The 72,089-nt window shown below is 34.4% G+C and overlaps 4 protein-coding genes and 1 pseudogene across 6 annotated transcripts; 2 read left to right on the forward strand and 3 right to left on the reverse strand.

The window, feature by feature from the left end:
* Nucleotides 1-14,042: 14,042 nt before the first annotated feature.
* Nucleotides 14,043-19,363, forward strand: LOC132617851 (GDSL esterase/lipase At1g28610-like). 2 transcript variants are annotated; one of them, XM_060332923.1, is made up of 5 exons: nt 14,043-14,336; nt 15,194-15,418; nt 16,900-17,048; nt 17,783-18,062; nt 19,018-19,363. In XM_060332923.1, the coding sequence occupies exons 1-5, from the start codon at nt 14,069-14,071 to the stop codon at nt 19,254-19,256; spliced, it is 1,161 nt and encodes a 386-aa protein (XP_060188906.1). In that variant the 5' UTR covers nt 14,043-14,068; the 3' UTR covers nt 19,257-19,363. The 2 variants fall into 2 exon arrangements, with proteins under 2 accessions (XP_060188906.1, XP_060188907.1); XM_060332924.1 differs by having other exon boundaries at nt 16,978-17,048.
* A 5,244-nt stretch (nt 19,364-24,607) lies between these two features.
* LOC132620209 (receptor-like protein 34) lies at nt 24,608-28,199 on the reverse strand. Its single transcript, XM_060334900.1, has 3 exons — nt 27,944-28,199; nt 27,788-27,868; nt 24,608-24,897 (listed from the first exon to the last, which is right to left on the reverse strand). Exons 1-3 carry the CDS (start codon nt 28,197-28,199, stop codon nt 24,608-24,610), a joined length of 627 nt encoding a protein of 208 aa, XP_060190883.1.
* A 7,270-nt stretch (nt 28,200-35,469) lies between these two features.
* On the reverse strand, nt 35,470-36,024 carry LOC132620210 (uncharacterized). The gene has a single exon (XM_060334901.1). It carries the CDS (start codon nt 36,022-36,024, stop codon nt 35,470-35,472), a length of 555 nt encoding a protein of 184 aa, XP_060190884.1.
* A 1,171-nt stretch (nt 36,025-37,195) lies between these two features.
* LOC132620211 (uncharacterized membrane protein At4g09580-like) lies at nt 37,196-39,541 on the forward strand (annotated as a pseudogene).
* Nucleotides 39,542-40,147: 606 nt separating this feature from the next.
* On the reverse strand, nt 40,148-47,701 carry LOC132618617 (GDSL esterase/lipase At1g28600-like). Of its 2 annotated transcripts, XM_060333646.1 has the most exons (6): nt 47,526-47,690; nt 47,366-47,422; nt 46,591-46,821; nt 43,375-43,523; nt 41,642-41,918; nt 40,148-40,617 (listed from the first exon to the last, which is right to left on the reverse strand). In XM_060333646.1, the coding sequence occupies exons 1-6, from the start codon at nt 47,536-47,538 to the stop codon at nt 40,358-40,360; spliced, it is 987 nt and encodes a 328-aa protein (XP_060189629.1). In that variant the 5' UTR covers nt 47,539-47,690; the 3' UTR covers nt 40,148-40,357. The 2 variants fall into 2 exon arrangements, with proteins under 2 accessions (XP_060189629.1, XP_060189628.1); XM_060333645.1 differs by having other exon boundaries at nt 47,366-47,701.
* Between the last annotated feature and the right edge of the window lie 24,388 nt (nt 47,702-72,089).

Raw genomic sequence — 72,089 nt, forward strand, 5'->3', positions numbered from 1 at the left:
CATATTACTTGTCTCCTTTACACGCCTTTTACTACATTACTTTTATCTGTCTCTAATAAATTGCACTATAATCAATATTGATTATTTCAAAAACAATTAATGTCAAGGACAAAATAGGAAAATTTAATTAATTTTATCTTGGTTTTATAAATTGACAAGTATTTCAAGACGGATATTTTTAGTAACATGCGCAACTAATATGAGCCACGGGAGTAGGAAACTTATTTGTTGTTCATCTTCATTTGATAATAATTCTATTACTGTTTGTCATTTGGAAAAACAAAACGTCGGTTATCTTTCCTCTCCAACTCAATAAATTCAATGCTCCTTTTGAATCGATTCATTCTGATGTATGGGAAACACCGTTGTCATCTACTTGTGGTTCCATTATTACACTTTGTTCCTTGATGACTCACCAAATTTGTTGGATTTTTCTGGTACGACACAATGTGAAGCATTCAATATATTTAGGGAATTCTATAGGATGACTTCTAATATCTTACTTTGTACAACTCAATACTATTTTCACCGAACAATTTTACTGGAAAAACACATAATGGGAAATAGATACCCATTAACATATAAGGAAGCTTTTTAATTTTTTCATATGAAAATAAAATTTTTTACATCAACATTTAGTGGAAAATAGTCACTAAATATTTTTTAGTGGGAAATTCAATAGAAAAATAGTGATCTTTTAGCAGTGACTTGAAGCTGAGGGTAGTTAAGAATAGTCCTATCATTGAAACTTGTTTGTGATGTCCTCTAAAATTTCCATAAACAGTTAGTCTCGTGGGGATATTTTGATCTCCACAAATATAAAATGATACTCCCTCCGTTTCTAAAAAGATTGTCCTCTTTTGACTTGGCACAAAGTTTAAGAAATAAAATAAGACTTTTGAAATGTGTGGTCCAAAATAAGTCTTAGATATTTGTGTGACTGTAAATTATCTCATAAAGTTAAATTGTTTCTAAATATAGAAAGAAAACAATCTTTTTGGGACAGGCTAAAAAGAAAAGGATGACGATTTTTTTGACAGAGGTAGTAATATATAATAAAATTGTCACAAAAATTACCAGCAAAAGTGTTCAAAAGGAGCTCACCAATAAAAAATGGGCATTTGTGGTGACTCTAATCGCCAGAGAAGACTTTCAATGGATACTATGGTTGCCACAAAAAAAACTTCCCTTTAAGTAGCGACTAGGGTCCGCACCCAATGCCCAAAGACGCCACAAATATTGATTTGTCTTTTGTTGCAACTTGTGGCTTTAGTTTTTCTTTATCTTTTTCATTTACGAAAGGTGAGGTGAGCTGTCGTTTCTACTCTTGAAGTGACTCAACATAATGCTTTCAGAAAAGGTTTTTATCCAGAGATAAGATAAAAGAATTAAAAAAAAAAAAAAAAAACAGATTACTCCATCTTCTTGTTGTGAACTTGAAAAAGGAAAAAAGAATTTAAACAAAATGAAGAAGAAAAGTTAGAGCCTGTTTGGATGGGCTTATGCCTATAAGCTACAAACAACTTATAAGCTAAAAAAAATAAGTTGGGGTAGTCTAGCTTATTTTTTTTTGGCTTATAAGCTGTTTTCAGCTTATAAGCTACTTTAGATAAGCTAAGTTAAATGGGCCCAATTATTTTTTTGAGCTTAATTTAAGCACAAAATGACTTTAAGCTGGCCAGCCAAACACTCAAAAAAGCTGAAAACAGCTTATAAACAATTTATAAGCAACTTATAAGTTAATCCAAACGGGCTCTTATTCTTATCTTGAATCACACATCCCACAAGACAAAAGCTATAATAAGCATTTATACATCCATTAGGTTACTCCACAAAAGGGACCACTGTCCTTAGAGGCTTTCCTCTTAATGGTTCCCAAAATTTAAAGATTGGAAAACAAATATAGATGATGTACTAGTAAGGGATAGCTCGTGCTACGCATAGGCCCAATAACACTTTCAAATATTGGAGTATAGGTATTTTTTCAAAAGTATCATAATTCTATTAGTACTAAGTATTAACTGAAAAATAAAGTTTAAAAGGACTTTTCCTATGATCAGTGTAATGCCAATTAGTATGAGTTATTATTTAAAATGACAATTTATTATTTATAAATCACAAAATTCATTTAGGAGTTGTTAAGCTTTTAAGAATCTTAAGAATGGAGTTTGAATTTTTTACGTTAATTCACCCATTAATATTTAAATATATGATGATAAACATGAATATCATTCTCAATCAATAATTAAGCATTAAAAAATAGAAATCCTGATAAAAATTTAAATAATGATTATCTTTTTTAAGTATTTTAAAGTATATAAAAAATAGGCTAAATAGGATGGAAACATTGACTTATTTTAGGTATAATCATGTGTAAACTTGATGACCGGATAATAATTAAGATCTACAAAAGGTCAGTCCGTACACTAAGCTCCCCTTACGTGCGAAGTCAGAAAAAAAAATCGGACCACAAGAGTCTACTGTATGTAGCCTTACCCTGCATTTCTGCAGGAGCCTATTTCCACGGCTCCGGCCTTACTCAATTACACATGGCCTAATTAAAATTTACTCCCTCCGTCCCAAAAAGATTGTGTCTCTTTCCTTTTTAGTCTGTCCCAAAAAGATTGACATCTTTCTATATTTAGAAACAATTTAACTTTATGAGATGATTTATAGCCACATAAATATCTAAGGTTTGTTTTGAACCACACATTTTAAAGTCTTCTTTTATTTTTAAATTTTATGCCAAGTCAAACTAAGATAATCTTTTTGGAACAGAGGGAGTACAAATTTAGTGTTTAAATATCAAGACCACGTGTCTGTGGTTTTAACTAGCAAAACGAAGGCCGTAAATTGATACGTGAGCAATGAAAATTGAAATTTTTACTCATTGTAGCTTCTTTTAAGACCTAATTATTAATATTAACTACCCTTTTATTTAATTATATTTAGTAGCTAATTAACTTTTCTAAATTACAAATGGTAGCTATATAAAAAATACATACCCAAACACATATATCTTTCTTTTTTCCCAATCACTACACATTTCAGATTTTTTATTTCTCAAAACCCTAAAAAATCTCTCTTCCCTTCTCTCAACCACCACACCATGGCCACGCCTCTCTCTCTTCTCTCTCTCCCTCTGTGCTCAACCCTCTCTCTCTCTCTCTCTGTCGCCTCTCTCTCTCTTCTCCCTCTCCCTCTGTGCTCACCCCTCTCTCTCTCTTTTCACTCTATTCGGTGAGACGATGGCATAAATCTGGCCGTTTGTATTGTTGGTGGTGGCGGCAATGGCACTGGTTTTGAGAGAGCGGCGGAGAAGATGACGTGGAGGTGGAGAGATTAGGGTTTTACTGGTGGTTGAAAGATTAGGGGTTTTTTTGTGGTGGTGGTGTCTCAGATTTGGGTTTTTGGTGGTGGTGGTGTCTTAGATTAGGATTTTGGTGGTGGTGGAGAGATTAGGGTTTTTGGTGGTGATAGTGTCTCAGATCTGGCCGTGTGTATTTGTTAAAAGCTAAATACAAATACATTCAAAAATCTACATCTCACAAATACACTATGTTTGAATGTATTTGTCTTTGTATTTTTTGAGTGTATTTTGTTAATAGTCAAACACACTGTTTTTTAATGTATTTGTCATGCATTTGAATTTTTTTCTCTTGTATCTGAATGTATTTGTTGAAATCCATTCAAATACACGAAAATTTGAATATATTTGGCTTCATATGTAGTTGGAATGTACACAATGTATTTGAAATACATCAAAAAAAGCCACTGAAATACATCAAAAAAAAATATCAGTTAAATCCATAAAAAAAATAATCACTGAAATACATTAAAAAACAAAAAAGACATGAAAATACATTATAGCAAAAAACAAAAAAATCACTGAAATACATCAAAGCAAAAAAAGAGATCACTAAAATACATCAAAAAAATATATTAATATCTAATTTAATAGCTCCACCGTTAAAGGCTAAAATCAAGGATCCTTTTTTTTTTTTATCATGTTCTCATATATTTGTTGGCAACAAATACACGCGAAAACATATACTATTTTGCTAAAATATAGCTACAAATGGTAATATTTAAAAGGATAGCTACAAATGATAGGAAGCTACAATAAAGTAGTCATTTGAGTAAGTTTGCCATGAAAATTTTAGCTGGGCCCATATTTACACAAGAAGTTGTGCTGTACCTATTAGGAAAGGGAAACACAATTAACTGGCCCAATGTTTTTGTCCAAGGTGGGAAAGGTATGTACATAAAAGCATGGGTATAACATCCTACATGAAAAGACGGAAATGAACTTTGATAGAAAATACACATGTCGACGAACAGCTATGAACTACTAGCCTCTTATCAATGATAGATAGATACTAGAGCCCGTGCCACTACGGGCCCAACATATATTAATAATTTTTTTAAATGTATATTTATAATTTTATTTTTATGCAGTTATAAAAAGAATTGATATATTCTATAATATTTCTTGAAAATCACGTATGTAAAAATAGAAATTTTGGGAGCACGGATTCAATAATTTGTGCGATGATATTATTTTTTTGTTTCAGTTTATATGACTTTATTTAAGAAAAAGGCTAATAGACACTTTTTAAACTACGCGTTAATCAAATTTGGACCAGAATTTCAAAACTTATTGAATTTTTAATTACTTCTAAATACGGAAACGTCATTTGAACTACCATTCCCCTAGGCTATGTCACGCCCCGAACCATGGTCTGGGCGTAACACGGCACTCGGTGCCTACCTGCATGTGACCGAACGAACCACATGGCTTGCTGAATCATCATGAGGCATACACAAGCGGAAACATAATATGAAACATGATGGGCTTTAAGAAAACATATGAAGTCATAGTAATTATAAAATACTTGTTTAAAAACAAGAGGGCGGATAATACCATAACTGAGCCAAAATGGCTAACCGACTCTGAAGGTCTAACATGACCCAACCGACTTGTCTAGTCTATGAAACTTCTTGTATGAGTCTGAACATAAAACGTACTTGTTGGGGCAAGGCCCCCAGCATACATTTAATGCATCAATGACATAAGGTAAACAACTGACTAAACCTCGAAGAGAATAGGGCTCACCCAAAAGCTGATACGAGAGCTGTGCTACTGAGCAAGTGCGTCGTCCTGTAAGTCAGTACCTGCATCGTGAAATGCAGGCCCCCAAGGCAAATAAACAGGGACGTCAGTACTTTGAATGTACTAGTGTGTAAACACATAAGAGAAATAGCAGGCACATGATACATAAACATGAAATTGAAACTAAAACTGAATGCTGAAACTGAACATAAACATGAGTACTGTAAGCATGAAATAATCTGTAATACTGACATGAACCACCACAGGGAGAAACGTGGAGTCTGATCTCGGCCCGATCAGCTAAGTCATCTCGTACCTTGCCGGGGCACGAGACATGAACATGACATGAATGGATCCAAAATCCCTCAATGGGGAAAACATGAAGGAATCGTCCTAACTGGGCGGAGCGATCCTTATCCTACGTTGGCATACGTAGTTTCAGGCTATCTGAGCCTTCTCGGTATTAATACAACTCTCGAACATGAAAATAACTGAAGACATGATTTCTGAGTCTTGACATGAACATGGGTACATGAAGACATGACAATAAATGCATATATACGAGCTTTTCACGGAAATAAGCAAAATATCTTATACCTTGTGTTATAGAACCCATGGGATGCAAGTTATGGGTTTTCATAGACTACAGACTGGGTCTCAATCACCAAAACAGTAAATTAAGACTAATCAAACGGAATCGTAACTGACCATATAATATACATCATGGTTCAAGTGTCTAGGGTTTATCATGAATATACCTAGAATCCTAAAACTTGGTGTGTAATCATGGAATACTGAAACATGGGGAAGAACAAGGATGTTCCCACACGTGGATAGCGCCTACATACCTTGACTTCCTTCTTTTGAGCGTATCACAATGTCCTTCAATCCCTTCAACTTTAATCTATAACAATACAGGTCATAGGGATTCTATATTAGCAACAATATCCATGCTTTGATCATCTAAGCATTTTATCAAATACTTGGTGGGCATGAAGCTCCACAACCTTCATTAATGGTGTTTTCTTCACCCAATCCCCATTCTATTACTTCTAGCTGATTCTACAATCTCAATTAGATGTAATTAACGTCATTCTTCATCACCCACATGAATACAACAATCCTAAGTCAACAATCCAAAAACTCTAGCATAGTTCACATAATTCTCTATATCAAACTCGTTTACTATTCTCCCAAGAACTCATCAATTCACTATTATGAATGATTAGAGAGTAGAAACATTACCTTTTTGAAGTCCAATCCTCTTGAATTTGGGTTCTAGGGTTTCTACATCCAACAATAATGTTCCAATCATAACTCTATGGATTAGAAGGGTTTACTCAAGTTAGAAAGGGATTAGGGACTTGAATTCAACCTAGAGTCATGATAAAACTTACCTTGGAAGGTTCTTGAGGTTTGGGACTTGTTCTCTACGAATTTAGGGTGATTTTTCGTGAATGGGGTGTTGGGGAAATAAACCCCAAATCTTAAATATAACTTAAAATGCGTAAACCCAACTTTTGACCCGAAACCCGACCTTTTATGCGTTGGGTCCGGGACGCACGTGCATCGCGCGACCCCCTACAGGTCGATACTCAGAGAGGGTGTTTTTCTGCGATCGGCCGCGACGCGAGGCCATCGTACGCGCCCGCACGCGCCCTCACAAGCGACATGTGTCGGTTCTACACAGTGTTCTGTAAAATAGGCATAACTTCTTGTACATAACTCTGTTCAAGACCCATAATATACGTTGGAAAGCTATTTCAAAGGACTACAACTTTCATCAAGGAAGTTTTCCCAAATTCCCAAATAATAAAGGGGTTATGGTCGCTGGAAGTAAGACCTTATACAAACTCACTTGAAAACATCTTCCGTAGAAAGGCTTCTGACTTTGCTTTGTCCAAAGACTATTCTTATGACTTGATTAGTTTTCAAAACACTTTATAAATCCTCATATTGGTTCCATTATATTATCGTTTTACGAGTCAAACCTTAGCCCAAAGCTACGAGGTGTTACAGGATAAAACGTGAAACTTTTTATAGATATGGTGATTATGTATATTGTGTCATATAACATGGGCATAGATGCGATATAAGATTTCTATCCTTTTTTTTTTACTTAACCTATCATAAGTATGTGCTAATAAATTATTTTGGCTATCATAAGTATGTACTAATAAATTATTTTGGCTATTATGATGCTCCGTATATAATTAGAAACTTAAGACATTGGAAAATGCCTTTTGAGAATGTAATACCCATCTTAGTTTCTTTTTAGGATATTAAACAGTACTGCAATAAACATTCGAGTAATTTAATTTATCAGTTGTAACAATATTCAATTAATTTGATTATAGAATTACAGTTGGTGAGGTAAGATATCACCCATGGAACTACAAAATGTAATAAGTTGTAATAGTAATTTTTTAAAAATGACGCTTGATAATAATATATTCACAATTACTTTTGAAAAATTAATCACCATTATTGACTTAATGGGGGATACTTTGAGTATTACGTGGATATTGCTTGATTTTTTAATATGGGGTCCACGTTTTTTTTAATATTGCTTATTTTTTAATATGAGGTCCACATTTTTTTTATATTGCTTGATTTTTTAAAATATGGGGTCCACGTTTTTTTTGTTATACCCCGCATTTTCAGAACATGAGCATGACATGTACATCACCGTAGTAATGAAGTGTCGGAGACGTCCCATGATGTTTTGAATGGCACAAGCCATGGAAAGTACGTAACAACGAAGAAAAAGGGTGAAATACGATCTCGTAAGCCGTAATCGGGAAAGAGTATTTTGAAACACGGGAACATGACCATTATTAGTATAATAAGTGATAAATATCATGTATGGAGAGTTTCGGAAGATTTCGAGACCAAGCAAATTGAAGAAAATAAGTTCGACGAAAATTTGAGAAATGTTGGACAGATTTTTAGTCAACTTTGGAGGGGTATATCTCCATGTATATTTGGAGTTTTAAGGTGTTTCAAAATCCAAAAATGAAGTTCGTCGAGTCTAGATTATAATGCAACAAACCGCTCGTTGATAGGACCTCGGAGTAGAGAATTATAAACGTTACAAACTGAGCTGTTGGCGCAGAAACAGGACGCTACAGTACCGATACAGTACTGCTACAGTACTGTAGCTACAGTACCCGACCCAACTTATTATAAAAGGGGTCAAAACCCCATTTTTCATCATCAAAATGTTCCAAAACTTTCCAAAAAATTCAGCAACAAAAGGGGCTTAAATCCCACATAAAAATGAGGATTTTGAGTGAAATTCAAGCTATGGAATATCAATCGAGGTCCGAGCAACGCGTAGACGCGATTATAAATTTATTTTGTGTTGGAGTGAGTTTGGAAACAAGTGGGTATTGAAGATTTTGCTACTTTCATAAAAACAAGGTATGAATCTTCAAATCTCTCTCTTTATCAAGTTTGATTAAGGAATAACTGCAAGAATTAAGTTATAGTTGTTGTGTTGATGTTGTTGATTTATGGATTGAGCGTTGAAGAGAAATTTGGATTAAAATACATATATTTATCTTGTAGGATGTTGGGGATGTTATTATTGATGTTGTTAGTATTAATTTCGGCTTCCTTACGGAAATAAAGTTATTAAAATGTCGTATCGCAAGTTGATTGGTTGAGAAATTTGGAAAAACAGTGTGTGGGCTGTTTTATGGCATATGTTGTGTTGGAAATGATGTTATTACTATTGGTATTGTTATTGATGTTGTTGGTTGTTGAATTGGAATTTCGGGCTAGGCATATGAACAGGGGAAATGCTGCCCGAATTTCGACAGAATCTAAAAGAATTTTAATTAAAGTTTCGAGACGATCGTATGATGATGATTCTAACAATATTATGAATGGTTCTATATGTAGATTACGAGGCTACGAATGACCTTAAGTGAATTGTAAGACATGAAGTGAGTTGGAAGTCGAGAAATTATCTTCCAGGTATGTTAAGGCTAGTCCCCTTCTTGCTAAAGGCATGATCTTTTCGTTATAAACCTTTGTGTCGTATCCATAATATCATTGATTTTGCAAATGCTAGAAACCCATGAATTTCGTGATCCTTACGAGGTTATTGAATTTCCAAAAGCATGATTCTTTTCCCGCCAAGCTATGTATGGATTCCATAAAAACAATTTCATTTCCAAGAATGTTAGGAATTTATGACTCTTAAAGTTTTACGATGACTATGATGAGAATGACTCCATGCTTAAAGGTTCTAAGTTTATGATTCCAACGACGATATAAGAATGTTGAGTTATTTACTGATTTCTCAATTCAATCATGGATGATGACTCATTTCTTTTAAGATTCCAAGACTACATGGCTTGATGCCTTATGAGATTTACGACCCTGTTCTATGTTGTCTCTTAATTCTATTCTTCATCGATAGTCTCACCTTAAAATAATTGTTCCTTCAAGGTGAGACAAAGCGACGATGAGTATTCCATAATATAATCGGAGGCTACCGACCTTACGTCACTCCGATACAGTTGTGGCTTTTGATTGGGCTCTTTTGCATGCTTTATATATATGTATGTATTTTCTCACACCGCGTCGTGCTATAGTCGGCCGGGCATTGCACGTAGATGTGCACACCACTGCAGTGGGCATGTTATGATATTGCCCCGGACGCGGGAGGCCTGGACGCAAGCTAATGATGATAACACCGAGCCTTAATGGTCGGGCATGATACTATTTATATATCACACCGAGCCTTAATGGCCGGGCATGTTACTATTTACATATCACACCGCGCCTTAATGGCCGGGCATGTTACTATGTATATGTATGGAAATGTTTTTTTTTAAAAGGCTAAGCATGCATGACATCTGCCTTATGAGGCATTCAGATGGACAGGTTATCTCTCGTACTCCTTGTTACTTTTCATATCTATATTATGATGTTACTCATGCCTTACATACTCAGTACATTATTCATACTGACGCCCCTTCTTGTGGGCGCTGCGTTTCATGCCACGCAGGTGTATACAGATGAATAGAGGATATGGCTAGAAGATGTTCCAGCGGGATTGGCGAGCTTCATTTCTTTCCGGAGTGTTGCCGAGTCAGAGTATCCATGTCATGGTATAATAATTTATGTTAGAGACTTTGCAGACAGAGTCACGTATATAGTATGTCATTCTTGTAAGCGGCTATTTAAGCCGATGTATCATTATGCATTATGTTACAAATTTCATATGATTACAGATTTTGCTTGATTTGATAAAGATGAAAAGAATGTTTTCGAAAATCTTCCATTGTGCATTTCATTTCATGACTTAAGAGTCCTGTGAGATTTATAAGTATAACGAGAAGCAGCGGGTTCGCTCGACTCTAAGTAAGGGTCGGGTGCCCATCATACCCTACCAGGATTGGGGTGTGACATTTTTTTCCTTCAGTTGTAACAATATTCAATTAATTTGATTATAGAATTACAGTTGGTGAGGTAAGATATCACCCATGGAACTACAAAATGTAATCAATTGTAATAGTAATTTTTTAAAAATGAAGCTTGATAATAATATATTCAGAATTACTTTTGAAAAATTAATCACCATTATTGACTTAATGGGGGATACTTTGAGAATTACATGGATATTGCTTGATTTTTTAATATGAGATCCACGTTTTTTTTAATATTGCTTATTTTTTAATATGAGGTCCACATTTTTTTTATATTGCTTGATTTTTTAAAATATGGGGTCCGCGTTTTTTTTTTGTGCTTCAGTTGTAACAATATTCAATTAATTTGATTATAGAATTACAGTTGGTGAGGTAAGATATCACCCATGGAACTACAAAATGTAATCAGTTGTAATAGTAATTTTTAAAAAATGAAGCTTGATAATAATATATTCAGAATTACTTTTGAAAAATTAATCACCATTATTGACTTAATGGGGGATATTTTGAATATCATATAGATATTGCTTGATTTTTTAATGTGAGATCCACGTTCTTTTTTTTTTTTTTTTAACATGAGTCACCTCCAAACTCATGCTTATATATCGTATAAATATAACGGAAAAGGTCCAAAAATACCCTTAAACTATTGAAAAAGGCTCATAAATACCCTCCTTCCATCTTTTGGTCTAACAATACCCTTCCATCGACCTTTTAGGTCTAAAAATACCCTTAAGGTTTGTTTTTGGCTCAAATATACCCTTTAAACTAACAGAATATGTTTTTTTGTTTTTTTTTTCGGAAAAGGTCCAAAAATACCCTTAATCTATTGAAAAAGGCTCATAAATACCCTCCTTCCACCTTTTGGTCTAAAAAAATATGAACGAAATATGTTTTTTTTTTTGGGTTTTTTTTGCATTTCATGAATAAAAAAATGAAATAGGAAATTATAATTTTTTTTTTTACATTTCGTGTATTAAAAAACAAAATAGGAAATTATAATTTTTTTTTTTCATTTCGTGTATTAAAAAACGAATAGGATAAAAAAAAAATTCGTTCATATAAAAACGAACTTGGAAAATATATATACCAACGAAATAAAATATATATATATATATATATATATATATATATATATATATATATATATATATTTTCCAATTTCGTTTTTATATGAACGAATTTCTTTTTTATCCTATTTTTTTAATACACGAAATGCAAAAAAAAAATAATATAATTTCCTATTTTGTTTTTTAATACACGAAATGCAAAAAAAAAATTATAATTTCCTATTTCGTTTTTTTATTCATGAAATGCAAAAAAAACCCAAAAAAAAAAACTTATTTCGTTCATATTGTTTTAGACCAAAAGGTGGAAGGAGGGTATTTATGAGCCTTTTTCAATAGATTAAGGGTATTTTTGGACCTTTTCCGATAAAAAAAAACAAAAAAACATATTCTGTTAGTTTAAAGGGTATATTTGAGCCAAAAACAAACCTTAAGGGTATATTTAGACCTAAAAGGTGGATGGAAGGGTATTTTTAGACCAAAAGATGGAAGGAGGGTATTTATGAGCCTTTTTCAATAGTTTAAGGGTATTTTTGGACCTTCTCCGTAAATATAAATTAATGATACTCCTAAGATAGAATTGACCTTCAGTAGAAAGCAAAGATGTCGACAACAGTTGTGTGCTTCTAGCCTCTTATTAATAAAACTCCTAAGACAGAATTGACCTTTGGTGGAGCAAACATGTCGACGAGTAGATTTCTGCTTCTAGCCTTTTATAAAATAATATTTCCTCCATCTTAAATAAGTTTCATTTTAGTAAAAAAAAAAAGAATAATCCTAAAATAAGTATCACATTAGGAATTCAAAACAAAAAAATTTAGCAAGTATTTTGAACTATGCCCTTAGCATTAAAGAAGTTGTCATTTTTAATATGGCTTAATTCTCAAAATATATTTAAGAAATATGGATAGTTTAGTAAACTTCATACTCCCTCCGTTCCCTAATAAGTGGTTTTTAGGCTTTTCAATATTTTTCAAAATAAGTGGTGCTTTAACATTTCAAGATTACTCTTATTTAAATAGTCAGGATTCATTAAATATCTTTTTTTTTAGAAAGTAGTAAAACTTGATTAGGGATAAGTTAGTTAAAACACTTCTAATTTTCTAGGAGTGAGCATCTTCTTAAGGGGTGTGCATGAGCTTAAAAAACCACTTATTATGAAACGGAGAGAGTATTATATTTATTGATTTCTTAATCAATGTGATTTTTACTATGATGACACTTATTTTAGAACATAATAAGTAGTAAAATAAGAGAATAAGTAATGAACTGTTTAGATAGTACTCAAATTACTTTTCGTCTTTTCCTATTTCCTATATCTTCTTCCCTAGAATCTTGGGACAATTTTAAGAATGATCACTTAATTTTTATTAAAGTTATTTATTCTTTAATAAAAATGGCGTAAGGGTCACAAAAAAATCAATAAACACACCGGATGAGTAATGAGTTCGAAAAGAAGAAGTATTTCACCAAAGAAGAAAAAGAACAAGAAGAAGTAACGAGTTCAACTTAATTTAGTGTATATATATATATAAGTAAAAAAGAAAATTTATTTTTGACCCATAATTTGAAATGTCTTAAATCGAGGGTCTATCGGAAATAACCTCTCTATCGCTACAAGATAGGAGTAAGATCTAGGTACATTCTACCCTCTCGATACTCCACCTGTGAAATTTCACTAGGTTGTTGACCCATAATTTGAAATGTAATTGGTTCAACTATTAGAACGTAAAGATTGAATTCACAAAATTTAAATTTAAATTTCGCTTTTAATTAAATCTGTATACCTTTAATCAAAAATCTAAAAATTCAGATTCTTGGGTACGAAGAACCTCCTCGTAAGAAGCATTTAACCTCTTTATTGGAGCCTGAAAAGTACTTGGACCAAATAGGTTCCAAACGGAGCTTAAATTTTACCAATTTATTGATGAGAATTGATAGAGGTTCCAAGCCGTAAGTATTCATCAATCCCTAAATAGAAGTTTCGGGTTCGACTCTTATAATAATAGAGTGACTTTTGATAAAGAACACTTCATCACCCAAAGTAGGATTTAGCGCTTAATTAGTCAAACATTAAAGCGAATATCGAAACACCTAATGAAAAAAGAAAAAAGAAAAAAGAAAAAAAAATATTGTCTTAGTTTGCCTTAGCACGATTTGAAGAAATAAAAGATGATTTTTAAAATGTGTAGTCCAAAATAAATCTTAGATATTTGTGTGACCGTAAATCATCTCATAAAGTTAAATTATTTCTAAATATAAAAATGTATCAATTTTTTGAATAAACTAATAAGGAAAGTAAAACAATCTTTTTGATATTGACGGATAATAGAAGTCAATTCTCAAACTAATTTTTTGCAATGTGTGTTGTTTCTTTCTCCACCGTTAGAAACCTGTGGTTTATATATATACACCAAAGTATCAAAATAAAAATGTAGTACTTCATCATGGCAGCACTTAATGCAACATTTGCCTGTATTGTTTTTTTCCTCCTCTTGTTCTGTTCAACTAATAATTGTGAAGCTAAATGCTTCAAAGCTATTATCAGTTTTGGAGATTCACTTACAGATACTGGAAATTTAATTCATCTATCAGAAAATTCCAATTATAAACAACAGCAAATAGTGCAGTGTGGATTGTTACCCTATGGAGAAACTTTCTTTCATCACCCAACTGGGCGATGTTCTGATGGTCGCCTTGTTATCGATTTTCTTGGTACGTGATTCAGTAAAGACTTTAAGTTATACAGTTTAAAAGTAATTTAAATTTTAAGTATAATATAATTTGTGATGGCATGTTAATTACTTTTTCTGATTTATGCAATCTTAATTCTTAATTTTCCTTTTTGTCTGTTTAAATATGAATATCACTTTCTATAGTTATTAACTCTTTAATTCCAACATTTTATGTATCATCTTTAAGACCACGGGATTTTAAAAGTCTCTCAATTTTTTAAACTCCTTATTTAATAAAACTAAGACACATAAAAAATGATTAGGAAGGAGTACAAGGTTGTGTTACCGACAAAAAATTATCACCACAGTTTATCTTTTCTTTAATTTTCTTTTCTTTGACCGGTTCTTTCAGAAATAACATCTCTATCCCCACAAAAGTAAAAGCAAAGTTTGAGTACATCCTATCATTTCCAAACCTCATTTGTACAAATTACACTGGGTTATATTGATGTAGTACTAGAGCCTTGGTAATTTCAATGATTATATGAATGGAGAGAGAGAGGGGGAAAAGAAATAGAGAGTTTTGCTTACAACTTTGCTTTAGTGAGCTTGGGATTATGTTTAATTTCTGTACAACCAATAATACAAGGTTAGTTTAAATCATCACACTGAATTAACCTGCAAAAACATGTAATTGTCTATAATACAATTAATTCGATAATTTAAAATAAAGCAAATAACCTGTTATATCAAGTAAATATATGTTTTTCCGAATTTATTAATTTATAGTTATTCAATTATAAGTCTTTCATATTTGTGCACTATGGTAATGCTACATTTTTTATTTTTTATTCATTTTCTTGTTTAATTGAGTTAATAATTGTGTTGTTATTGTAGGTGAGAGTTTAGGGCTTCCACTGGTTCCCCCTTACATTGGTAGAAAAAATGTAGGCAGCAGAAATTTTAGAGAAGGGGTGAATTTTGCAGTTGCTGGGGCCACAGCTCTTAATCACTCACTTTTGGAAGAACTTGGAATTTACAACCCTCAAACTAATGTCTCTTTAGGAACTCAATTGAGATGGTTCAAAGAAATGTTGTCCTCTCTTTGCCAATCATCCTCAGGTAATTCTTTTTCTTGTTAGTGTTGATGGATAATAATTTATTCACATTCTATAATTATACAAAGAGATAATGGTCAAAAGCACATATATGACATAATTATCATTTTTTGTGAGTTTCACACCCCAATGTAACTCTCAACTGTTCCCTTTTCCTACTTGAACTATCACCATCTATGTATCAAAATACACCTAGTTGAGTAGTTCAGGTAGGAATGAGAACAACTGATAGTTGGCCTAATCAACTTTGAGGTCTATTTTTAATACATAAATGGTGATAGTTCAAATAGGAAAAGTAACAATCGATAGTTAGGGTGTGAAACTCGTGAAAAAGTAATAGTTCAAATGTGTTTTTTATCATTGACTCTTATACGAAATTAATAGGTCATGATACATGTTTGCACATAGACTTCTCTTGTTTAACAACGATAATTGTTTGCACATAGACTTCTCTTACATAACCGTGATTGAGTAAAACACAAGTAGATGATAATAGTTCAACCTGTATGCCAACAAGCTTGCCAAATGAAGGAAGAGGAGAGTACACTTCTATTATAAGTTGAAACATAGTCGATCCCAGGGGCGGACCCAGGATTTAGTGGTTCTGGGTGCTCTCCTTAAAATCAATAAAAAATATATTGCTTTGAGTAGGATTTGAAATTGACTACTCGATGGCTTAACCTAAAGCCTACAACCTTTTAACCGGAACACCAAGATCTTTTATTGCCTCATGGGTGCTATTTATTATTTTATACCAAAACTTCAATATTTTCTATATGTCTACGTAGAGTATCCGTCATGGTTAATGGGTGCTCGAGCACCAAAACTTAGCACATGCGTCCGCCCCTGGTCGATCCTCATGGGATAGAGGGTCTGCAGATACTCGTTTAGATCCTCATTGCATTGTTACTGTTAAGTCACCTAACTATGGTAAAATGATACGATTTAGCATAAATATCATATGCAGATTTATGTTTACTTGCTATTATGCTCGTTGTCCACGTTGTCTTATGTTACCTTATTTGACACTATTTGCTCAAGCACAATAAGGAATCAAAGAACACTTTTGACACAAAATCCTAAAATGCACGAAGTACCAAAATGTACCCTTCTAGCGGGGTATGCGCGGATTATGTGAACTCATTAAGGATAAAGTAGAAACATAAATATTAGGTGGATTAGATGTGGGTAACTTTAATATTTAAAATGGCTTGAGTCAATAAATTTAAATATTTAAAATGGCTTGAGTCAATCATATGATTAAGGAATGTGTCATAGGCCCAATTCTCTCATCTCAAAACTAGTTACTAGTTCTAGTCTCTAGCTTTACATTTATTTGTTAAAAAATAAATATATTGTGCTATCAAGAATATAAAGTTATGTACAATTTAATCATTTTGTTTGTTTTCTTACAATTCTATTTTCTCTTAGAACTTTCTTATGAGTGAAAATGTGTTTTAAATAATTCAACATTTTCTTGTGCAGAATGCAAAGATTTTCTGAAAAGTTCCCTTATTCTGTTTGGAGAAATTGGAGGAAATGATTATAATTTTCCCTTATTAGGTGGAATGCCCATACAAATGGTTCAACCAATGGTACCTCTAGTTATTAATTACATCGGCCAGATTATTAATGTAAGTTTCTAAATTCACTAGATTATGAGTTTTTGTTTCGTTACTTGCCTAAAATGTTCAAATTTGTCTTTGTATTATCCGAAATTGCTCAATTTTGTTCTCTGTTACCTTTTTACTCATTCATACCTTTATCATTAGCAAAATGTCATGTACTTGTCTTACCATTAACAGAGCTCCAGAGTGAAATTGATGGACTTCATGTGTCAAAATTTCCCTAATTTTCTTCCAATTTACTTCTCAATTGACTATGGATTAAAATTACTCTCATCAGGCTTGAGCTCCGTTAGGGGTAGAAATAGCACAAACTGGCCATTTCTTGACCATATTTTTTTTGGAAAAGCAGTCACTTTATGGAGCTTAAATTGCAAAAGTGACGGTGTATATATATATATATATATATATATATATATATATATATATATATATATAGGCATGGTGATCAATTGGATCGTTGATTAATTAACTTACTCAAGGACATTATCTTAGTGTTTCACTTGTGGATTTGAAAGTAACTAATTTTCAATTACAGAGTTCGAAAGATGTGGCTATTTGTGAATTTTATCCCCATAAAAATCTAAGACAAAATTGAGACTTTTTTATAACGGTAAGAGTAATATTAGACAAAAAAAATTAATAGAGTCCACAACATCTTAATTTCCGATAGAATAAGTGCAAATTTGACCCTTTTTCCGTACTCATGATGATTTGCAAATTTGACCCTTTTTTCCATGCAGGAAGTCATCAAACTTGGAGCTGAAACACTTATAGTTCCTGGAAATTTACCATTAGGATGTTTACCAGCCTATTTGGATCGTTTTATGAGTACTAATAAAAATGATTATTATGATCCAAACACTGGTTGCATTAATTGGCTAAATGAGTTTTCTGAGTACCATAATGAGATGCTTCAAGTTGAACTCAATCGCCTTCAACAACTTCATCCTCATGCCACAATTATTTATGGAGATTACTACAATGCATTGATGCAACTTTACCTTTCTCCCCAAAAATATGGTGAGTCAGTTCTTAGTTTGAATCGCTTCATCTAAAAGTTTAAAATGCCGTAGAATAGATAATGTTGCTCATTTCTTTATACTATTAACACGATCTTTTACCTATGTATATCTTTTAGACATATCACTGATAGTGTAAAAGATATTTACACAATTATGCCAATCATCAGGTAAAATTTTACAAGTAAATTTTATGTAAGTATTAGTTGACAATCTTGTAAGAATGATAACTAATTAACTTGCTATTACAAATCAAACTATATTGATAGAATAAAAGATCTTCATGTCATCAGTGTATATATTTAGTGATTTGCAAGAATGACCTCCATTTGGCACCACGTAACAAAATTGTAGAAGATGACCTCTATTCCTCATTGGGATAAGTTGTGGACATAAATTTGTTTTGCCTATGAGGCTAGATTTTGTGACATTTCATACAATGAACCTGCTCAACCGGCCGCAAGTTATCGCAACTGAAACTCCTAACCAATAGGCAACAATTATACTATCTTCACTGTCTGTAACTTCTTGAAATATTCAGAACTTTTGCCTCATAGGAAAAACTAACTTATGCGCACATTATGATTAGAACTTATGTCCAATGGACAACAACAATTTTTTTTTTTTAACAAACAATTGTTGAGTGGGGCTATAAATTCAAGATCACCTCTTATGATGTCCTTTTTCAGCAATTTCTTGTTAACTATGGTCCATTTTTTAATAATGAGTGGTAGTGAGGCTCAAGTCTAAAGCCTCTGTGTCAGCTTGTATCGCATACTATTTATTTTGTGTGAATCGTTTGATCTAAAAGCTTAACATGTTGTGATGTTGGAATGAAACATTTTCATTAACATATTTTCTAAGTAGAGAACTTCAGTTTCATGATCTTTTTTGTGGATTCAAGAGATCATATAATTGGGAATTTCAAGTTGATATTTCTATAAATGAATTTGCAGGATTCAAAAGTGCTATTGTGGCTTGTTGTGGAGGAAAGGGCCCATACCAAGTTGATATTTCTACACAATGTGGCGACTCCTCTGCAAATGTTTGTGATGATCCATCAACATTTGTTAGCTGGGATGGTATACACTCAACAGAGGCTGCATATAAATGGATGGCCCAAAGCATAATTAGTGGCCCATTTTCCATTCCTCATATCAATGAATTATGCACTTTTCGAGTTTCTACAACATAAAAATAGCGTTGACTGATGTTTTTTCAGTCCTGAAGCTTTATTATAATGATTATTTTTCAATGATATGGAGCGAAAAATAGCTATATATGTATTTTACCCTTCAACAACCCCTTGTGTGAAAATCTTATCATTGATGGGTGTCACACCCCATTTTAACCAGGATTAAATTAGGAGTATGACGTATTGGAGATTCCTATATGCTTTGTTTTAAGGAGTCGCCACCTAATTATTTACGGTGAATTAGGACACCTAAAGTTTATTAAAGTTATGTTAACTCTGTTTAAGGTCTGCGAAACTTAAGATTCTAGGTAAGGGTTCAATTAGTCTAAAGGGAAGGTATTAGGCATCCCTTAAGACCCATTAACAATGGTTAACCGACCGGACTTAAAATTAATTAGGCTAAATGTAAATATAGTATTATAGAAAAAGGAAAGCAGTTTTGTAAGTATGGCTGAAGTTATAGATAGTTATGTAAGAATGTTATTTAAAATAGAACTTGTAAAATAATAATAATAATTTGTATAAAAGAGTGTTTTTAATGTTGTTTTGAAATACGACTTGTAAATGTTGTTACGGTTTTAAACGAAAGTGTAATAGTGTTGTTTGAAATAATATTTATAGAAACATAATAATTTTCATAAAAAATAAGGAAAGTTTTAGTTAAAATAAATTTAAAGAAACAGGATATGTGATGTTTATATGTATTTGAAAAAAAAAGGTGACTAAAATTTAAAAGAGTTATTTAATAAAAAGTTTTAAAAGCTATCTTAGACAAATATGTATTTCAAGTGTTGGAAGGAACTAAAGTGGAAAGTTATCCGTTAGAAACTAATTTTGCCTTTATTTCTTAGAATAAGCTGAATTAGTGTAAAATTTGGGGCGTTCTAAAAAACTTCTAAAATAGTAAGTATAATTTGGTTCCCTTAGTCAAAAATATATAGTCATGATACTTTGAAAATCAATTATTCTAAAAGATAAATATTATGGTAATAAATAATTTCGACATAAACTAATGACGCTAATTGTTAATTTTCTCTTTAAATTAACTACCCACAACTAAACTAAAATCCTTAATGTTACTAAAGTCTATCTAAATTAGCAAACACAATGTTAATCATACAATACACGTTAAATGCACATAAAAAAAAGAATAGAATGATGCAAATGGGCTCAGCCCATTAAAGAATGTTGTTGTCCACTACTGTTGTTGTTCACACCGATTGGGCTTTGGCCCAAATTTTATTTCTTGGTTTGGCTGACTTGAAGAGGAGAGTTGTGTTGGGCTTTTAGCCCGACGCCAAAATGTGGGAGGAGATGCTTGGACTCGTATGCGATAGTCATGCATTAAAACGAAAGAGAACAATTAGTATATGGTCAGTAAAACAAAGTTAAACGTGTAAAATATAGATCAAAACAAATCAGCCGATTATGTATACACTGTATATATTTTTAGTATATCTTATATATATATATATATTCATAAGGGTGTGGAGGAGGTCAATATTTTAGCTACTCAAAGTACTTGATGTATATAAAAGATATTTAGCCTACAGGAGACCCAATTACATACAGAATTGCCTCACCAAATTCGAACCACCCATACCTATTAGGATTGTTGGACATTCAATTATATTTTAAGAGAGGTTTCAGAATCATTAAGGCCAAAATGTACTTGAGCCATGTTGAGATAGATTTAACAAAGACCCAGTTCACATCATAACTTGGAACTGGACATACGTAAAAAAAAAGGTGTTTAAAATAATAAACCAACTCATAAGATCCTATTACTTCATTTTTTTTCAAACTGATCTCATAATTTGAAAGCTATGACTAGAACAGTTCCTGAATTGCAGCGAGATATTTGTTGACAATATTCATGCCAAGATACACACACGGACAGAATAAACATTATGGCAAAGATGGTATTTTAACAGTTGGTTGATATTAACTCCTACCGAGAGTTGTAACAATCAAGCAAACAAAATTATAGATAGCTTCTACTAATCCCTATGAAAACCAACTTAAATAATCTTTAAGAATGCCACAGTATCACATTGGCTTCACAACAGAACAAAGAGAATAAGACCTTGAATCAAAAACTAAAGTAGGGAACAAGGCAGGCTTAAGAATTAAGAGGCTAAGATATATTAGCAAGCATGGCGATCTATTAACGAACTTAATAATTTTAGCTAAAAAAAGGACTGTTTCCAGTTAAGGTATTAATAACCCCAAACAAACAACAGAAAGAACTTCAACAGTGCGCACTCTTTTAGCTCATTTAAGATCTAGGATAATGACAGATAGCCACTTCATGCTTAAGATCAGACTATACTGTTGGTACATTTCATACATATAGGGCTTCAGGCATTCCTTAACTGCTTTAACAGAATGCAAAGTAGTTTTGAGAAGGGGACAGATTCAATTTAACGAATGATAAGGATTGACCGATACAACTTATACATATTTTAAGGAGTTGAAAGAGGGGATCATGCAAAGTTCAAGTTAAGACACCCTTTCATTTTCTCTCAAACAGTACCGGATTTATACCTATTCCTTTTATCCTTTCCAAAACCAGTTTTATCTTTTGCGTGTAGAAAACTAAAATAGTCCAGTTTGATCCTCATGCTTTACACACACATATAGCATAGATCTTGTTTATAAAATGCTCAACAACAAGTAATTCTTCCGATAATGAAATAGAGTCAAACACAGAGGTACACTTCGTAGATTTGAATCACATATTAAGGCTGTCAAAATATCCAGTATGTTTAAAAAAGATAGCTAGATTGATGGAAATATGAAACAATATCTAACCATTCTAATTCAATCGAATCAGATCATATTTTAGACAAGCAATGATGCATGAAGAATATACAAACTGGACTTTTAAATATAGTCACATCAGTAACTATTAAAGTTTTGTTTCAAATGCATTCTCAGGCTACAATAGTAAGATTAATATCTTAAATAGCCTTTGTCCCATGCGAGCAGCGCAATTTATAATCAGATATTTAACAACATTAACAAGCCATAATTTGACCAAATAAGAGGTGAAGCTAAAAATGACTAAAGCGCAAACATTCCATAGACCCACATAAAACAGTAAAATGACAAAACACACAGCAGCAGTTTCATCCTCAAGATTGCAATAGCAGAATAGCTGAAGTATGCCAAACAAAATTCAGAATTCCTCTAACACCTAAAGGCATCATGTTTCTATAATTAACTGAACAATTTTAGCACAAGAGGCAGACTGAACCTGCTAAAAAAAGTCGAAACTAAATATAATCCGCATGACGATTCTTGCTTCTATCAAATACCCATCGCAATATAAGGAACTGTTTTGATTCCTGCCGTATTCCAGAACTCTCAGTTAAATATAGCAACAACAAATATAGGAAAGAAAGACAAATGTCAAGCGGTTCAGGACAAGGGCTATCTGTTTTAATTACACATACAATATACCTAATATATATACACCACAGTGTGTATATCGGATGTATATCGAATGTATGTCCCCTTCTTACCTTGATAACCCATTGTATATCCTATGTATATTCGACTTTAAATAGGTTCCAAATCCTGGAAACTCAGTCTAAACATCCGAAATACAGTATACATCCTTTAAATTCGTTTGAACGATTATCATCCTATCCTAACAGCTCCCAAACATCAAACAAATAACGCGACGACAGCGAAATTACATAACCACTGAACATACAACAGAGTAAACTAAAAATCTTAAACAAGCAGAAATTAAAGATCACGAGTGACAATTATATCGAAGTTTACCTGTTTGTGATGCAGTGAAGTGGGTGTCGATGGTCACAAATCTACTCGAACACGACGAGCTCGAAATCGATTAGAGTAACTGACGTTTTTGAACAGAAAACGAAAGGAAAATGGAGCACTTGTTCGCTCCCTTTGTTTGATTAAAGTTTTTGTTTTGTAGGGAATTTTGGCTCTAAATCTTTTTTTTCTTGATTCGGGTTTCTTATTCCTAAGAATAGACCATTCAAAACCCCAAAAACTCCTCCCCTTGAACGATTTCACTTGCCTTGTATTTATAGATTTCATTTGTATTCAAGAAAGAGAGGAGCGTATGAGAGATTAAGGACAGGCGTGGGGATGGCAGAACGAAGCGTGGGGGACAAGATGAAGTGGAGACAGAGAGGATGGCAGAGGCATGGTGGGGAGAACGTGGGAGATGAAGAGAGAAGGAGAGGAAGCAGAAGAGAAAGGGAGAAGGGAATGAGGGGCGGAGAAAAGAAATGAGGGAAAGAAAGGGATTAGGGTTGAAGAGGAGAGGAAAAGAAGTGGACCGGGTCGGGCAAAGGTATGGGCTGGACTGAAATTAAAATGGTAGTGGGCTGGTCCGTTTGGGCTGAAAATATGGGTTGGATATTAAAAATGTGGGTTTTTATTTGGGTAGGGAAATAATATTGTGTTCGTATTTCGGGTCATTAATTTGGCCGAAAATCCTTGGTCCTTCCTCCGCTATTTAATAATTCTTGGGCTTCTAATTTAATAACTGGTAAAGATGATAAATAATTAATAATGTAAAAGTAAATATTTTGCGAAGTGTTGTCTTGTAATTAATTTAACGAGTCCAAACCCGAAAAAATGAAATGATGACGAATCATTAAAAATTTGTGGTAAAGTAATACTTGTAATGTTAAAAATAAAAAGTAGCGAAAATAATAGAAGTGAAAATAAAGTATTTAGCTCGTCAATAAATTTAGAAACTCGAGTAAATTAAATAAAAGAGGGACAAAATTGGGTGTCAACAATGGGCAATGTTAGAAAGAACGTACACTCTCAAGTCAAATTTTGTATGATATTCTTTTCTTTTATTAGTCTGTTTAGAAAAGCATAATATCCTCCTATATTTGTAATATTTTAGTTTTAATCTTTCTATTCTAATAGGAAATTTGTCTTTTAATCGCTTATATATCAACAATCATGACTTTCGTCCTCTTGATATTTGATTAAGCTCATTTAACGTGTAATATAGAGCAATTCTTTTTGACCAAAAGTTAATGGTGTTGAAAATGGTAAAATACGAATGATTCCTTACGATTGCGATCACAAGTTTACACTGAATTCAATATCTAATATATATATATATATATATATATATATATAGAAAACTAGAATTTTTTTCCTATTTGATTTATGCTTTGATGAAGTGGGGCATGGCGGGACGTTAAATTTGGAGAACCACACAATGCTTTATTGTAGATGAAAAACTGACTCGACAGGTTCTTGAAATGACCCCCTGAGGGTATTTCACCGTACAATTTCTTAACAGAAACATTGAAATGCTTGAGGTATTGAAGTTTTTCCAAAGACTAGGGAATGATTCCAGATATATTATTATGAGAAAGGTCTAGAAATTCCAAACCTACCATGTTGCTCATTGAGTCAGGTATAGATCCTTGCAATTTGTTGTGTCTCAAAGAAAGGTGCACCAGATTTTGCAATCCTCTAATTTGTCTAGGAATTCCATTTGAGAATTGATTCATTGACAGATCCATCAGTGTCTTAATCTTTAAATTTCCAATTTTTGGAGGTAAAGAACCACCTAAGTTGTTTGACGATAAGTCAAGAACCACTAGATCCTTAAGATTCCCTAAGCTTGCTGGTATATTGGAACTCAATTTATTGGAACCCAGATGTATCTATCTATGGGAAGTAATGTTCCCTCAACAATTTGGAAGAGATCCTAAAAGTTGATTTTGACCAAAGTAAATGTTACCCAATCTCTGTAATTTACATAGACTATCTCCAATAATCCTGTAAGAGTGTTTTCACTCAAATCAAAGCTCTGAAGGTTTCTCAAATTGCAAATAGATGTGGGAATCGATCCAACCAAGTTGTTTCCACGAATTTCTAGGATTAATAAGCTACTTAAGTTTCCAACTCCATTTGGAATTCGCCCTTTGATTTTGCAATTATTAGCGGAAAAGCTTGTAAGAGATGTGGAAAGATTCCCCATGGAGACTAGAAGCATACCATCGAGAGGGTTCGAATCTAGAAAAAGATATGTTAAATTTCTGTAACTGGTTAAGGAGGTCAAGAAACTAAATGATGAGTCACTGGTTAAATTGTTTACCCCCAAGTTTAAGACCTGTAGATGAGTAAGATATCCAAGGGAGTTGGGAATCAAACCAGTGAGTTTGTTGTGTGAAAGCTCTAAAAGAGTAAGTTTTGAACAATTGGAAATTGAATAAGGTATAGACCCCATAAGATTGTTGAGGCCTATGATATAACTGGTTTGCGACACTTTCAAAGTGTTACTGCTAAAAGAGAAGCATCCTTTATATAGAAAGGAAAAAAAAAAAAACAGAAAAACACTTCTTTTAATAGGAAAAACTGAAAAGTCATTGTCATTTTAACCAGATTTCTCCAAAAAAAAAATGGGTTAGCCTGTAAGTTGCTCTATCTAGTAAAATACCATATTATTTTGTGAATGACTATGTGGTTAATTATTTTTCTCGAAAATCCTGTGAACTTAGTGTAGAATCCATCTATTATAAAGGTGAAGAAACAGTGTCATTTTAGATTCAGCTGGTACTCAAATATTCGAGATAATATGCAAAGGTCCTCTTTTTTATAAAAAAAGAGGACCTTTGCATATTATCTCGAATATTTGCGTACCTGCTAAATCAAAATGATATTGTTTCTTCACCTTTATGTAGGCACTTTATTTGATTTTAGGAAGAAAATTTTGACGGATATGAACTCTTACATGTAAAGTTTTTTGTAACAATATTTAAATCAACTTTGTAAAGTTCGATAAAGCATGTGATAGGCCCAAATTCAAAGTCTCTTGCCAATTCTCTTATATCTCTCCAAATTGACACATTCCTAAGACCAAATGATAGTTGTATAACTTTGTTCTTCTGTTTTCTATGTTCTGTTCATGTTGCAAGTTAAAAAGGTCATAAATATTCAATATCTCTCTCTCGGGACTGCTATTCAAATTGACTAAGAATGTCGGCACATGTTGGCAAACTTCTGTAAATAGGAGATGTCTCATCCAGTTTCGTCGTCGGCTTGTCGCTCTCAGTTCTATGTATGCACGTGCAACACACGTTTTTGTACTAAATTTATAGAGAATCTTAATTCTAAGTTCCCTAATTTCTATAATAGATAGAGAAAGACAAAAAAGTTTTGAGAAAATAAAGAGTTTTAGTAAATGAGGATAAAAAAGAGTTGCAAGTATAAAAGCCCAAAATTGTAAAATGCCATCCTTTTTAGCTCTCCTGTTTATATCAACATATACGTTTTATTTTTCATCTCAGCTTCTCCTCTTTTTTTTTTTTTTTTTAATCATTGTTTTGTTTGATACATAATGGAAATATCCATTGCTTTATAGTGTTCTTTAAGAATTCATTTGCTACTTAAGGAAACTAGCAGGATCGGAGGAGTGCAAAAAAAGGAAAAAACCTTTCTCATGCCATGAAGATGTGACGATCACATTCGAAGAGTAATGAAGTAAAATTTCAGCTCAACTCCTTTCCTCGATAGCACTACTAATGACAGTTAGTTCAAATACCACCTATGTATCTGATTAGTATATCTTAAAACATTGCTGTAAGAGAATATTTGCCGTGATTATTCTCATTCCTTGAATAGGTTAATATACAACATTTACAACATAATTGTAGGCTACAAATTAGGAACTAATTTGACTAATTAATTCTAACATACGCTATCCTAAAATAGAAGATTACAAAATATATTTGACTAAATATTTACATAATCTAACACACCCCCACAGTCGAAGCGGGAGGTTTACGAACGGTTAGACTGTCCCGAAAATCATCAAATAGTACGCGCAGAAGACCTTTGGTGAAGATGTCGGCAATCTGATAACGGGACAGAACATGTAGGACACGAACCTCTCCACGTCTAACCTTTTCACGAACAAAGTGAATGTCCATTTCAATATGTTTGGTACGTTGTTGTTGTACCGGATTTCCAGACAAGTAAATGACACTCACATTGTCACAATAGACCAAAGTTGCTTTACGAATAGGACAATTGAGTTCAAGCAACAGATTACGAATCCATCAAGATTCAGAGACAACATTAGCAACCCCTCTGTACTCAGCTTCAGCACTAGACTTAGATAGAGTACGTTGGTGCTTAGAAGACCAAGAAATCAAGTTATCCCCAAAATATACACAATAACCCGATGTAGAGCGTCGAGTGTCTGGACATCCTCCCCAATCAACATCTGTATATGAAAATAGAGACTGTAGAGAGGTTTTGTATAAGTGTGTACCAAAGTCAATCGTACCTCGAATGTAACGCAAAATGCGTTTTAATGCTTCCATATGCTCGACTTTGGGATCATGCATAAACAAGCAAACCTGTTGGACCACGTATGATATGTCTGGCCGAGTAAATGTTAAGTATTGCAAAGCACCTGCCAGATGACGATACTTCGTAGGATCTTCATACGGGGCGCTCGAAGTAGCTGAGTTTGCCTTTTGTATCAACTGGAGTGGGGCAAGGCTTACATTGTGACATGCCTGCCCTGTCAAGAATATCCTCTGCATAAGAACTCTGAAACATGAATAGGCTATTTTTGTCCCGGGAGACTGCAATCCCCAAAAAATAGCTCAACGAACCCAAGTCTTTCATAGCAAATTCCGTAGCTAACTTGGACATAATACCTAGTCTGAGAAAGTTTGAAGATGCAGTTAGAATAATATCATCCACATATAACAAAATGAAAGCAGTATCCTTTCCACGACAATAAGTGAAGAGAGAGTTGTCAGATGTACTATGCGAGAAACCAATGGTTGCCACATATTCAGCAAAACGCTGATACCATGCCCGTGGTGCCTGTTTTAAGCCATAAAGAGACTTACACAAGAGACAAACATGATCAGGACGAGCCGGATCCCGGAATCCCAAAGGCTGATACATATAGACGGTCTCATTCAAATTGCCATGTAAGAAAGCATTCTTTACATCAAGTTGGTGAATGGGCCAAGAGTGAGATAAAGCAATAGTAAGAACCACACGGATAGTTTCCGGCTTGACCACCGGACTGAAAGTCTCGTCACAATCAACACCTTCCCGTTGAGACCTGCCATCACCTACAAGACGGGCTTTATGCCTCTCAAAATAACCATCAGATTTCTTTTTATGCCGAAAAATCCATAAAAACCGAATAATATTAGCATTTGGAGGACGAGGGACCAACTCCCAAGTCTTACTATCAATAAGAGCATTATATTCATCTTGCATAGCATTTTTCCTATTCGGGTCATTAAGTGCACCGACGGGATTCCGGGGAATAGGAGAGATGGAATTGTTGGTGGCACTTAAGGCTTGATTATGGTATTTCAAGTTCAGCTTAAATATCCCATGTTGACTACGAGTAGTCATGCGAGGAACAGGTGGGGGGCTGGCAGGGATGGGATTGCTGCCGTTGTGGGGGGCTGGTAGCGAGTGGGGGGCTGGCAGCGAGGGAGACGGAGGGGCTGGCAGTGGCGGGACTGATGGCTGGACCACGGAAGGATTGGGAAGGAGCTGGCGGGCAGCTGGGGTGGTGGAAGGGTTTTGCTGGACAGACGACGAGGAAGGAGGGGAGATGGGTGAGCTCGGGTGTTGGGTTGCAGGAGGCGGAGCAGCGGCCTGGTCATGCAACAAATGTATTCTCAATGGAGAATTATCATCACCCAAAAACTCATATGAGGTAGCAGATGGACTATTTATTTGTGAAAATGGAAAGAAGTTTTCATCAAACCACACATGCCGAGCTATGATTATTTCACTACTAAAAAATCAGCGTTTAGTGACGGAATATTAGCGACAGACCATATTCTGTCGCTAATTAATGACGGATTAGCAACGGATTTCTCATTTTGTCGCGAGAAAAACAACTAAAATTTTATCTCATTATATAGTGACGGATTAGCAACGAAAACTGAGTTTCGTCACTAATAATTAGCGCGAATTTTTGGCGCCTTAAATTTCACTACAGATTTAGCAACAGAAGAGGCGCGACAAATTTTATTTTTCATTAGCGACGGATTCAGCAACGAAAAATCCGTCGCTAGGCCTTTAATTTTTCTCGAAAAAAATATATATTTGCAGCAACGGAAAAATTTGTCGCAATATTAATTATTAAAAGAAATCAATATATTATTCAGCGACGGATTTTATGTAAAAAAAAGATATATTAGTCCGTCGTTAAATGTAAAAAAAAAGATATCTCCCAGATAGGGCACACATTATTTCATTTCAGTTCAAACACAGTAGCCAACACAGATAGAGAGAGAGTGTGTGCGAAATTGCTAACATAGAGAGAGAGAGAGCACAACATAGATCAAAATAATGTGAATCTAGGGTTTCTATTGTGTTTTCCTCTTCTTCAACTGCAATTTTTATCTAAAGGAAAGGTATGTTTTGATTTTTCTATATTTTATGGGCAGTTTCTTTATTCTTTATCTCCTTCTTTGTGTTTTCTGACATTAAATCTAAAACGAAATTAAGATATATGTGTTTTCTTGCTTATTATCTAAAGGACAGAGTGTCTTTAAGTTTTTTTTTGGCTAAAATCAAAGTTGGGTGTCTTGAAAACTGTTGGGTTTATAATTTATTTGAAGGTTAAGTGTTGGGAATCTCTATTTCGGCCAAAATCTGATGAAAATGGAAATTCGACCTTTGTTTGTGCTAAATCTTGTAGGATAATATTATTTGGTGGTTAAAGTTTGTTTTAATTTGTTGCATGTCGAGAAAAAGCTTGAAGAACTCAACATTCTTTATATTCTGTGATTTGAAATCAGTGTTAGTGAACTGGGTTTCTTACTCAATTTTTTTTGTTTCAATTTCAGTTTGTCATTTTTTTTAACTAAAAGGTGAATGATATTTTCTGTTTCACTAAGTTATTTCAGCTTGTTCTTCCATTTAGAGGTCATTCAGTTGTATTAATGATATGAAGATAGAACTTCTGGCTGCGTTGCCTTTTGCTGCTGCTCTGAGTGTTTCAATGATGCATCCTGGTTGAATTGTTACTGCATCTTTAGAAGCTGAAATAAGTGTCAGGTTGTTGATTGTTTTTTAGGCAAGCAACTGCTATAGTGGAGACATATTTTGTGCCTTACTTTGAGGTAGGTAACTGCTGCACTTTTGATCGAGGGTTAAATAAGTTGCATTCTTGAGACACCTTTGAGGCAAATTAATGGTTCATGTGAGGCAAGCATATGGTATTTTTTGAGTTGCTATTTGATGAACTGCTACTACATTTGAATGAGTTTTGTATCTGCACTTTGAGAGTTGTTTACTGTGTTTGAATGATTGCATTTACAACAAACATATGTGGTCTTTGAGATAGAAACTCCTATACTTGATTGGTGCCTACTTTCGCCAAACAAGAATTGATGCTACATTGCGAAAATCCTGAATAAAAAATGCTGCACTTTTAGTCATTTTGCTGTTGTATGTTGGGGTAAAACTGTTTCTCTTAATATATAGTTGTGCATTTGATAGAAGCTGTTACACTTGACATGATTGTTGTCTTTTAGAAGGCAAAGAAATACAACACTTGGGGCGTTTCGGCAGTTCTTGCTCTTTTTGTATTGTAGCTATGTGTGCAGGCATATATTGACATCATGCCAAGTTTATGTTTCTGTGCTTTACTGATTCTACTTGCGGAGTATAATATGCCCTTTGCTATTTGGTCATTTGTAGCACTATGAAGTTATAGTTGCAAGACTATAGCAGCCAACCGATAATTAATGATTCTAGCACTTTCTTGTTGGACAGGTGGTGTGGAGTATTATTTGCTCCCTTGGAATATGGAAACTGAAGCTTCTTTTGGTATTTGTAATTTCTTAAGGCAATTCAGCAGTTCCACTGCTGCTAGAAAAGTTGATTTTACAGACCTTACATAAGAATTGTATCTCATTTCTTGTTTACTGCATGAAAGTATATAGGAATCTTTTTGTTTGTACATATTAAAAGATAAAAAAAAGTATATCATCTACTGTTGTACTATGATTTTTCTACTGTAATCGATTTCAAATTGCAGTCATCCGCATAAATGGTATCCACAAATTGCAGTCATATTTATGCATTGGAGGTGATTTTCTTTAGCATCACTGTGGTTAGTCTTTGTGTATCTTTTATTATATGGATACTTCCATATTAATGGACTAATTTTTTCGTCCTGTTTCTAATGTCCATAAGAAGATTTTGACCTGATGAATGTTGAAGGAGTTACAAGAGGGAATGTGGCAAGCCATCTCCATGTATATTTATATATATTTTCATATGTTTCCTTTAATCTGCTTTATATTTTTACAAATGGTATATATGTATGCTTTTGTTACTGCTCAGATATATGTATGCTCAGATATATTTATCCTTTTGTTACAAATGGGATATAAAGCTGCATTGCTACTGATGTTCTATGTTGTTACTGGTGTGATTTTAGTACAAATTTTTAGCATTTTTGTACTGCTAATGCTAATGAAATGCAGTGCAAAAATGCTAGTTTTTTAGCATTTCTACACTGCGTTTTCAGCATTTTTGCACAATTTTCAGCGTTTCTGCACAGCGTTTCAACATTTCTGCAATGCGTTTCAGTATTTCTGCACAGTTTGTCAGCATTTCTGCACTGCGTTTCAACATTTCTGCACAGTTTTTCAGCATTTCTGCACTGCGTTTCAGCATTTCTGCACAACGTTTCAGCATTTCTGCACAGTTTTTTCAGCATTTTTGCACTGCGTTTTCAGCATTTCTGCATTGCGTTTCAGCATTTCTGCACTACATTTCAGCATTTCTGAAATGCAGTGCAAAAATGCTAAAAATACTGTACTAAAATGCTGAAACTTAGTACAGAAATGCTGAAAAACCTATGCAGAAATGCGAAAAATGCAGTGCAAAATACAAATACACAGTGCAGAAAAAAATCACTGCTGAAGCACAACACTAAAAAAATACTGAAACGCAGTTTAGAAAATCGTGCAGAAATGCTGAAACGCAGTGCAGAAATGCTGAAAAACTGTGCAGAAATGCTGAAACGCAGTGCAGAAATGCTGAAAATGCAGTGCAGAAATGCTGAAAAACAGTGCAGAAATGCTGAAAAATTGTGCAGAAATGCTGAAAAAGCTGTGCAGAAAATGCAAACAATGCATTGCAAAAATATTAAAACTGCAATACAGTGCAGAATAGTTGATGTTGGGCTGGAGATAAAATTGTTATACTTGAGCAAGTTCAAAGGTCAAAAACTACTAGTCTGAGGTTGTTGGAAAGAGCTGCCTCATGTTGATACTCGGATGCTTACTTTAAATATTTTTCTTATTTTGAACATGATACTACATTTGTTGTTTAGGAACTCTAATTGTCTTTGTTTTCATGTTATGTTACTTGACTATGAGACAGTGTATATGATCATTTAAATCCAAGTTGTATGAAACTCTTTTTCGTTGGTCATCGTGAGACTTCAATTCCAACGAAAAATGGATAAATATCTGCTCCCTTATCTTTGGAATTCATTTCTCTTTTTATTTGGTAGAAATTGAATGATTAGTATTCTTGATGTTTTAATTTCACTACTTATTACAGGAAAGATATCAAGAAGTATTACGGGAAAAATCACAGTCTCACTACTATTGCTAACGTTGACGATGTTGATCCTTTAGTTTCTGATAATGATCGTAGTCCTTCACCCATGCATTAGTTTTTTATGTTATTTGCTTTTTGTTGGAAAGAACAAAATTATGCACTAACAATACTTGATGGATGTGTGGGTTCTTTTGGTAGTTGATAGCTTGGTGTTGTCAGTGTTTTGGACTTAACGATTAGGATTCCGCTATCTATTTTGAATCTTTTTTATAAATATTATTTTATGTGAATGTCAGTTATTTTTAAGGGTATTTATTACTTTGTATTTAGTATGTTTCAACAGGTGTATTTAAAAAAAAATCGGAAGAAAAATATTTGTGACAGATTTACGACGGATTTTGGTCGTTGCTAGAGGGAAAACAGTAGGCTACAGATTGTCGCTAAATGCAGGCACAAATAATTCAAATATTTTGCGACGGATTAGCAACAATGGTTTTCATCGCTAATTTACTAAAACGACGAAATGAAATATGAAATTAGTCACGGAATTCATAACAATAGCAACAAAATAATCCGTTGCTATAATATGGAACGGATCTTATACGTCGCTACTCTGTCGCTAAGTTTGCTACGGATTTCGTTTTTCCGTCGCTAATAGGTTAGCAACGCGCAAAATCGCAACAGACGACATTCCGTCACTAATCCGTCGCAATACATGTTTAGCAACAAATATATGCTGATTAGCGACGGAATACGTCCGTCACTAAACGCTGTTTTTTTAGTAGTGTTTTTCGGCTCGATAAATCATAGCATTTGCACCCCCGATGATTAGAAGGATACCCCAGGAAAACACACAGAGTGGACCTAGATTGTAGCTTATGAATTTGTGTGGACGGAAAGAGAGGAAAGCATAGACAACCAAAAACTCGGAGATGAGAGTAGGATGGATTCTTTTGATAAAGAATCTGAGTGGGTGTCTTATATGCTAAGATTTTAGAAGGGAGAATATTGTGTGGGTACGCTGCCATAGCCAAGACGTAATGCCAATAGGAGGGGGGCATAGATGCATGGGCAAGGAGTGTACGAACAATATTATTTATGGATTTAATTTTCCGTTCCGCCTTACCATTTTGGGGTGAGGTGTGCGGGCAAGAAAAATCGAAAAAGCATCCCGTTTTGTTCACAAAATGTATGAAAGGGACCATTATCAAATTCACGCCCGTTGTCACGTTGAAAGGTTTTGATTTCTTTTTCAAACTGAGTGCGAATGAAAATCCGAAAAGACAAAAAACAATCATAAACTTGGGACTTTGTTTTGATGGGAAAAGTCCAAAGAAAATTAGTATAATTTTCAAGAAACAAAACATAATATCTGTGACCAGAAGAGCTAAGAACAGGTGAAGTCCATAAATCACTGTGAACAATGTCAAAGGGCATAGTAGTAGTTGAAAGAGAGTCATAAAAAGGCATTTTAATTAATTTTCCCAAAGGGCAAGAATGACAAACATTGTTTCGAGCCTTATTACATTCAGTCAAATTACTACTACGTAAAGAACTCAGAAGTACATCCCCGGGATTACCTAAACGGGAGTGCCAAATATGAGGAGAGATGACGGTAAAAGCAGATGGTGCGGAGGGCAAGATGGCTCGATAATTTTTGAAGAATGGATAAAGATCACCCGAACTCTCAAATCCCATGAGTTTGCTCCCCGTCCGTAAATCCTTCACAGAAAAGCCAAAAGGATCAAATTCAACAGAAACCATATTATCGATAGTAAATTTACGAACGGAAATAAGGTTTTTGATGAGTTTAGGTGCATGTAAAAAAAATTTCAGGTTTAAGGAGGGATTTACTTGAAGGGATGTATGACCATAACCACGAATCAGAATCATGTTACCATTACCAACTACGATGCCATTATTTTTGCTCAATTGATAGTAAGACGAGAGAGTACCTTGGGAGTTGGTCATGTGAGATGTGGCTCCGGTGTCCATGTACCAATTGTTGTCATCGGGCGGATTCAAAGACATTGTGTGCATAGCTTGATCAATATCTGTAGGCGCATACCCACCATGTGATAACAGGCTGCCGAGTAGAACGGCTGTGGAGGACGAGCACCAAGAACTCCCTGCTTCGACGGAGCTGGGCATGACTGCTGCCAGCCGCGAGGCTGCTGCCACCCTGCGGTGGGGTACGGGCACGGTGGGGTGGCCCACGGCTGTGGCCCCCAAGCATCCCACGGTGGAAAATACCACGACGGGGCAGTGGCCCCCTGGTGCTGCGACGCGGCGGGCTGGTTAGCCTAGGCATTGTTCTGGCTGCCCCCGCCGCTGCTTTGCCCATTCCCGGCGCCACCGCGGTTGTTGTTGCGGTTGCCGCCGCTGCGACCGCAGTTGTTCTTCTTTCCACGATTTTGAGAATTTCCTCGATTGTTGAAGGTATTTTCAGAATTGTTGGGCTGCCCATTACCAGAGAAATTATGAAGATTAATAATGTGGGAAACGAGAGCACCATTCGACCCGGAGTCGTGAATGGCGTCCTCGCCATGGCTGTCTTCCTCAAGTTCAAGCATCGACCGGACAACGTCAAAAGATGGGAGAGGAGTACGGTGTTGCACCGTCATTCGAAAATTTTTATATTCTTCCGATAACCCTCGCAGAAGACGAGCATAAGTCGTTCGTCGGAAACTTTGTGGCCGACGTTGGCGAGATTGTCTGCAAGAACTTTCAGCCTGGTGCAGTATGCTTTCACATTCGGAAAATCCACAAATTTGGTGTTGGTGAATTTTGCATCAAGAGCAAGAGCCCTAGCCGATTTGTTGTCCTGAAAGAGATGAACAAGGCGATTCCAAGCCTCGGCTGCGGTGTCCTCTTGATGAATGATCGTGTTGAGAAGATCATTCGATATCGTACCATATATCCATTGTCGAACAATGTCATCTAGCCGTTCCCATAGAGCCTTTGTAGCAAGTTTCTCGGCTGCAGTTGCCGGTGGTGGCACGGTGGGGGAGGCAGGAGGTAGGATGTGGTCGATTACCAAGTTTGCTCGGCAATGGAGCTTGAAGAGGGTAGCCCAGTTATTGTATTGGCTTCCTCCATAGTCAAGAACAATAAGAATGCATGATTTGATATTGGTGACTGTAATCGCAGGATGCAACTTGGACGCGTCAGCCATGGAGAAGAGGAGGAGGAAGGGCCGAAGAGGAGGAAAACGAAAAAGGGGGGTCGGCGGCTAGGGTTTAGGATGCTAGGGATTTAGGAGAGACCTAGTCTGATACCATGTAAGAGAATACTTGCCGTGATTATTCTCATTCCTTGAATAGGTTAATATACAACATTTACAACATAATTGTAGGCTACAAATTAGGAACTAATTTGACTAATTAATTCTAACATACGCTATCCTAAAATAAAAGATTACAAAATATATTTGACTAAATATTTACATAATCTAACAATTGCACGTAGCCACTCTTTTCTATGCTTAATATTTTTCTAAGGTGGACAATACATGTTTCCTTTCTTTTCTGGGCTTTCCGAATGGCAGTAAGACTTGAACTTAGGACGACTTGTTTGTTTTGTGGAGGGATTGGTGTTCATCGTGTGATTTTTTTATTTTTTTTTTAACATACAATTTAGGTAAGCGACTATATCTTTGGAGGTATACTTGATGGTTCCAGCTTAACCAAAGAGGTACTTATGCAGGTGCAGTCTAAGTTATTTTATTACGTACAAGCTATGAGGGCTACACTTACCATTAGTATTAAATATTTTGCAATATTTTTCTTTAGAAATACAAAATATGCAGTTTTTGAATGTATAATCCAACTGTTGATCATGTAAAAATTGATTTCTACACTGTGATAACTTATTATTTGTACAAGGCCAAAGTCATAGATGGACCCCTGAACTTGTCCTGATTTTTCATTTAGACCCCTTAACTGAAACGTTGACCATCTGGACCCTCGAACATAAGATAAAGTGTGTCATTTGAACCCCTCGTGCCAGCTAGGCACATGCGTGCAGTCCACTTGCAGTGACATGAAAAAACAGACCAGTGACATGGAAAAATAGACTAGTGACATGCAAGCCATGTCAACAAAAAAAAATTTAATTTAAGAAAAATTAATTTTAAAATCTATTTAAATAATTTTAAAAAATTTGAAAAACCCAACCCATCCTCTCCGATAGCCTACTTCACCGCCGCCACTGCCGCTGCTGCCTCTGCCGCCCCCACCGCCGCCACCGCCGCTTCAAAATCTATTTAAATAATTAAAAAATGGTGTCGTTTTTTGTCGGAGATTTATTTAAATAGATTTTGAAGTGGAGTAGCGGCGGCAGTGGCGATGGCGGAGGCAGTGGCGGCGGCGAAGTGGGCTATCGAAGAGGATGGGTTGGGTTTTTCAATTTTTTTAAATTATTTAAATAGATTTTAAAATAGAGTTTTTGTTAAAATTATTTTTTAATGATTAAAAATTAAAAAAAAAAAAATTGGTAACTCACGCTCTGTTTAAAGCAGTGCACTGCATGCGTGTGCCCAGCTAGCACGAGGGGTTCAAATGACACATTTTATCTTATGTTCGAGGGTCCAGATGGTCAACGTTTCAGTTAAGAGGTCTAAATGAAAAATCAGGACAAGTTCAGGGGTCCATCTATGACCTTGGCCTTTGTACAATCATTGGTTCATTGAAATATAAGTTCCTTCAAAATTCTGCAGAAATATCCTTGTGAGTTTTTTTGTTTTTGCCACTCTTTCCTTTACATACAACACAACTCAGAATATGGCTTATACCTATGTGGCCATGTGCTATGAGATACTTTCAGTTTCTTTATCCAAATTAGTCACTAATCCGGTTAAATTTAGTATTTTTAGGATTTGGACCATAGTGTTTGAAAATCAATACGTACTTAATATATAAGATTAAGTAAATCATGTAAACCACATATATTATGTATATAGTTGAAAGTGAAGATTTCGCTTAAAAGACTTTCTTTTGTTCGTATAGTTATTCTGGGAGTTGGAAAGCTAAGAAAGTAAGTTTGAAAGCAAACAAACCACAATCATGATACAAAACTGCAGTATATTTAGGAAATGAAGAGCTCTGCTAGAGATATTATCCTATCATAGTAAGATATAAAGACTCCACTTACATAGCTAGAATTGCCAAAACCGGGTAAAATTGTGGCACTCATATATGGTTTACGATGTAGCAATATCTACAAAGATTTGGTAACGAAGATAAGTAATAAATCATTTTTGCTGCCTTTTAAGCATTTCGTTGGATTTCGAACCAATAATGTATGAATGAACATGATCTAAACGAAGGGAATTTTTTGTTGTCTTTATGTATTTATGTATCAATATTTATCTTCTTAGTTGCTACAATAGATCATTATGCATCTGTATTTAATACCAGATCAATCTTTTGAGGTTTTTGTTTTACCACATTGCGTATAAGAGGTTGTAGAGTCTGCAAGATGTGTGTGCATGTTTAGGGCAGAGGCAATTCTTGATCAAAGATTTTGCATATTACGATTATGGTAACCATGCAGCAAAATCATCTCACAGGCTTAGTAAATTTCTGTTTGCAGGCTCCGAACTCATTGTGGCTTCAGTTCAAAGCATATCGGTTAAGTGCCAAATGGAAATATAGATTTGCTTTCACATCATGCTAAATGGAAAGTTTCAAGTGCCAAGTTAATTGGACTAATTATACATATTTGTACGCTTATCTACAAAAAATATCTCTTATGTTTCAACCAATTTACTACAAGAACATATTTTAGATTCACTCTTTTATGAACATGCATTAAGTCTTGCTTGTGTTTATCTTACCATGCTTGCATCATATTATAGTTTCCTAAAGCTTCCAAGAAATATGAAGATCTTCAAATACTCGGATCACCTGTAGAGCTATACAAGTGACTATACTGTTTATGTCCTTGATGACATACTGTGTGGACTAAATTTTTATGCAGACATTTATGATCCCAGGAACAGTTTTCATGTCACTACTTGTTGGATTTGTTTTTGGAGTCTTCAGAGGTGTAGCACTGGTCGTGTTCACCGCTACTGCAGGTGCATCATCTTACTATTTCCTGTCCAAACTGATCGGGCAGCCCCTCGTGTTCCCTCTATGGCCTGATAAGTTAACTTTCTTCGGTGACCAGGTGGCTAGAAGAAAAAAGCGGCTGCTAAATTACATGCTTTTCTTGAGAGTTACACCGATACTACCAAACACATTCATCAATGTTGCTTCACCGATCGGGGATGTGTCTTACCATACATTCTTCTTTCCAACTGTGATTGGGATCATTCTAGCTGCTTATGTCTCTGTCAGGGCTGGAATAACTCTTGGTGAATTGCAGTCAGTGGGTGATCTGCGTGACATGCATTCTATAGCTACTCTTTTCCTTATCGGTCTTGTAACTGTTACGCCCATATTGATTGGAAACAAGAACTATAGAGCTCAGCATCATCAGAAAACATTGTGAAGTGCCACTAACTTTCCTTGGCATGACTTCATTATCTGTACAGATTAGCATTAGACAGTTGCATTGTGCTCGAGTCACAGCCGCGGAAAGATATGCAACTATTGAATTTGATCTTGAAGCATTTGTTTAGCTATAAATTGCAAAAATAAAACAAAAATGGAAAAGAATCTAATGTCATTTGAAAATATTGATATGTAAGATCCAGGAAAAAAAAAACTCTTTTATGACCGTGTGAAGCGCGGGTAAATTGACTGGTATATATATATAATTGCAGGACTTGAGCCCGATGACGTGGCACTCTCCTAGGCCAGAATCTCTATTTATCTTTATTCTCAAATTTTTGCCTTTATTCTGTATTTTAGTTTTATTAATTAATTAGTAAAAAATGAATTGCATACACCTGTTCGGAACACTTGCGCTCAAGTTTTCAAACGTTGTGTCTTCTTAATATAGTACTGTTAAAATTTTACTTCTCCCCCTAGAGTAGTTACCGAATTAATTCCCTTCAATTCTTAGTTATTCAATGCCATTACTTGGAAACTTCATATTCATCATTTAAATTGTCCATTACTTCTGATATTCTCATTTGCCTTTTCCTTTGGCAATTTATGCTTTGCTATCTAACAGTATTCTTCCTTCCGTTTATGAGTATGGCTTTGCATTTGGGGAAATTTCAGTAATGTACAATTTAGCACACAAAATTATATTTGCATAGCCATATTTTTAAATTACAAACGACAAATTATGGTCGCAGCTTGTATATACAGCATTATACAATAATATACAACTTTATACGCCTACTGTAGACAATGTATAAACCTTGTATAAAAATGTACAATAACGTATAAGAGTTATTTATGCACACCTCTACAGTGTTATGCAGTGTTATACAGTGTTATGCAGTATAACACTACAGTGTTATGCAGTGTTATATAGTGTTTATACAGTATAACACTACAGTGTTATGCAGTGTTGTACAATGTTATACAATGTTTATACAGTCTTTCAATACATTATTGGTCTGATAATTCCTTATTACTTAGTCCATCAAATGAACAAGGTCCATTATTCATGTGAGGAATTGTGTATGGACCTTGCAATAACCCTTCGGCTATTAATTTGTACGCCGCCTCTGTCAAGTGTACACCATCCCAACTAAAATATGAAGATGGGTTTTCACAAACATTTGATGATGGTGAGCCACATTTTGTCATTGAGTCAAAATTGTATGGACCACCTCCTCCACAACAAGCTACAATAATGCTTGTAAAACCTACACCATCATTAAAAAATTGTCAATGAACTTCGAAATTGATGTTATTTTCATAAAGTTATGAAAGATTGGAGTTAACTTATACATATTGACAGTTTAAATAAAATTTTACTTAAAATACAATTACAAACAACCAACCATATTAAGTGGAATTTGGAGTTTGACCAGTGAAATGTCAAAAGTGCTTACTTTTCAAAAGAATGAATTATTTTAGTATGGGGAATTTCCCGTATGCAAGAAAAAAAGTTGTCTTGTTTTCAATTGGCAACATTTTCACTTTGACACTATGTCGAAGCAAAGCATTTTTGAGAGTTGAATTCTGGCTTGCAGTAAATTGTTTCGGATGGTCTTGGATTCCTATACCAATCAAAACTATTGTTACGTCTTTATATCAATCACTCGGTGGGATCCAGCGGTTGTGCAATTTCTTCAATTGCATGGCTCGTTTACGCCTTAATCCTGACACTGGAAGATAGAGAAAACACTTCCCCTGAAAACATTTGTGTTGCTTTCACAATTCTTTCACTTCTTTCCTCTTCCTCATTAGGAGGAGAAGTTATTTTTTAGTTTTTAAGCAGGAACTCTGAGTAGTGCTTCTGATAAAAGCAGAAGTTGTTTTTTAGTTTTTAAGCATAAACTGATAAAAGCTCCTTCGTCAAAAAAATAGGTGCTTCTGATTTTTTTAGGACAATATTATCCATATCAAAAAGTTCATATATACCAAATTAAAATTAATAGTAACTTCCTTTTTTTATATTAAAATATTGGTCAAACACAAACTACTAATGCAAGCACTCCTCAAATGATTAACTGAATACACAGTGCTACTAACTTATATACTGTCAAAGTATATAAGTTAAATCTATTACGATATGTTGATGAAAAATATTAGAATTTAAGAAAAGCACAGATAACCTTTTACAACTGATTAAAACACGTTGATATGTGTAAAAAAAAAAATTGTCAGATTGTATAAATTAAATCTATAATGATATGTTGATGTAAGAGTTTAGGTATTACGTACCATATTTATGGGGAGATTTGTAAATTTGCATGGCTGCATTGTAGTAATCAGCATAGATAATATTGGCATGCTGATGAATCTCACGAAGTCGATGAATTTCTTCTTGAAGTAATTGGTTATGATATTCAGCAAAATCATTTAACCAATTGATGCAACCTGTTGAAGCATCATATTCATTTTTATTTGAGTCTTTAAAAGTTGTTAGATAAGAAGCTGAACATCCAATTGGTAGATTTCCAGGTACTATCAATGTTTGAGCTCCAAGTTCAATTAGTTCCTGCATCATAATCGAAAAAAAATTCATTTGTTTGAATAAAAATATATTTAAGTAACACTACCAAAAACGAAATAGGACAGCATACCTAGCTAAGATAGGACATACTTATTTGTTATACGTTTATCTGAGACAAAGGGATGCCTATGGCTCGCTAATAGATAAGTGAATTTGTACTTGTTTGTCTAGTGATCAGTAAACTTTCTTTTCACCTATATATATATATCTGAATCAGTGACGGCAAACAAAACAAATGTAAATGTCCTACAGATGTTTTTATTGGAATGCCGTTGGAAATATGAGATTTCCGACAGAAAGTCCGTCAAAAAACTTTCAGTCTTTCTGTTAGAAATTCGCGTTTTAGTTAGAAAAGATCATCTCTAACCAACAAAAAACTGTCACTACTCTTATTTAAGAGTGAATCATTGTTTTAAAAGGCAGTGTCAGGACTCGCCCTGGGGCTCGCCTCGGGGCAGGGCAGTGGCAAAACGCCTTGTGGCTAACGTGCGAGACTTAGTTCCTATGAGGCTTACGCCCTAAGCGTCCAACCATACGCCCTAAACACGCCTAACGCCCAACACCCAGGGCTCGCCTAACAGTTCTTACACAAATTATATTTTAAATTCCTTAATTAAAATAATTCACCCTCATAATTGTTTAACAAAATAATGATACTTAATAGTTTTTCATCTATAGAAATAAAAGATTGGGTGTAACTCATATAACAAGTCGTAGTATTGGATATTTACTATTTGAAAACGTCGTGAGGGTGAATATCACTTAATTTTAAAAAAAAAAAACACATAGCGGAATTGTATATTTTCACTTGTCATTGGTCATAAGTCCTATGTATCAGAATTATCATATAATTTTATTTTTTGTTCATGAAGAAGTTATGTTTTAATTGTAATATCGATAAATTATATTGATTATTTGCTTATAGGGAGATAAAATGAATAGTATGATAGTAATAGTGTTTTAAGAAACTGTGTTTTTTTCCGTGTTTGAAAGTTAAAATGTTAGAATTGATTTGCATTTCATAATAGCTTTTATTTCATTGTATTGTTTATACTTGTAAAATTATGTTATATATTGAAGCATATATATATATATATATATCACTTATTTATAATTTTCTTCATTTTTTTACGCTATTTCACCTATTTAAAAGTATTTATTATAATTATATCATTTTATAAAATATTAAAAATTAAAACCCCATGGGGCTTACTCCCCGTGCCTCGGGGCTTACGCCTGACTAAGGCAGACATAAAACGCCCCGCCTTACGCCCTCGCCTTTTAAAACACTGGAGTGAATTAGCAATAAATTATCAAAAAAAAATCTATTCATCGACCACAACCAACCGGCTATTTAGCGATAATTAGCAAAAATACATTGCGAATTTCTGATTCTTTTAGTGTAATACATGAATTGACGAAAATAATAAGTGGTACTTACATTAATGGCTAGACCAATTGCTGAAATAACTGCGGGCACATATGACTGAACTTCTACTCCTGATTTTCCTTGAGAAAATGGATGATTATAATCATTGCCTCCAATTTCCCCCATTAGAACTAGAGAATTTCCAAGAAATTCCCTGCAATCTAATTAATATTTGAAATAGTTAGAATAATAACGAAATCCTGCTTCTTCTATTTTCTTAAAAAAAAGAATTATTTTATAGTTTTTTGAAAATAAAAATTGTCTTAAAATAACACTAGATTTATAGAGTAAAGTGTTAGGCTAAACGGCCCAAAGATACTCTTAACATGATGTGATATTGTTCGCTTTCGGTCAAGCCCGTACGGTTTCCCCCAAAAGGCCTCACATCATTAAGAGTATCCAACTCCTTATAAGTAGCTCATTTTTCTTTCCATCTACCAATGTGGTACTTTGTTCCCATACCCAACAATCTCTCCCTCGAACTAAGTTCCACGTGGCTCATTATCATACCACGGGTCAGAGATTCAACATGTCTGTGTGCCACCCACACTGTCAAAGTATTACGGTCACCGAAGCCCAAAGGCTGTGAATGCGTCTTCAAAGCTACGGGTAAAGGTCGTAAACCGGCCCATAGACGGAAAAAGGCACTAAGCTGGGCCCCACACCACACTCCGCCATCTTCATACTAGTCCCGCCAAACCATTGGCTCTGATACCAGTTGTTAGGCTAAACGGTCCAAAGATACTCTTAACATGATGTGATATTGTCCGCTTTGGGCCAAGCCCGCACGGTTTTCCCCAAAAGGCCTCACATCATTAAGAGTATCCAACTCCTTATAAGTAGCTCCTTTTTCTTTTTCAGCTACCAATGTGGTACTTTGTTCGCACACCCAACAATCTACCCCTCGAACTAAGTTCCACATGGCTCATTATCATACCACGGGTCAGAGATTCAACATGTCTGTGTACTACCCACATCGTTAGAGTATTTACGGTAACCGAAGCCCAAAGGCTGTGAATGCGTCTTCAAAGCTACGGGTAAAGGTCGTAAACCGGCCCATAGACGGGCAAAGGCACTAAGCCGGGCCCCACGCCACACTCCGCCATCTTCATACTCATCCCGCCAAACCATTGGCTCTGATACCAGTTATTAGGCTAAACGGCCCAAAGATACTCTTAACATGATGTGATATTTGTCCGCTTTGGACTAAGCCCGCACAATTTTCCCCAAAAGGCCTCATATCATTAAAAGTTTTCAACTCCTTATAAGTAGCTCATATTTCTTTACATCTACCAATGTGGTACTTTGTTCGCACACCCAACATAAAGCTCTCACTATACGAACAATGCATCCAAAGTCTTTAGCTTTATCAAGCAATACATGAGTCAGCAAGAAATCCAAAAACATCTAATACTCCTAGTATAATTTACAAACTACAATTCCTTTAGGAACATATCACCAAGTAATCTAGCTTTGTTTGTTAATCATTTTATTCTGTTAATTAACACGGATTCAGAATTTGAAGTTCATATGTTTTAAATTTAAATTTTGTGTGTTTTGAAGCTCATTATATGCACATGTGCAGTGAAATCCTCAACAAATATATAAGATTTAGACCAAAATTATTAAGTTCTATCATGTTCTTCCATGCTAGCTCGGTTCTCGCTAATAATGTAAAGATCTTTTTCATTATTAATGAATTTCAACCGGTAATAACATGTTAGTATTGAGAATTAATATAATTAAATTTTAAATGTATGTTGTCTCTAATAGCTTAAGCTTTTAGATAAGATGATTTACATACTTCAATATGATCTCAGAGCAGCCATAGGTCCTGTGATTGAATCTCACCACCACACATTATCAAAAAAAAAATTCACGTGCGGTCCATAGAAAAAAAAATCAAGCCCATGCATTTTTATCAGTTTACCAGTTAATATTTATTATAATAATTTATTCGTGATTTGGTTATGTAAATAGTTTTATATGTCCGGTTCATGAAATACTCATCTAGGACTACTTGCAAGACTCCCTTTCTTACCTACCACGCCCACCCAGTTAAGGTTGGACTAGATTTCTTTCTTCATTGATAAAGTCTCTTTAACTTGTACTTGCGTCTAACTATATATTAATATAAAAGCAACCACTTTTCTTCTTTAAAGAAACCTTTTTGATGATATTTAAAAATTAAAAAAAATTGATGCAATTTAATTTAATTTCAATCTTTTATAGTTATACAAATATTATGCTATATTTAGGATTATAAATCTTAAAAGTTTTACGGTCATAAAAATATTGCGATAAATTTATGACAATAAATTTTAAAAGTCCTTTTTAGCTCGTCCAATAGTTTATAACCCTAATAGTTGTGGCTTCAGGCTAAGTATTTATGTGACCTAAGCTTTAGGCCCTATATTGTTAGACTAATTATGAAGTGACTCCTAGTTGATAATATGAGTAGAGAAAGCAATAAATTGGTTATTGACTGAGGAATAGGTCTTGGTTTTCTTTTCTTTTATAACATGATAAGAGGCACAATCCCTAACTTAAGGTTATATCATCTTATTTTATTTTTTTGCTTGCCCTGAATTTCTTTTTTTTCCTCGTATTTTTCACGTCTTTGTTACGAAAATGACAAATCTTATTCTATGTTTTGGTCCACTTTAGTGGTTTGCAAACAAAAGAAAAAACAGGAGTATGAATAACTCAAAAGGATTAACTATTAATCCATGATGTGGGGTCTTTAAAGTCCCATTTATCCATAGACAGTTTTTTCATCTTTTCCAAAATATTGTTTGGTTATACATTAAATTAATTTTTTTCCCTCTCAACTTTAATATTTTTCAAGTAAAATGCGTTCAAATAACAACCCAGTGTTTTATTTTCACAGTTGGAGTCTGAAAAGAGTAAAGTATACGCAGACCTTACTTCTACTTCATGGAGATAGAGACGTTGTTTCTGAAAAACTCTCGGTTCACTATAACGCATGACAAAACAGTTTGTAAAAGAAAATACAGAAGTAAATATTGCAATTAAGACATATATAGCAAATTGTAGGAAGAACGTTACATAACATTCAGAGCAAAATAATGTGATAACCGAAGCATCACAAACAACAAGTAGTAATAGAACTTCAACTTTCAAATAGCTGTTTTTAATTTGAACTTCAAAAACTCATTTGTTTTTCTTTCAAATTTCAACCAAATCTATATCCAAAACCATACTTACTTGTTGGTGACTTGCACAAAATTGGCAACATTTGTTTGAACCAATCCAATTGAATTCCTAGTGAGACATTGGTGGCAGGGTTCTTAATTCCTCTTTTCTCTAAAAATGAAATATCCACAGCTGTTGCTCCTGCTACTGCAAAATTCACTCCTCTTATGGAATTTCTGCTACTTGACATGTTTTTCATAACACCAGCATATGGTGGAATAAGTGGGAATCCCATACTCTCAGCTGCAAAATAATCACATAACATAATTAATAACTAAAGATTTAATCCATAAAAAGAGGAATAGACATCCAAAGGAAAAAGACAAGCTTAACCAAAAAGAGTCATCTATATTATGTCAAAAATACTAGGTCCATAGAAATGAGACATCTTCCTTTAATATGCAAGTATTTTGGTTGAAAACACAGACTTGTATGTGGTTGGATAATTCAACTTGCAGCTCAAAAGCTACTTTCATCAAACATTAAAGTTCTTAGCACTGAACTTACACTAGTGAAGTTATCAGAATCTAAAATTTGTTAAATATTTGTAATTTTCAAGATATATATCTATGCTTCATATAAATATACCGGCACCATTAAAATGGAATGTCTTCTTTTGATACAAAAGTATTATTGTTGAAGACACTCACGCATATACGTACGGTTGGATAGTTTTCGTAGTGCACAAGCTACATTGACCACTATATGCACTAATAGTAAAAGAAAAGTATATTTATATAATCGCTTCACTTAAAAGATAATAGCCGAGCATGCTATTTATACGTACCAATGAAATCAATAACGAGACGGCCATCGGAGAATCGACCGGTGGGATGATGAAAGAAGGTTTCACCATAAGGAAGCACAGCGGAAGTAACATGGTTATTCGATTTTGATAGGCGAATTAAGTTTCCGGTATCGGCTATTGAATCACCAAAGCTAATTATCGACTCGTAGCATCCAATAACATGTCCAAATGATGCAATTAACAAAAAAATTATGTAAATACAAAAATTAGAAGAAGCCATGGAAATTGCCTTGAGTGTTTTTTCAGAAAATTTTGAGAGTAGAGTGTTTGTATTTTTTGGTTTTGGATATAACAGAGGTTTCAAAAATGTTTGGAGTCCTCTTAGGAGTTTAGTGAATATTGGAGTGAATTTATACAAACTTTTGTGGACCTACCAATCACCACAAATATCCAAATTGCAAGGGCCTAACGAGGAAAGATTCCGTTAAGTCCACCAAACGTTACTTTTAACGGTTTCCGTTATTCCAAAATAGGGATAATAGGCATTTTTTTTTAATTTTGTCCTAATTATTGATAAATTTAGTTTTAGTTTTTGTGATTGATATAATTAAGCACATTTGACCTTTGATTCATTGGATCGTGATTCGTGAGATTTGATCTTTTTATATAAGAATTATGTTATTTCAACTATTTTTATAACTATATAGCTTTTAAATATGGAGTAATTGGACAAACTTAACATATAATATAATACATGGGTTGTCAAATGATTTGATGGTATATCATTCATGAAATTAGTAACCAGACAGATCAAAAGCACACATTTCGATTAATCGAAAGTTTAATATGTTTACTTAGATAGCACAAGAAAAAAAATAGAATCTGTTGATATTTGAGGGACTAAAAATGCAAAGTTTCTTTCAAAATAAATTAAAAAAGAAAATTAGTATTTGTTTATTACTTTAAAAATAATTCAATGTTAAGCTTCTCATTTACCCTTAAGTAGAAGCTTTTATAGATATATAAATGTGTTATAAACTTATTAGATGTGTAAGGTAATAAATTTATTAGTGCACCCCGGGGCGGAGCTAGTTCATCGGGTGTGGTTGTGATCGAATTCAGTAATTTTGGTCCAAACCTCATATTTGTATTAAAAAATTTATTGAACATATACAAACTATTACTTTAAAACCCAATAACTTTAAAAAATTAAAATCCCGAACCCATAAACGTCAAATTCTGGCTCCGCCGCCTCTGAGTGCACCGGGCTGCCCTTTATAAACTTATTATATGTGTACGGTAAAATTTAAGTTTCCCACACCTAATAGTTACACCAAATCAATGAATGAAAGACATGTGTCTTTCGTACACACAGTGGCGGAGTCAGGATTTCCGCTGAGGGGGTTCAACATATAAAAAAGTAAACATACGAAGAACCTAAGGAGGTTCAATATCTACTATATATACATAAAAAATAATTTTAACCTTATAAAAATAGTATTTTTTTCCGCTGAGGGAGTTCGGATGAACACCATCGACATAGTGTGACTCCGTCACTGCATACACACATTTATTACTTTAAATTTTAACTATTACTATTAATTTAAAAAATATATATAAATATTGAGTACAAATAAATATTTATTGTATGTGCAATAATATAAATTTAAAAAAAAAATTAAAAATTTATGTTCAGTCAAACTAAATCCAATAAATTGATACGGTAAAAGTATGAGAATGAAGAAGCTTTGTCCGATGGTTGAAATGTGAAATCACGTGCTTTAACAACAATATTTAATGTTCCATCATGTACAATTTTGGTGGACGAACAAGGCCGAAGGGGCAAAAATGTATTTCATAGTGGGAGGTTGATAATTTGGATGTAGATTCTACTAGATCTCTTTTTTCCACTTCCCTTTATGAAGGATAGCTTTCTATGAAAAGGTTTTTTGGGGAAGGAGAAGCAGTGGGGTGGGTGGCTGAATTGGTGTTAGGATAGAGTTTAACTTTTTACACTAATAATAGTGTTTTAGGCTTTTTACGCTATCAAGATTACTGTAGGTGGCTATTCATATATAATATAAGTAAAAAATAACAGTTTATACATTAACTATGTAAATCGTTTTCTGAAGCTGTTGGGGCACCTAGAGGACTCAAACTATCTATGATGTTTGACAGTAAGACAGTATTTATAAAAAGTGGGATTAAATACAACTTTGAAAGAAAAAAAAAGAATAAATTACACTGTTATCAATCTAGAAGTTACTTTAGATCCTTCAGGACAGGTGGTCTTACTTTTTGGTATAGCTAGAAAAAATGATGTTCTGGCCCAATGCTTTTGTCCAAGGTGGAAAGGTATGTACATGAAAGCAGGGGTATAACTTCCTACATGAAAAGACGGAAATGAACTTTGATAGAAAACAAACATGTCGACGACCAGCTGTGAGCTTCTAAGCCTTTTATCAATGATACTAGACGGCACGGGCCTAATATTTTAAATTATAATATATTTATATATATTTAATTATTTTTGAATAGTAATTTTTATATATATATATATATTATATTCAAAACACGATTAATATAACATTATAGTTTATACTCCGTATTTAAAATTTTATTATATTAATATTTGCTATGAATATAAAATCGGTAAATTTATTAATATTTTTTAAAAGAGAAGACTTGTTTAAAAGGAAACTATTTTCCTCTCTTTGAGATAAAACAATAGCAATATTTAATCATCAGTTGATACTTTCAATTTTAATTCGATTAATTTAAAGGTATAAAATACTTATTATTTTTTATCAAATTTTGATTTATATAATTCTAATTCAAATTCTTAAATTAATTTTACATGTTTAAAACGAAATAAAGTAGAAATTGATTTTCTATTTAAACGAATAAATACTATTTTTTAATTTTTGATAAATATTATCGGTTTAGCTCATTTTACTTGTCATGTTGTCTTTTCCATGGTTTTTTAAGAAAATGTCGATTAGAATTATAATTTGACTAATTTACCTTATTCATTATTTGATCTCCATTTGATATTTTTTTTTACGACATTAATATTTTTTCACATTTATTAGAGTAAGAATAAAAATAAAAAATTAATTAAATTCTATCTTATTTTAAAATATAAATATTTTAAATATATTTATTTTAGTAAACATAACAAATAAATGACATGGCGGAATAGCAAATACAACAGTTTAATATCTAGATTAGATCTCAGAGTAATATATAAAAACAATTGTATGGTTTGACTACTTAACTTTTTTAAGAAAAGCAATTTCATTTGGTCCCACTAATGGATTGATACGCACGTGGCAATGAATCCATCATTATTGACTTAATGAGATACTTTGGGAAATTACATGAATATTGTTTAATTTTTTAATATGAGGTGTACTTTTTTTTTTGGACATTATTAATTTGCACTATTTTTATGCATATATATATATATATATATATATATTCAAAACACGATTTATATAACATTGTAGTTTGCACTCGTATCTAAAACTTTATTATATTAGTCTTTACTACGAATACAAAGTCTGTACTTTTTTTTTTGTTTTTGATATTGCTTGATTTTGTTAATATGGGGTCCACTTTTTTTTACCGTGAGTTTGGAGATGGTGGGTTCCACTTTTTTTTTTTTTTTTTTTTTTTTTATATTGCTTGATGTTGTTTAGTATGGGGTGCACTTTTTTTTTTGACATTATTAGTTTGCACTATTTTTATGCATATAATATATATACATATACTATGTTCAAAACACGATTAATATAACATTGTAGTTTGTGCTCCGTATCTAAAACTTTATTATATTAGTGTTTGCTACGAATACAAAGTCTGCTTTTTTTTAACATTATATATTTTTTTAATATGGGGTTCACTTTTTTTTTTTTTTGATATTGCTTGATTTTGTTAACGTGGGGTTCACTTTTTTTGCTTTTTTTTTTTCTTACTCGGTGTTATTTATTATGGGGCCCACGTTGTTTTTAAGGGACAACGGACAACGAAGCATGAGTCTAAACCCATGCTTTATATAGTTTTTTTTTTTTTTTTTTTTTATATTGCTTGGTGTTGTTTAGTATGGGGCCCACCCTTTTGGACATTATTAGTTTGCACTATTTTTATACATATATATATATATATATATATATATATATATATATATTCAAAACATGATTAATATAACATTGTAGTTTGTACTCCGTATGTAAAACTTTATTATATTAGTGTTTACTACGAATACAAAATCTGCACTTTTTTTTAACATTTTTTTTTTTTAATATGGGGTTCACTTTTTTTTTTTTTTTTTTTTTTATATTTCCTGATTTTGTTAATATGGGGTCCACTTTTTTTTTACCGTGAGTTTGGAGATGGTGAGTTCCACTTTTTTTTTTTTTTATATTGCTTGATGTTGTTTAGTATGGGGTCCACCCTTTATGGGGTGCACTTTTTTTTTTGACATTATTAATTTGCACTATTTTTATACATATACTATGTTAAAAATATAATATTGTAGTTTGTGCTCCGTATCTAAAACTTTATTATATTAGTGTTTGCTACGAATATAAAGTTTGCACTTTTTTTAACATTATATTTTTTTTAATATGGGGGTCACTTTTTTTTTTTTTTATATTGCTTGATTCATAAGTTTGGAGATGGTGAGTTCCACTTTTTTTTCTTCCTTTTTTTTTATTGCTCGGTGTTATTTAGTATGGGGCCCACCCTTTTTTTAAGGGACAACGGACGACGAAGCATGAGTCTAAACTCATGCTTTATATAGTTTCTTTTTTTTTTTATTCTTATTTTTTATATTGCTTGGTGTTGTTTAGTATGGGGCCACCCTTTTGGATATTATTAGTTTGCACTATTTTTATGCACATGATATATATATATATATATATATATATATATATATATATATATATATATATATATATATATATATATACTATGTTCAAAACACGATTAATATAACATTGCAGTTTGTGCTCCATATCTAAAACTTTATTATATTAGTGTTTGCTACGAATACAAAGTCTGCACTTCTTTTTTTTTAACATTGTTTGTTTTTTTAATATGGGATTCACTTTTTTTTTTAATATTGCTTGATTTTGTTAATAAAGGATACTATATTTAAAACACGATTAATATAATATTGTAGTTTGTGCTCAATATCTAAAACTTTAGTATATTAGTGTTTGCTACGAATACAAAATCTGCACTTATATAATATTGTAGTTTGTGCTCCGTATCTAAAACTTTATTATATTAGCGTTTGTTACGAATACAAAGTATGCACTTTTTTTTTGACATTATTTATTTTTTAATGTGGGATTCACTTTTTTTTTTATATTGCTTGATTTTTTTAATATGGGGTCCACTTTTTTTTTCCTGTGAGTTTGGAGATGGTGGGTTCCACTTTTTTTACTTTTTTTTTTTTTTAATATTGGTTGGTGATTTTTTATTTTTTAATATTATTTGGTGTTAAATATGGGGACCACACTTTTTTTTTTAAATGTCCAACGGACGACGAAGCATGGGTTGAGACCCCATGCTTCTCTATAGTAGTAATAACTAGACGGCCTATGCCCGTGTTGCGCACGGGCCCAACACTTTAGATTATAGTGCATTTACGTATATGTAGTTGTCTTTGAATAGTGATTATATATATATATATATATATATATATATATATATATATATATATATATATATATATATATATTTTGGAAATTACATGAATATTGTTTGATTTTTTAATATGAAGTCCACCTTTTTTTGACATTATTAATTTGCACTATTTTTATGCATATATATATATATATATATACTATGTTCAAAACACGATTACTATAACATTATAGTTTGTACTCCGTATCTAAACCTTTAGTATATTAGTGTTTACTACGAATACAAAGTCTGCACTTTTTTTTTACATTATTTTTTTTTTCGATATGGGGTTCAATTTTTTTTTTTTGATATTGCTTAATTTTGTTAATATGGGGTCCACTTTTTTTTTTTTACAGTGAGTTTGGAGATGGTGGGTTTCACTTTTTTTTTAATATATATATTGCTTGATGTTGTTTAGTATGAGGTCCACCTTTTATGGGGTGCACTTTTTTTTTGGCCATTATTAGTTTGTAATATATATATATATATATACTATGTTCAAAACACGATTAATATAACATTGTAGTTTGTGCTCCGTATCTAAAACTTTAATATATTAGTGTTTGCTACGAATACAAAGCCAACACGTTTTTTTAACATTATATTTTTTTTAAAATGGGGTTTACTTTTTTTTTTTTTTTTATATTCCTTGATTTTGATAATATAGGGTCCAGTTTTTTTCCCCATGAGTTTGGAGATGGTGAGTTGCACTTTTTTTTTTTATTTTTTTTTATTGCTCGGTGTTATTTAGTATGGGGTCCACTCTTTTTTTTTAATTGACAACGGACGACGAAGCATGGGTCTAAACCCATGCTTTATATAGTTTCTTCTTTTTATTTTATTTTTATTTTTTATATTGCTTGGTGTTGTTTAGTATGGGGCCCACCCTTTTGGACATTATTAGTTTGCACTATTTTTATGCATATATATATATATATATACTATGTTAAAAACACGATTGATATAACATTGTAATTTATGCTCCGTATCTAAAACTTTATTATATTAGTGTTTGTTATGAATACAAAGTCTACACTTTTTTTTTGACATTGTTTATTTTTTTTAATATGGGATTCACTTTTTATTGCTTGATTTTTTAATACGGGGTGCACTTTTTTTTTTGACATTATTAATTTGCACTATTTTTATGCATATATACATATATACATATATATATATATATATATATATAAGAATTATGGGGCCTACAATTTTTTTTTTGCACTTTTTTTTTTTGACATTGTTTGTTTTTTTAGTATGGAATTCACTTTTTTCTTTTTATATATTGCTTGATTTTGTAAATATGGGATACTATGTTCAAACACGATTAATATAACATTATAGTTTGTGCTCCGTATTTAAAACTTTATTATATTAGTGTTTGCTACGAATACGCACGTGGAAATGAATCCATCATTATTGATTTAATGAGATACTTTGAAAATTACATGAATATTGTTTGATTTTTTAATATGGGGTGCACTTTTTTTTTGACATTATTAATTTGCACTATTTTTTTAATATTAGTTGTTGTTCAATATATATGGGGCCCATAATTGTTTTTAATTAAATTGGAACGTATATATATATATATATATATTAGAATTATGGGGCCCATAATTTTTTTTTAAAATTTTAGTTGTTGTTTAATATATGGGGCCCACAATTTTTTTTTATTAAGAACGGACGACGAGAAAGTACCCCAACTCACTCTTCTTAATAGTAGTAAATTAGATACCTGAGCCTGTGCCAGCACGAGCCCAACATATATTAATAATTTTATTTTTATGTAATTATAAAAAGAATTGATATATTCTATAACATTTCTTGAAAGTCACGTACGTAAAAATAGAAATTTTGGGAGCACGGATTCAATAATTTGTGCGATGATATTATTTTTTTGTTTCAGTTTATATGACTTTATTTAAGAAAAAGGCTAATAGACACTTTTTAAACTACGCGTTAATCAAATTTGAACCAGAATTTCAAAACTTATTGAATTTTTAACTACTTCTAAATACGGAAACGTTATTTGAACTACCATTCTCATAGGCTATGTCACGCCCTGAACCATGGCCTGGGCGTAACACAGCACTTGATGCCTGACTGCATGTGACCGAGCGAACCACATGGCTTGCTGAATCATCATGAGGCATACATGAGCGGAAATATAATATGAAACATGATGGGCTTTAAGAAAACATATGAAGTCGTAGTAATTATAAAATACTTGTTTAAAACAAGAGCGCGGATAATACCATAACTGAGCCAAAATGGCTAACCTACTCTGAAGGTCTAACATGACCCAACCGACTTGTCCAGTCTATGAAACTTCTAGCATGAGTCTGAACATAAAACGTACTTACTGGGACAAGGCCCCCAGCATACCTTTAATGCATCGATGACATAAGGTAAACAACTGACTAAACCCCGAAGAGAATGGGGCTCACCCAAAAGCTGATACGAGAGCTGTCCTATTGAGCAAGTGCGTCGTCCTGTAAGTCAGTACCTGCATCGTGAAATGCAGATCCCTAAGGCAAATAAACGGGGACGTCAGTACTTTGAATGTACTAGTATGTAAACACATGAGAGAAATAGCAGGCACATGATACATAAACATGAAAGTGAAACTGAAACTGAACATAAACATGAGTACTGTAAGCATGAAATAATCTGTAATACCAACATGAACCACCACGGGGAGAAACGTGGATTCTGATCTCGGCCCGATCAGCTAAGCCATCTCGTACCTTGTCGGGGCATGAGACATGAACATGACATGAATGGATCCAAAATCCCTCAATGGGGAAAACATGAAGGAATCATCCTAACTGGGCGGAGCGATCCTTATCCTACGTTGGCATACGTAGTTTCAGGCTATCTGAGCCTTCTCGGTATTAATACAACTCCCGAATATGAAAATAACTGAAGAATGATTTCTTAGTCTTGACATGAACATGGGTACATGAAGACATGACAATAAATGTATATGTTGACACTCAATTTTGTCCCGCCTCTCCTCCGAAATACCTATTTACGCTTCTAATATTTTGAAAAAATAAAAAATATATATTTATATTTTACTATGTTTATTAGCCTCTTATCAATACCCACGTTTTATTATTCTTTACAGTTACTCATTATTATTATTATTATTATTATTATTATTATTATTATTATTCACAATTTTATCATTTTGGCATTTTTGCCAGCTTACGCAAACGCATCGCATTTATTTTGGCATAATTAAATAATAGTGTTTATTTACTGTGGATTTTCGAAATATTATTGCACGGCTATTATAACGCCATTTTTTATCTGAGCACTAATAATCGCATATTTTATATCAAGTAATATTTTAACACAAGTTATTTAAGTAGGTCTTTTATCTAAATGTGGTAGCCCAATCAACTCATACTATTTTTCGGACCAATTCACAAAAAAAAAACCAGTCCACATTTAATTTACCAACCCAATTTTCAAATCAGCCCACATTTTAACCAATTCAGCCCAAATAATTAATCAACATTTCAAATGCCAGCCCAATTAATTCATACCCGGTCCAGCACATCACTGACCCGACCCGGACGACCCATTCCCTTCCTAAACCTAACCCTCCCCCCATTTTTTCTTTTCTTTTCCCTTCCCTCTTCATCGTCACCTCCTCGTCTCCGCCTCCCCTCCCCTCTTTCCTCTCATCTCCGCCGCGGCTCTCCCTTCCCCTCCTCCCTTTTTCGCCCGCCGCTCCTTTCCTTCATCCCTTCCCTTTCCCTTAACCCTCCAAAACCCTAGCGCCGCAACCCTCTTCCCCCCACGTTCCTCCACCCCACGCGTCTGACATTCTCCACTACGCTTCTGACATCCCACTCCCCTCTGCTCCACTCAACTTCACCACGTTACACCCACGCCTCCACTGCTCCGACACCGTCACACCACTTCACTTTGTCCCCCACTTCGTCACACCACCCGCTCCTCTCTCTCTTCTTTGTAATAAGCCCTAGAATCGCTATAAATAAAGGTTGGATAAGTCATCGGAGGGGGGAACTGATAGGAAAAACCCCCACCCTTTTCCCTCAAAAATACGCAGTCTGAAAACCCGAAAACCCCCTTAAAGAGGAACGAGTTTATTTTCAGTGAAAATCACCATTGATACTAGTTTATTAGCCGCCTCAAATCTCTATAAAAACCAGTTTCTCTAGTAAATCATGGTAAAAAAATATCGAGTCAAATTCTAGAACGTTTATTTTCGTTTCCTGCTTTTATCTGCTTCGTGTTGTTGCAAATCCGGGCATCGCAAATTAGGATTCGATAGTATTCGGGGTAGATCGAAGATTTGAAGCCTCACTTCGCTGCGCCCGAAGAAGGTAACTTCTTATCTTTAAACCATTTTGCTCATAGTCTGGTCTACATATGTGTCTGCTCTGTTTGGTGTTTTAGAGGAACTCGTCTTAATTTGTTTTGTGTACTGATTTTATTTTCTGTTTGTTATGTGTTTGTTAATACTTGTGATCGATAATTAAAACTAAGGATTAGTTCAGAGTTGTTATGCAGTTTTAGTATCATAAGTCTGTTTCTGTTTAGTTTAATGTAATACCATTTGCTTATAGGTTAGCTCAGCTGCTATTGCATTATTATTTTAACATAGTCCAATTTTCAGTTTGGCGTTAGTTTTGTCTGATTAATCCTTAAGTATGTTATTGGCTCTTATGTGAGTTTGGATGCTGTCTATTATCTTATTTGACTGGTGTTCATGGCAATTCATTCTTGGTCATGTATCCTCGCTCCATAAATTTAAATCATGTGTAATGGTCACTTTAATCTGCAAAAAATAGTTTGATTAATAGTGGCTTGAGTCATTGGCACCTATATGAAACTCTGTTACTGTCAGTTATCCTCTATATTCGTATGATTCCCCCCTTTTGATTCAATTAATCACGAACATGTTTAACTGAATGTTAATGAAAGCACATTCACCTGTTTGTCATAGTTAAATAATTTCAGGGTAATATGAATTATATATGTGGTTGGCTTGCTATTTCTTAGAATGATGTTTGCTTTAGGCCAAGGTCAGTGACTTTTCGTTTATCTTCCAATTCTGGTGTGAGCCTATTTCAGTACTTAATTAGCTGTTCAGTTCAGCTGCCATTAGGACGCACTCAAATGCTTATATGACGTAGTTTTGTTTGTTTCATCTGGTTGTTTGTTTGTGGTTAGTTTATCTCTATTCTGTTTTAATTCAGTTTAAGACGTCGAATGTTTTCTGATTAGTGTTTAATTTATCTTACACTTCTAGTACGCCTGTTATAGTTTGGGTTTATTTATGCTTCATCCTATTTCCTGGAACTTGTTTTGGTTTCATGTTTGGACAATTGGATGAATGATTTAAGTATGAGACCGATTGGAGATTGCTGATTTCTTATAATTTCAATTTGGTTTAGGCAGTTTGCTACTTTGACTAACTGTATAATAGTTTAAATTAAGCATTGGTCTGTGTCTTATTGCCATCATTGTGATCCAAACCTAGCCCAGTCGTTAGCAGGTTAAGGAATTCCAATGTTATTTAGTCTATGTTTTCATTGATAAATTACAAGTTGGTAAAGTATGTGAAGAATTTCTGTCCATTAAAGGTCTGTTAGTTCATCACTAGATTTATTTGTTATCTAGGCCTAAGTCAATCTGAGCTATAGGATTGATTTGATTAATTTAATCACCAGGAGTCATGCACAAAGTCGTCAAATCTGCCTAAGTATTAATGCGTTCAACAGTATGCTCTTGGATTTCCCATGTTGGACTTGAATATATCCTCCCTCATTGCATATGGATGTTATCTTAGAATGTTGTATGAACATGTCGACTGCCTGTTTTTCCCTTCCAAGAAGTCCTATACAAACTTACTACTTTAATACTTGCTTAGCTGCTATGTGAAATTACCTTCCTTTACTTCTACGCAATAAATTGCTATCTTCATTTTATTTGACTCCTAATAGAATAAAACAATAGAACTGATAGATACCTTCCCTAGTTTAAAGGATGTTATTATTGTTACTGTTTAATACATGCAGCTGCGAATGCATAATCGTCGGAAATCATTACTAGTAGGTGCAAAACTAATCAGCTATTGTAATCATTTGATGAGTTAGAAAGAATGATCCAATCTCGGTATTATTGGGAATTTAGTAACTGTTCGTTTCTTCAGTCTCGCTTCATTTTCAATGTGATCATTTTGCCTTAGAATTTATGGGCAGAAAATATTCGTACATGTGAATTATATATGCATGCAAGTATGTTCAGAAAATACATGAGATATACTTAAATGTACATAGTTTATACATAATCGATCAGATTTTTTTTAGTTTATGTTTTTACATATTCGTTGAGTGTATACTAATCCTTTTCTTTTTTTATGCATGACTATCGCCCACGAGTCCGAGAGACTCATTCTCCTCCCGCATTCTGCGTTGGGCTAAAAGCTCAACGACGTCTCCTCCGTGCCATTTCTGTCCGCAGATAAAAAAAAGGGGGTTCTGGGCCAAAGCCCAATAATTATGAACAGTCGCAGCAGCTTTAAAATGGGCTAAGCCCAATCCCGACAGCAGCAATCCTAAAAATGGGTCGAACCCGTTTAACTTTTATTTATACTTCTGCACTATTTTTTATTTTCTTTGCTTTTGACTTATGTATTATTTGACTAACACTTTTCTTATTGTATTTCCCCCTTAGCTTAGGAAAATTATGGAAATTAACATGGATAGTTTTCTTTAATAACGGGTAGATAATTTAAGGAAATTAATTATTAAATTCACAAGTTTTTATTCTCTTTTTATGTTAAAACTATTTATAATGCATAATATTTATTTCAAGGACAATTGATTTGCAAAAGCGGCATGGCTTATATATTTTAAGTAAAGGAAATTGTATTTCATTCTTGCTATCACATACACTTCAAAACATCATTAATACTCAAATATGAACTTTTTTATTAACTCTTTAAGTTTGAATCAATCATATATATATATATATATATATATATATTTAGCTAAGCATAGTTAATAAAAAGTAATGAAGAGGATAAAGAAAACTTTCAATAGCTATTTTGTATTTTGTTCCTAAAAATCAATGAACATCTCACCATTTAAATTATTTCAAGTATTTTGTGAAAACGCCGCATAAACTCGTATTTTCGTCTACTCATATGTAAATTATCTTTTGCAAGTTTTATTGCAAAAATAGCACTAGTATTCAAAATCATATCAACATTCGTAAGTTTATTTTAAACGGCATTTGAAATTTCCTTTTATGCATCACGTTTTCTACATGTCTCATTATAAATAGTATTTTTATTTAAAGTTTTATCAATTTCTATCAATTTTGTTTTAAATGGCATTTGAAATCTTCTTTCATGCAAATTATTATATTTTCTTTAAATCTTATCTTCAACAACATTCTTATATTTTTCTTAAAAAACCTTAGCAACATTTCTTAGCATTTTTTTTGTTTTTCTTAAGGTTTAACGTTTTATTTAGCATTAATTAATTAACCTAAGTTTGGTCGGATAACCGTAAGTTAACGGATTCTAAAGGATGCCTAACCCCTTCCCTTTAGGATAATATAGAGCCCTTATCTAGAATCACACTGGTTAAGCAGACTATTAATTGAGGTTTAGTTTTAACTTTGCCTTAGTTAACCTCTAGGTGTCCTAATTCACCGTTAAATTAATTAGGTGGCGACTCCTTAAAACAAAATAAATAGGAATCACTAATACGTCATACTCCTAAATTCAACCCGGGTTAAAATGGGGTGTGACAGCTTGGCCACTCCGCTGGGGATTTTAGGCTCTAACCATAACAACTTAGGTTAATAAATAATTTGTGGGACACTTTGCTTGTTTTGCTTTGTTTTCCTTATATTGTTGCTTTATATACTTCTAAATGTTTGTATTTCATTCCTTATGTGCATTTTTTCTATGTAATATGTACATTACTGCTTTCCTTAAACTGTCATTCCGTTCATATTTCTTCCACTTCTGGAAACTCACACTATCACACGTACACGCGAGGTGTGTTTTGCGCACCCGCAAATTTCTTTCGTAGAATCCAAATTTTAGGAGAGTTGGCGTATGCGCGGGGTGCCCGAGTAACGGGGACCGCGTAGCCTTCTCACTCGAGCAGTCCGCTTGGGAACCTTGCGTCTAGTAAACCCATTCTTAGTCTACTTAGGGTAGAGCGAAGCCAAAACCTTGTAAGGACATGCATCATTTTAAACCTAGGAGGCTTAATACCCTTGGTGTATTAAGTTCATTAGTCAACCTTACCAAATGTCCAAATGAGTCTATGACTCTAAGTGACGCTCTCATTATTTATGTGCATTATTTGAAGGACAAATATGTAGAATATGTGGACCTAGTACTCTATAGACAAATATTTCGAGGAAACTGACCTTTTGTCGCAGGTTGCGTGGAGCATTCAATTAATGCCGGAGGTCGAAGACAACCAAAGAAATTAGTGGAGTTGAAGTATTATATATCTTAGACTAATTTTGAGATGTATTATCAATTTGGCATGTAATATTTTTTTTATTTTTTTTTTATTTTTCTGTAAATTACCGTTAGGAGGAGTTGCGGATGATACATAAAAACATGTTTGTCCTTCAAATATTCGTTAGGCCTACCTCTGGCATAAAGAGGTCCCTTGCATTATAAAACGCAATGTATTATGTGCAATAATGTGTTTATATGCAATAATATGTCCTTACCGTATACTGACTCATTTTCTTTTTTCTTTTTCTTGTTTTATCTTTTTTCTTTTTAAAATTTATTTTCAAAAGAAGGTTGACTTGTGCTAAAGGGGAACTGGCGGAGCATCCATATTTCACACGGTCTAGAGTCAAGAAATCAGACTCTGACTCATCACTAATCATCTGGTTAACTAAAAAGACTCGTTCTAAAATGGAGCAAAGTTTGATTAATGCAACCACTTCATCTGAGCCATCTCTTAGTTTACCGATCACGAGTGATCCCACATCTTCTAATGAACCAGAAACACATTTGGAGACCATTGCTCGTCTGGAGCGACGAGTTGCTGAACTAAGTCATATGGTACTTCATAACCGGTCATTTTCTCAAACACCGCCACATATGACTCCGTCCCAGGGAGTTCGTCAAACTTTGCCTGTGCCACCTCCATTCCCAAATTTGGACGAATTTAACCAAGCAAATTATTTCACCACTTCTCAGCCAGTTCGTTCCGAACACCTCACTCAAAATGCTCCCTTCTTATTTACAACTACCTCTTCAAAAGCTCAATTCATACCGCCAGCACATGACACACATCAAGTTCCGCCAGTGTATACTTATACCACAGCTCCACCCATGACACAGATTCAAGGACAATGTCGCACAAATGTTGATCATTATGTCGAAGTTGAAAATGAGGCACGGTCAGTTAATGATGAAATGATAAATAGAAAGCTCAAAAGTTTGGAAGATGCCATGAGAAGTTTGCGTGGACTTGGTAGTAACCAAAGCGTGAGATATGAAGAATTATGTGCATTTCCTGAGGTAGAATTGCCACCAGGTTACAAGATTCCAAAATTTGAGAAGTTTGATGGGTCGGGGAACCCTTTCTTCCATTTGAAGGTCTATTGTGAAAAGTTGATTGGTGTGGGGAAGAATGAAGGGATAAGAGTCAAACTATTCAATCAGAGTTTGAGTGGAAAAGCCTTGGAGTGGTATTCTAAGCAAGATACAACCAAATGGCGTACTTGGGATGACTTGGCAAATGCTTTTGTGGATCATTACAAGTTTCATGTTGAGATTGCTCCTGACAGAATCTCAATTAAAAGTTAAACAAGAAGTCAATCGAATCATTTCGAGAATATGCTATACGGTGGAGAGAAGAAGCATCTAGGGTACACCCACCCATGGAGGAGACAGAAATGGTTATTTTCTTCATTCAAGCACTAGAACCGGAATACTATGAACGTTTGGTGACAATGGGTGGAAAAACTTTTGCAGAAGTGATCAAAGCTGGGGACATGATCAAAGATGGCATTAAAACAGGGAGAATAACAAGTCTTGCGGCTTTGCAGTCTACTAGTAGGGCTATACAAACAGGTACTCTCGGAAACGGAAAGAAAAAAGAAAAGGAAGCAGCCTCGGTAATGGCTTTGGGAAACACCTCGTACTGCCATCAACAACCACCACGATACCAGCCTAACGCTCCTCACTCACAATATTTCCAATATTCTCCATATCCATACGACCAAACTTTGTCATCTTACCAACCTCAATCACCACAAATATCCTACCCCGTTTACAACACACAACCAGCATATCGAGCTCCACGACCACCAACATATCCAGCTCCACCATCACAACCTCATCATCCAAACAATGCATCCGCACCTCGCCCAAATAAACCGTTTCGCAATTTCACACCATTGGGAGAACCACTGAGCGTTGTTTTCGAAAGACTGCAAGCTTCAGGCTTAGTATATCCTGTGGAAGGTAGAATTCCAGATCCATTACCCAGAAGCTTTGATCCCACTAAAACATGTGCATATCATTCGGGGGTAAAAGGCCATTCCACTGATCGTTGTTACGCATTGAAGCATAAGGTTGAGGATCTTATTGAAGCAAAACAGATCACGGTCAAACCACCAACACCAAATGTGGTTAACAATCCACTCCCGACCCATGATGGGGCCACGATAAATATGATTGGAATAGATGAAAATGTTGACGACCCAGCCGAATTTATAGTGCCTGTGGATCGTGTGGAGGATCATGATTTTGTAGCCGTTGCTTCTCCGGCTATAGTGATAAGGGGTTGTGTGCCTGTCGAGATATTAGGAGCTTCATCAACGCCTGTGGAAGTAGTTCAAGCACCAAATCAGTTACCAGTGCTCGATACAAAAGTCGTACCATGGAATTATCAACAAACTGTGATGGAATGTCGAGGAAAGGACGCGATCACTGACAAGGTTAAGACATCAGGAATGACAAGGTCTGGAAGATGCTATTCTCCAGAAGAGCTAGTTAGATTGGGGCAAGTTAAGGAAACCAATGTACCTCCCAAAAGGGTCGTGACTGAATTCGAAGCAGAAGAATTTCTGAGGAAGATTAAGGCTAGTGAGTATTCAGTTGTGGATCAGTTGAAAAAGACCAATGCTCAAATTCCTATTCTCTCTTTGCTTTTGAGTTCGGATATGCACAGAAATGCACTGTTGAAGATCTTGAATGAAGCATATGTCCCAAGCGAAACAACTAGTGAGGCGTTAGCTTGGATGATTGAGCGCGTACTTGACAGCCATCGAATCAGCTTCGATAATGAAGAACTGCCGCCAGAAGGATGTATGCATAATAAAGCGCTCTATATAACTGTCAAGTGTCGTAACATGTTTGTGGCTAAAGTATTGATTGATGGGGGTTCTGGACTCAACATCTGTCCATTAGCAAGTCTGAAGAAGATCGGATATAATGTTAGTGAGCTCAAGACCAGTGATATGAATATTCGAGCATTTGATGGGGCTCAAAGGCGCCCTATTGGGGAAATAGAGTTGAAAGTGTTGATTGGCCCTGTTTAATTCATTATGGATTTTCAAGTACTTGATATTTCCACGACATACAACATGTTGTTAGGTAGACCGTGGATCCATTTGGCTGGGGCCGTACCATCTACTTTGCACCAAACTGTCAAATTCGAGTGGGATCAGCAACATATATGTATACACGGAGAAGGAGACACGTCTTTCTATCTAGAGCAATCCACCCCATTCGTCGAGGCAGAAGGAGGGTTCGACGGAGCAGCTTACCACGCTTGGGAGGTTGTGAATGTCACTAAGGAGAGTGAAGTATGTCAAACTCAAGCGTTCAAAAGATCATGTGCCGCAATTATGGTTGCAAAAGAAATGGTGAGAAATGGGTACCAACCTGGATTTGGGCTAGGGAAAACACTAAATGGGCGGGTTGAGCCAGTCGTTCTCCCTACGCAATAGTTTACATTCGGTTTGGGATATGAGCCAACTGAGGAAGAAGTGAAGAAAGCACGAAAAAATAAAATGAAGGAGATTGCATTGCCAAAACCTATTCCTACCATTGATCAAACTTTCTCAAAACCTTCAGATCTGATTGTTGAAGTTGCCTATGATGATATCGTGGAAGGAGTCAAAAACCTGTTCGTGGAAGATGAAGATGATCATGCTATGATAATCAAAGACTTTGCTGAAATATTGACTTTATAGGCTGGTGAGCCAGGACCTGAGTTGCAAAATTGGACTTCTATCTTAGCCCCGGTTCGCCGGGAGTTTCAGTATTTTAAGTTTAAATTTCCTTTTTGTAGTAGGCCGGAGGCATCAACTAGAACATTTAGTTCCTTTTGTCATGTTGCCTCTATGTTTTGTTACGGCCTTTTTAAATTAAGATTCTGTCATTTTGTTTGTAACGAACTACGTTTGGCCCGACTTCCTGTTGGATACGTAGGCAGCCCATATCGGGTTCGGCCACTCTTTTCAAATTATTTCAGCGTCTTTGTTTTGTGGTTGGAACTACGTTTGGCCTGACTTCCTGTTGGATACGTAGGCAGCCCACATCGGGTTCGGCCACTTTTCCAAAATATTACAGTGTTTTGTTGTATGGGTGGAACTACGTGTGGCCTGATTGCCTTTTGGATACGTAGGCAACCCACATAGGGTTCGGCCCCCTTTATTAAAAAAAAACAAAAACAAAAAAAACTCAAAAGTCTTTATTTTTATCACGAACTACGTCTGGCCTGATTCCTTTGGGATACGTAGGCAACCCGAGGCGGGTTCGGCCCTTCTATTTTTAAAATTTTAATATCTTCGGATTGTCCAAAACATTTTAGTTCCAATAAAATATATAAAGATTTTTATACAAGACTTGGTCTTCCCACCGTTTAAATTCATGTGTCTTAATATCTTGAAACTGGGACCAATTTTTGAAATCGGTCAAATCACTTTAAAAAAAATTTCATTACAACTTTCTCACCTTTCGATTGTTTAGAACCAAGTGTCTCCAGGACTTGAAACTGGGACAAAATTTTGAAGTCGGTCAAATCACTTTCAAAAACTTTCATTATAAGTTCTTGCTTTTCAATTGTCCAGAATCAAGCATCTCCAGGACTGAAACTGGGACAAATTTTTAGAAATGGCATAAAGGTTGTCTTAAATATTTAACCATTTTTTAATATGAATCTATCCATATTTCTAAAATGCAAATAAATTCAAAAATCAAGTCATTTTACAGATTAGAGCCACTAAGTATTGTCTTTCAAAATCATCCAAATCTCATTACTTTTATTTTCAAAATACATTTTGTATAACTGAAACTCCCCGGCAAAGCAAGATGTGTGGTGAAGCCTCGAAGAATGAAGGATGCGACCGAGACAAGATCAATTCAAGGGCCAAGTTCCCCGACACGCACAAATCAACTAATTTTTCTTTTAAACTCACGATTTTTCTTTGATGAGGCAGGTTCAATTAACGTGAAGGTTGTGCATATTCGACTCATCTTAAAACTTTAATTATGGGCGTGATAGAAAAGTTAGCTTTCTTCAAAAGGGAAAACATTCTTCAACGTGGATGCAAAGGTAGCTTATGCCGAACGGCGGACGTCGTTCCACTCATCACGAAAATTTCGATTGCAACAGTGGACACAAGTTCATTTTCTCAACCAAGGGCTGTAAGTATAATTCTTTCAGACCCAGCTATTTATTCTTATCACTAATAGTTGTTTTAGTTCGTGACATCCCTCGATGGATCGAATACATATAATCATGGACATTGACCTTGATCACCTGTTATTGGTTAGAATTCCTCAATTTCGTCATCACTTCATACATGTTCAAATCATTATCAAATTCTTTTAGAATGAGGTATTTTAATAAGATAACCAGATCGAAATATGGCATCGTATATCAAATTGTGGGGTTAATTATAGATTTAACCCCCGTCACAATGGGACATGGAGTAAGATGTGGATATCTTTTTACGATATTATCTCTAAAGTGGACGTGGATTTACATTTACATTGTGGATGCGAGCATGGAAGTGGAAATAGAATTATATTACAAAAAAATATACATATAATTGTAGAAAGTGGATACAGATTTATGTTTTCGAAAGTAAAAGTGAATTTATTTTTGCGCCGTATAATGCAGACGTGAAAGTAGATGTAAATTTACTGTTGTACCGTATAATACGGACGTCAAAGTCGACGTGGATTTATATTTTTATACCGTGAAATACGGACGTGGATTTATATTTTGAACTATGGAAGGGGACTTGGATTTATTTTTCTGCACTCTGGAAGTGGATGTGGATTTACATTTTTTTGCACCGGAAGTGGGTGTGGATTTACATTTTTGCACAATGGGAAGTGGACGTGATATAGGCACCCACCTTAAAATGCGGGTATTTCAAAATTCAAATTAGGCACCCACCTTAGAATGCGGGTATGTCAATTTTCAATTTAGGCACCCACCTTAGAATGCGGGTATTTCAAAATTTAATTTAGGCACCCACCTTAGAATGCGGGTATGTCAATTTCAATCCAGGCACCCACCTTAGAATGCGGGTATTTCAATGTTCAATTCAGGCACCCACCTTAGAATGCGGGTATTTCAATGTTCAAATTAGGCACCCACCTTAGAATGCGGGTATGTCAATTTTCAATTTAGGCACCCACCTTAGAATGCGGGTATTTCAATGTTCAGTTCAGGCACCCACCTCCGAATGCGGGTATCTTATATTTCAGTTCAGGCACCCACCTCCGAATGCGGGTATCTTATATTTTATTTCAGGCACCCACCTCCGAATGCGGGTATCTTATATTTCAGTTCAGACACCCACCTCCGAATGCGGGTATCTTATATTTTATTTCAGGCACCCACCTCCGAATGCGGGTATTTTATATTCAAGTTCAGGCACTCACCTCCGAATGCGGGTATTTTATATTCAAGTTCAGGCACCCACCTCCGAATGCGGGTATTTTATATTCAAGTTCAGGCGCCCACCTCCGAATGCGGGTATTTTATATTCAAGTTCAGGCGCCCACCTCCGAATGCAGGTATTTTATATTTCAGTTCAGGCGCCCACCTCCGAATGCGGGTATTTTATATTTCAGTTCAGGCACCCACCTCCGAATGTGGATTCAACTTTCGAAACAGGGGTTACAAGTGTAAACTTCCGCAACCCTGTCTTATTTATACATATATTTTTTTTAATTATTGCTAACAATTGTTTTTAGCTGATGGCTTTCGACAATATTGAAGTTGGCATCACACATCAACTCGTGGAACTATTTCTTCGGCAGCGAACTGGGGCAATTTGTCGGGAAGGATAATCAGACTTCCCGACACGGGTCAAGGATCTACCTCGAACACTCGTCTCTAATCACAAGTATTCTTTTGCACTCCAGCAATTCAATTTTCAGAATTCTCAAGTTCTATCATAATATCCAGTGTCATCATAATTCAACACTAGACAATATTTTGCAAAATTCGCGCCAATCGGGGTTCATTAGTCATGAGGTGTCGTAGTTGTCCCTGAACTACACTCGACCTGATTCTCGTGCAACCCGAGATATGTAGGCAACTCAGAGACCGGAGTTCGGTCATAATTCTCTCAGATTCCCTTTAGCCGGGACAAAATAGGTTATTGAGTCAACGTCTTTGCCCGCCAACTCTTTTCATCATTACCGGGCAAAGAGGGACAAGTTGTTGACACTCAATTTTGTCCCGCCTCTCCTCCGAAATACCTATTTACGCTTCTAATATTTTGAAAAAATAAAAAATATATATTTATATTTTACTATGTTTATTAGCCTCTTATCAATACCCACGTTTTATTATTCTTTACAGTTACTCATTATTATTATTATTATTATTATTATTATTATTATTATTATTATTATTATTATTATTCACAATTTTATCATTTTGGCATTTTTGCCAGCTTACGCAAACGCATCGCATTTATTTTGGCATAATTAAATAATAGTGTTTATTTACTGTGGATTTTCGAAATATTATTGCACGGCTATTATAACGCCATTTTTTATCTGAGCACTAATAATCGCATATTTTATATCAAGTAATATTTTAACACAAGTTATTTAAGTAGGTCTTTTATCTAAATGTGGTAGCCCAATCAACTCATACTATTTTTCGGACCAATTGACAAAAAAAAACCAGTCCACATTTAATTTACCAACCCAATTTTCAAATCAGCCCACATTTTAACCAATTCAGCCCAAATAATTAATCAACATTTCAAATGCCAGCCCAATTAATTCATACCCGGTCCAGCACATCACTGACCCGACCCGGACGGCCCATTCCCTTCCTAAACCTAACCCTCCCCCCATTTTTTCTTTTCTTTTCCCTTCCCTCTTCATCGTCACCTCCTCGTCTCCGCCTCCCCTCCCCTCTTTCCTCTCATCTCCGCCGCGGCTCTCCCTTCCCCTCCTCCCTTTTTCGCCCGCCGCTCCTTTCCTTCATCCCTTCCCTTTCCCTTAACCCTCCAAAACCCTAGCGCCGCAACCCTCTTCCCCCCACGTTCCTCCACCCCACGCGTCTGACATTCTCCACTACGCTTCTGACATCCCACTCCCCTCTGCTCCACTCAACTTCACCACGTTACACCCACGCCTCCACTGCTCCGACACCGTCACACCACTTAACTTTGTCCCCCACTTCGTCACACCACCCGCTCCTCTCTCTCTTCTTTGTAATAAGCCCTAGAATCGCTATAAATAAAGGTTGGATAAGTCATCGGAGGGGGGAACTAATAGGAAAACCCCCCACCCTTTTCCCTCAAAAATACGCAGTCTGAAAACCCGAAAACCCCCTTAAAGAGGAACGAGTTTATTTTCAGTGAAAATCACCATTGATACTAGTTTATTAGCCGCCTCAAATCTCTATAAAAACCAGTTTCTCTAGTAAATCATGGTAAAAAAATATCGAGTCAAATTCTAGAACGTTTATTTTCGTTTCCTGCTTTTATCTGCTTCGTGTTGTTGCAAATCCGGGCATCGCAAATTAGGATTCGATAGTATTCGGGGTAGATCGAAGATTTGAAGCCTCACTTCGCTGCGCCCGAAGAAGGTAACTTCTTCTCTTTAAACCATTTTGCTCATAGTCTGGTCTACATATGTGTCTGCTCTGTTTGGTGTTTTAGCGGAACTCGTCTTAATTTGTTTTGTGTACTGATTTTATTTTCTGTTTGTTATGTGTTTGTTAATACTTGTGATCGATAATTAAAACTAAGGATTAGTTCAGAGTTGTTATGCAGTTTTAGTATCATAAGTCTGTTTCTGTTTAGTTTAATGTAATACCATTTTCTTATAGGTTAGCTCAGCTGCTATTGCATTATTATTTTAACATAGTCCAATTTTCAGTTTGGCGTTAGTTTTGTCTGATTAATCCTTAAGTATGTTATTGGCTCTTATGTGAGTTTGGATGCTGTCTATTATCTTATTTGACTGGTGTTCATGGCAATTCATTCTTGGTCATGTATCCTCGCTCCATAAATTTAAATCATGTGTAATGGTCACTTTAATCTGCAAAAAATAGTTTGATTAATAGTGGCTTGAGTCATTGGCACCTATATGAAACTCCGTTACTGTCAGTTATCCTCTATATTCGTATGATTCCCCCCTTTTGATTCAATTAATCACGAACATGTTTAACTGAATGTTAATGAAAGCACATTCACCTGTTTGTCATAGTTAAATAATTTCAGGGTAATATGAATTATATATGTGGTTGGCTTGCTATTTCTTAGAATGATGTTTGCTTTAGGCCAAGGTCAGTGACTTTTCGTTTATCTTCCAATTCTGGTGTGAGCCTATTTCAGTACTTAATTAGCTGTTCAGTTCAGCTGCCATTAGGACGCACTCAAATGCTTATATGACGTAGTTTTGTTTGTTTCATCTGGTTGTTTGTTTGTGGTTAGTTTATCTCTATTCTGTTTTAATTCAGTTTAAGACGTCGAATGTTTTCTGATTAGTGTTTAATTTATCTTACACTTCTAGTACGCCTGTTATAGTTTGGGTTTATTTATGCTTCATCCTATTTCCTGGAACTTGTTTTGGTTTCATGTTTGGACAATTGGATGAATGATTTAAGTATGAGACCGATTGGAGATTGCTGATTTCTTATAATTTCAATTTGGTTTAGGCAGTTTGCTACTTTGACTAACTGTATAATAGTTTAAATTAAGCATTGGTCTGTGTCTTATTGCCATCATTGTGATCCAAACCTAGCCCAGTCGTTAGCAGGTTAAGGAATTCCAATGTTATTTAGTCTATGTTTTCATTGATAAATTACAAGTTGGTAAAGTATGTGAAGAATTTCTGTCCATTAAAGGTCTGTTAGTTCATCACTAGATTTATTTGTTATCTAGGCCTAAGTCAATCTGAGCTATAGGATTGATTTGATTAATTTAATCACCAGGAGTCATGCACAAAGTCGTCAAATCTGCCTAAGTATTAATGCGTTCAACAGTATGCTCTTGGATTTCCCATGTTGGACTTGAATATATCCTCCCTCATTGCATATGGATGTTATCTTAGAATGTTGTATGAACATGTCGACTGCCTGTTTTTCCCTTCCAAGAAGTCCTATACAAACTTACTACTTTAATACTTGCTTAGCTGCTATGTGAAATTACCTTCCTTTACTTCTACGCAATAAATTGCTATCTTCATTTTATTTGACTCCTAATAGAATAAAACAATAGAACTGATAGATACCTTCCCTAGTTTAAAGGATGTTATTATTGTTACTGTTTAATACATGCAGCTGCGAATGCATAATCGTCGGAAATCATTACTAGTAGGTGCAAAACTAATCAGCTATTGTAATCATTTGATGAGTTAGAAAGAATGATCCAATCTCGGTATTATTGGGAATTTAGTAACTGTTCGTTTCTTCAGTCTCGCTTCATTTTCAATGTGATCATTTTGCCTCAGAATTTATGGGCAGAAAATATTCGTACATGTGAATTATATATGCATGCAAGTATGTTCAGAAAATACATGAGATATACTTAA

This window comes from Lycium barbarum, chromosome 11 (assembly GCF_019175385.1).
Source record: "Lycium barbarum isolate Lr01 chromosome 11, ASM1917538v2, whole genome shotgun sequence".
Classification (NCBI taxonomy): domain Eukaryota; kingdom Viridiplantae; phylum Streptophyta; class Magnoliopsida; order Solanales; family Solanaceae; genus Lycium; species Lycium barbarum.

Excerpts from the sequence above, each read along its gene's own strand:
- LOC132620209 (XM_060334900.1), bottom strand. The coding sequence starts at position 28,199 with ATGTATCAGCCTTTGGGATTCCGGGATCCGGCTCGTCCTGATCATGTT. Across the intron at positions 27,869-27,943 it reads TTCAAACTTTCTCAGACTAG|TCTCCCGGGACAAAAATAGC; the intron begins GTATTATGTCCA and ends TGGGGATTGCAG. Across the intron at positions 24,898-27,787 it reads CAGGGCAGGCATGTCACAAT|CAAGCTTAGGGAATCTTAAG; the intron begins GTAAGCCTTGCC and ends CCAATATACCAG.
- LOC132620210 (XM_060334901.1), bottom strand. The coding sequence starts at position 36,024 with ATGGCTGACGCGTCCAAGTTGCATCCTGCGATTACAGTCACCAATATC.
- LOC132618617 (XM_060333645.1), bottom strand. The coding sequence starts at position 47,606 with ATGGCTTCTTCTAATTTTTGTATTTACATAATTTTTTTGTTAATTGCA. Across the intron at positions 46,822-47,365 it reads TCTCGTTATTGATTTCATTG|CTGAGAGTATGGGATTCCCA; the intron begins GTACGTATAAAT and ends ATTATTTTGCAG. Across the intron at positions 41,919-43,374 it reads CAATTGGTCTAGCCATTAAT|GAACTAATTGAACTTGGAGC; the intron begins GTAAGTACCACT and ends ATTATGATGCAG.
- LOC132617851 (XM_060332923.1), top strand. The coding sequence starts at position 14,069 with ATGGCAGCACTTAATGCAACATTTGCCTGTATTGTTTTTTTCCTCCTC. Across the intron at positions 14,337-15,193 it reads CCTTGTTATCGATTTTCTTG|GTGAGAGTTTAGGGCTTCCA; the intron begins GTACGTGATTCA and ends TTGTTATTGTAG. Across the intron at positions 18,063-19,017 it reads CCTTTCTCCCCAAAAATATG|GATTCAAAAGTGCTATTGTG; the intron begins GTGAGTCAGTTC and ends ATGAATTTGCAG.